The following is a 53,048-nucleotide window of genomic DNA, read 5'->3' as shown; positions in this document are numbered from 1 at the left end:
TGGAACAACAAAGTTTCTCACTTGGTCAGCCTCAAGTACCAGCCAGAGCTACAATATGAAGGTCAGACCTAGTCAACTCGATTACCACAGACTTCTGAACAGAAAGTGGCAGCAGAAAAGTTGTGATATTAAACTGTCAAAGAAAATTTAAAGCAACTTGACGTTATAGGATTAGTTCAGGAGGTGTTTGTCCCCACACTTTCCGGTCTTCCCAGGCCAAGAAATCATTAAGGTGAAACAAACATTTTAGTCCCCTCTTTTGTTACTGAATATGTAGAATGTGTATAGATTTGCAGTATTTCTGCGTTCATTATGCATCGGCCTGGTTTTATGGCCTATTTAAGTCTGCTTTCCAATCTGGACTGTTTTTACCCTTTTTTGGCACTGGTTTCAATTTTTCAAGTTCCTATAATAGGCCTGTTGAGTCAGACCAAAGTTTTATCCAGCCCACCATCCTTGTTTCATTCAGCAGCCAACTGGATGCCTCTGGAAAATCCATGAGCAAGAGTGTGAAGGCAATAACCTCCTGTTACTTCGCAGCATTTAGTAACATACAGCCTCTCAGTGTAGAGGTTCCATATAGCCATCCTGACTAGTAGCCTAGGAACCTTCCTACCTTGAATTCACCACCCTAGTTGACCCACCCTACCAGACCAAATGCATCAGTTTATTCAGTTAACATTGCCTTTGTGTTCTCACTTTACTTCCAAAGGCCATTGCGTTTGAGTATGATCTGTCAATCCTCAAAGATCTTCACTAAGCCAGGACTTCTCTGTTCTGATCTTAGGCTGCCAAATGCTTGTTGTTGGCGTGTGCTTCTGTCTCTCCTCAAAGTAATAGGGTAATACTAGCCACCTTTACAAGAGGGTAAGAGTGTACACTTGGGACGCGGGTGGCGCTGTGGGTAAAACAGCGCCTAGGACTTGCCGATTGTATGGTCGGCGGTTCGAATCCCCGCGGCGTGGTGAGCTCCTGTCGTTCGGTCCCAGCTCCTGCCCACCTAGCAGTTCAAAAGCACCTCTAAGTGCAAGTAGATAAATAGGTACCGCTTTATAGCGGGGAAGGTAACGGCGTTTCCGTGCACTGTGCTGGTGCTGGCTCGCCAGAGCAGCTTCGTCACGCTGGCCACGTGACACGGAAGTGTCTCCGGACAGCGCTGGCTCCCGGCCTCTTAAGCGAGATGAGCACGCAACCCAAGAGTCGGTCACGACTGGCCCATATGGGCAGGGGTACCTTTACCTTTAAGAGTGTACAACAATTCCCCTAGATGTTCAGGGAAAGTGGTGTGAATGCTTTATTATATTTAATAAGTCCCACTTAAGTTACTCTAAGGGTAGGAGGTCTTGACTATCACTGACCCTCATCTGAAAATGGGAAAGAAACATGTTTACATTGTCTTTTGGCAAATGAGGCAGGGTAATCTCTTCCCTGAAAATGATCTTTCTGCTTTCATGTGCCTCTGAAGTTCAGAGCAAATTCAATGAAAGTTCCTAGTCATGCTGATTCTGAAAACCGTGAAGCCTTGGAGAGCAGGTTCAGAGACCATCCCCTCCCTCTGCTTGTTCTGGCCTGGGGCAGGTTGTTTCAGAATGCCCCAAAGTTCAGTCCTGCATCAGAAAACCCATCCCTTGAATTCTAGGAGGGACAGTGGTTGCTACAAATGTTGATGACTTACCCATTGGTTCACATCTGTCTCAGGAGACAATGGAGGAGCGTCCCTTTGGGGATGAAGTCAAACTGTTGGAAGGTTACAGCGCCTGCTGTGGCTGTAGAAACAGATATGGGAAAGACATGTTTTGTTGCAGCTGGGGCAGATGAAGGCATCCTGTTGTGCCACTGCAGATGCACCATGGCGCTTCTTCTCTGCATCTCCTCCCAGTGGTCATTCCTTCTCTGGTCACTGCTACGGATGATCTACCAAGACATACCTTCTGGGCAATATGATACCAACAATAGAAAGGGTGTGGGGCAGACTCCTTCAGCAGTTGGAGAAAAGTGCTCTCTCATTTAAAAAGTCTGACCAAGGAGATATTTCTCAGCTTGTGAGCAGGACATGTATGTGTCCTTTGGGTAGTGATAAAGCGGGATATCAAATCCAAACTCTTCTCTTACAAATCATGCTGTCAGGGTTTCTGCCTCCTTTTAGTAGTGTGTATGATTTCCTGCATTGGACTGTGATTGTTGCAGAGTTCTCAGAATTTCCTCTTGGTGAAAAAAACAAGACTTTTCCTTTTGGATGCGAAGAAGGAGATGAAAATCTACATGTTCAACTTGTAGGTAGTCTAATGTCAAAAGGTTGTTGTTTAGTCGTAAAGTCGTGCCCGACTCTTCCTGACCCCATGGACCAGAGCACGCCAGGCACTCCTGTCTTCTACTGCCTCCCGCAGTTTGGTCAGGCTCATGTTTGTAGCTTCGAGAACACTGTCAAAAGGTTAGGAGATGTTCAATAAGCACAGCCCATAATAAGCACACTGGAGAGCAGGTGTGGTGTAGTGGTTAAGAGCGGTAGTCTTGTAATCTGGGGAACCAGGTTCACGTCTCCTCCACATGCAGCTGTTGGGTGACCTTGGGCTAGTCACACTTCTTGAAGTCTCTCAGCCCCACAGAGTGTTTGTTCTGTGGGAGGAAGGGAAAGGAGAATGTTAGCCGCTTTGAGACTCCTTCGGGTAGTGATAAAGCGGGATATCAAATCCAAACTCTTCTCTTCTTCTTTTCACCATGGCCTATATGCTACACCTATTCAAACACTTGAATTTTGCACCTTTTGTAATATGGTTCATGCTCCAAATGTTTACTGTGGGGCAGAGGTTGGGGAAGAGCAAGAAACACCTAAGCTAACTGGGATTTGTGGGCTTCAGAATATTATTTGTGAAGCTTTTATGTTTGAACCGTATACTTGGGTAAGAAATCTTATGTACCATAGTTAAATTTGAATTGCGCCTCATTCTGCTCTGTTTTTTGCCACATGTGCAACTGGCTCATTCCCACGCAAAAATCAAAATTCTTATTTTCTATAGACTTTTAACACTCATCAGGTGCAAGGAGATCTGTAGCATGCTTAACTGCCAAGGAAGAAGAAGAAGAATTTGGATTTGATATCCCGCTTTATCACTACCTGAAGGAGTCTCAAAGCGGCTAACATTCTCCTTTCCCTTCCTCCCCCACAACAAACACTCTGTGAGGTGAGTGAGGCTGAGAGACTTCAGAGAAGTGTGACTAGCCCAAGGTCACCCAGCAGCTGCATGTGGAGGAGCGAAGACATGAACCCGGTTCACCAGATTACGAGTCCACACCTCTTAACCAATACACCACACTGCTATATAGAGACTGAAAATAGTGAAGTCAGGAAAGGGATGAAGAGAACCAGCCATTGGATTAGAAATGCAAAACAATGAGCTGTTTCCAACTTAGGAGATGAAGCTGAGGAGGACAGCTTTTAAAGCTACTAATATTGCACCTGGGCTCCAAGGAATAAAACAAATCCCAGGAAAGGTACAGATTTCCCCATGCTGCATAGTTTAATAACAAAAGAGAGTACAGTGGTACCTCGGGTTAAGTACTTAATTCGTTCCGGAGGTCCGTTCTTAACCTGAAACTGTTCTCAACCTGAAGCACCACTTTAGCTAATGGGGCCCCTCTGCCGCCGCACCGCCAGACCACGATTTCTGTTCTCATCCTGAAGCAAAGTTCTTAATCCGAGGTACTATTTCTGGGTTATCGGAGTCTGTAACCTGAAGCGTATGTAACCCGAGGTACCACTGTAGTTTAAAGGTGGCAAAGAAAGCAGCAAATAGGGGCCAAGTTTGTTTGCTAAAAAGTAAGGCTATACTTACCGTAAATACTTTTTAAGAGGGCAACTGGTATGCTGAACAAAATGTTTATTTAAAATGTTTGGATTTTAATACATTTGATGTGATGATGAAGCTGTATAAGAAATATTTCCTTGCTGAATTGCTACTTCCTGTGAAGTTTACAGCCCAATACATTCACACAGAGTCTGACCGAACTGAAAAGTGTTTTCAGGAGTGAAATTAAAACTGTGAAGGTGGTTTGGCTTCTCAGTATGGATGCACAAAGGGTGGGGAAGGTCATAGCCATAATGCCCTGTTTCTGAGCTCCTAGAGTAATCTATCTGGCTCCTGCTGGCACCTTAATTTGTAGTAAGGCATAGCACTAATGGAGTTGGGGGGAAAGAGGAAAGGTGGTGTAGGCTTTCAATTTGACAAGCAGTGGAGTGACTTTGCACAGCGCTCGTCCACACTTCTGCTTGTCCCATGCCTAGAAAGCGGGTCTGAAAAGATCCCCGCTTGTTCTTTGCTTTCTAGACATGGGTCCATTTTCTTCCAGAAAGTCCACTCTTTAGTGCTGAATTGGTGCAAATGTCAATCCACTCTAAAACCCCATTGATGTTGGTTTCGATTCGGCTGTAAAAATCAGATTTCCTCATGGGAAAGCGGTGGGACAAGTGGACGTCTGATGATGAGCCCATAGTTCTGGGCAACCAAATTGTTCTATATTTTCAGTCATTAGCTAGTTGGAAGGACAGCTGGGAGTATTTTTGTTTGAAATTTGCAGGTGATATCAAGCTGGGAAACATGGTAAAAATGTAGAGCAAAGTTATTCAGGAGCAGAAGAGAAATTAACTTCTTGATTCGTAAGGGGCAAGTTAGGTTTGGTAAGTATTGGCATTCCTTGTTCAAAAGCACTGGTGCGGGCCTTGCTTTGCCTCCTGGCCTTCACAATAATTGATTAACAATGAAGCTGCTATCATAGCCACTTTCTCTGCAAGCTCTGAACTATTTGGCCTCATTTAGGCATTGCACAAGATGATGGAAGGTCCTTGGAAGACGATGAGCAATCAAGGATTTCTTACAGCATGGTTGGCTAACCTTTTTGGCCTGTGGCCTGTATTCACCCTGGCCCAACCTTCAGGGAAGGAGGATCACATATCAGCAGTAGGTGTGGCCATCCCATAAACTTGTATGTGTGTGCACACACACAAAGGCACTCGGAATCGCTACTGAAATGACTCATACTGATTGTTTCTCCAGCAATGAATCCAATGATTGGAAGGGAGATCTACAGCCTTGTTAGGGTTCTGGTCTTAATCTACCCAATTGCCATCTACTGTTGCCACCAAAATTGGTGGGGTTTGAGGGGGCAGAAACATTGCCTGGAGAGGCCAGATTCGGCTTTGGGGTTTAGTCAACCCTTGTCCTACATTCTCACTATTTCCAGATGATGAACCAAATCTCAGCAAAAGTTTCACAAGCATTACATCTTCAGTATAAAAAACCCCACTCCTGCTTGCCATGTGTGTATGTGTGAGGTTATGCAACTGGAATGGCAGGGTTGTGTCCTAAGTCATACCCAAGAATAACCCATTGAAATAAATAGTCTTGACTTAAGTCGATTGATTTCAGTGGGTATACTCTTGTTAACCTAGGAAGCTACTAAAGAACAGTAGGAGGGGGTGATGGTAAGGCACCATGGTCCGTTTTCAGTGATTTAACCCACAAAGCCTGCCATTGTAATGACATATTGTTCACTATTTTGTAATTACTGAGACACTTAACATTGTCTTACACTGCTGCTGCTTTTGCATTCCTACCTGTCATACGGGGTGGGGGGTGAGATGGCCAGAATTTTAAAGCAAAACTAGACTCCTCTTTAGCTTTTATTTATTTTTATTGCAAATATAGCATGCTGCTAATTAATTAAAACACACCAACTCTACACTTGAGCCAATAGATTCTATGATTTCTCTTATGTCTACCACCACTGGCAATTGTTGCATACTTACGGTAGTTGCAAGCAAAATAATTAAGAGCACTGGTTGAAATTTTCTCCAGCAAACTAGTGCTCTAAACTAGTGCTGTTAGTTTTTTGAAAAATTATTCAGATGGACAGGGAATTCTGGTACAGAATTGTGATTGCTGTGGATTCACATAAATTTTCCAGAGAGAGCAATGTCTAGTTCTTTGTATGTTGTCGAATGTATCTCTATGATGATGTTGACACAGTTCTAAGGCATCCTCTTTGGACTATAACTCCCATCATTCCAAGCTAGCATAGCCATTGGTTTTTGTTTTTGGAGGGGGGGGGGGAGGAAGAAAATACAGCAGGTTTCTGGGGGAAAGTTTGGCAACTGAGATTAATCAAGCGCAACTGAATACATTTAACTGATCATAATTTATGATGAGCTCAGAATTTGGAAGCTTTTGAGATGCAGGTGTGAACCATTTAGGTCATGAATTTCTTTAATGTGCTGTGCTTCAAGGGTAGCTGCTTAGCTGTCTAAACAATAAAGAATATCTTGAAGTGTGTGAGAACTTAATTTAGGGTGGTTATCCAGCAGTTCTCTAATGTCCCCTGTGTGAGTGCGATACACACTGCAATGTTTTCAAACAGCTTAGGAATTTCCGCTCTTGATCTCCTGGTTCTGCTGGGGTTAGCTGGCAATAACAATTCATAAATCTGCAAAATTGGAAGGGACCAGTTTATAACCTTATCTTATTGCTTTCTAAAAACAAACAAACCATATTTGTGTCTTGATTCAAATAACCTAAAAACTGAAAAATGTTCAGCAACAGTCTAGCAACATGTGAAACTTGCTTGTGTAGAGATGAATCGTTAGTCCATATCCCTCAGTGTCGCAGGGATATCTCCTAAAATTGCTACCTGGGCTTTCCCCCCCTGAAGATGCCTTTGTAGATTCTGAATGCCACTGAACTATGGACCCCTTACTATTTCTTATTCCAACAGGTTTTGGGGAACTAACAGCTTTTAATGAAAGAGCTGGCACCATGCTGTTTTTAGCAGTAATTATACGTTTGTTTTTAATCTCTCTCTCTCTCTCTCTCTCTCTCTCTCTCTCTCTCTCTCTCTCTCTCTCACACACACACACACACACACACACACACACACAGACACGTTTATCTCAATTCCCAGTATCCATGTAGGTTAACATATTTTATAATAATCTTAATAACCCAAGTATTAACTTTAAAATTAGTCTACACATTTGCAGAGAACCACTTAACTAGGACTCCTGGGATTGTCAGGTGTAGATCTCATATATATTTCATACACATCTCCTCAAGCATAGCTGAAAATATGTGCTCAGCATGCTGTGTAAACGTGGTGTCCTGTCTTTAAGCAACATAAGAAGCCACCCTAATGTTACCCCCTGGGCTGTAAAGGAAGGTGAAAAAAATATTTAAAGGGAAGAGGGCAGAAGTTGGCGTTGAGAGTGGGGGGGGGGGGCACAGGATAGAAATTAAGAGGTTGAAGAGTAGGCTAAAACGCAAGTGCAAGAGACATGGTTGGAAAGAGACTGTGTTATGGATGCTTATAAGCTAATGGTAGAAGCCGCCTAGCAAAGATTAGTGAGCTGGAATGCTTGGTCTTGCAAAGAATATTTAAATGCATTAATACAGTAACAGGAGACCTGCTAGGGAGGTAGTTGGGCCTTCGGATGACAAGGGAGTCAAAAGTACGTTAAAGGAAAATAAGAAGAATGCAGGGATGCAGAATGAATTTTTTGCTTCTGTCCTCGCAGAATAACTTTTAGGGCAGATCCCTGTCTCTGAACTAACTTCCACAGGAAGCCTTGTCAATAAAATAAAAACAAATTGCTGGATCTGAACGCCATCCCCTTGGGAGTTCTTAAAGAACACAAATGTGAAATAAGTGACTTGTCCCTCTGATCAGACTCAATACCATTTATAAAATAAGGGTTCTAGAGGGGATTCTGGAAATCACAGACTGGTTAGCTTAGCTTGGTCCCATGTCACTAGCCTATTCAGCGGAGTTGTTGTTTTTTTGGAGTGTCAACAAGCACATAGATAGAGGTGTTCCAGTTGACACTGTGTACTCAGACTTTCAAAAATCTTTTCCCAAAGTACCTCACCAAGGACTCAAAAGTGAGCTTAGCAGGCATGGAATAAGAGGAGAGGTCCTCATATGGATCATGAACTGGTTTAGAAACAGGAAGCAGAGAGCAGGAATGAATGGGCAGTTCTCACAATGGAGGTACAGTGGTACCTCAGGTTACATACGCCTCCGGTTACAGACTCCGCTAACCCAGAAATAGTGCTTCAGGTTAAGAACTTGAACAGAAATTGTGCTTTGGCGGCGCAGCAGCAGCAGGAGGCCCCATTAGCTAAAGTGGTGCTTCAGGTTAAGAACAGTTTCAGGTTTAGTACGGACCTCCGGAACGAATTAAGTACTTAACCTGAGGTACCACTGTATATAGAAAGTGGAGGGCCACCCCCCAATCAGTATTGGGACCCGTGTGTTTCAACCTGTTCCTAAACAATCGAGAGTTTGGATTGAACAATGAGGTAGCAAAGTGTGCTGACGATACAAAATAGTTCTGTGTGGTTAAAATGGGGTTTATGAAGAGCTCCAAGGGGCATTCAGCCAATGCTGTGGATGCACTTCCCTGACCTGCCTTTTGAAACTTGAAATGTCTATTTTAGGACCCATCTTATTTCTGTAATTTTAACTTTTAAACTGTTTTTAATATTGGGTAGTAGTGTGTTTTAATTTTAGCGTTGTGTTTTAATTGTTGTAACGCACCCTCGGAACTTGGGGTGAAGGGCAAGTGGTAACAACCACCACCACCACCACCACCACCACCTCTTTGTTTGCTCCCTCAATATCCAGAATCCCCATTAAAAGATTGTTCAACAATGCTGTGGTATGTTTCAGTGGCTGGGCCTTGGAAGGTGAGACCGAACAGAAATTGATCAGTGACACAGACATGGTCGCAGTGAAAAGAGAGGCAGAACTTATGCATTTGTGTGCATTACTTCCACACGGACGGCGAACAGCAGAGGAGGAGGAAAGTTGCCTGGGCAGTGGGCAAGGGCTCCTTTAGTAAGGCACATCAGAAGTCGTGTGTAGTTTATTGTACAGCCCTGGGGGGTGGGGGTGGAGGAAGGAATGTGGGCCGGGCAAAGTCTAGAATTACACCATTGCAGAATAGGTTTTTTTCTTGCATGCTTTAAATAGCCAGCACCTTTTTCTTATTGCTTTCACGGTTCCCCAGTCAGCCAGACCCCTGACAGCTCATTCCTTCAAGGTAACAACTTAGTTTTGTACCTTCTTCTCTGCTGCGTCAGGCTGCGTTTGCAGTCATCAGGCAGACTGTGTGCGTTTGTGTGTGGTGTGCATGTGTGCGGACTGCCTAACAATTTTTAGTGGCAAAGATATCTTTATGCACCCACCTCTTTCTCCTTCTCTCCTCCCCCTGCCCCTCTGATTTAACATGATTTCTTGTTCCTTCTGGCTATGCATTCATGTGTAGCTTTCAAAGCACTTTGGGCTGTAGTATTCCTCCCTGTGTATTGGAATCTCTTGTTTTCTTCACAAAAGGAACTGGCTGAGAGAATGAATGAATCAAAGAATTTGGTTTTGACGGGCAGGCAGGGTGGTGGAGGAAAACGGTAACCTACAAATGGCTGATGCTCTTCACATGAATGATGCCATCACTATTTTCCTGGAGTGGTTCTCCATAGGGAGAGGATTCCAAAGATTCTTTGAGGTGCATCTGGAAGTGGCATGAAGGAAGTTAGCATGTGACTGGGCCACTGTGAGTTTGTGTGTGTATATGTATGTGTGTGAGAGAACTGGACCACTGTGAACTATTAAAGATTCTGAATTGGGAAGGTGGGGGAGAGGCAAAGTATACGCTGTACATGATGATTATGGGAACATTCTCTCACTGGGCAAAGCACTGAATGAGACATTTTCAAAAGAAAACACCTTGGTTGTCTTGTGCTTGAGGCGGGTGTGGAGAACATTTGGGGCTCCAGATTTTGTTGAACTACAAATGCAATCACCCCAGCAGACCAGGGATGGTGGGAGTTTTAGTTTAGTAACATCCAGAGGGCCAAAGGGACCCTGGAGTATGATCTCAAACCCCCCCCACACCATTAAGAGATGGTGTGCAATAGTTGGTACATCGCTAAGGTGAACCAATGGGAAAGTGATCAAGACTCTCTACTTTTACAAGTTACAAAGAACTAGGTATCCCAGCAGGTGGAATATCCTTTCCTACAGACCCATTAAAGCTGTGTTCTTCTGGCTTGGCTCCCTGGATGTTGTTAGACTACAACTCCCATCATCCCTGATGATTGGCTAAAGTAGTTGAGAATGGTGGGCGCTGTATTCCAGCAACATTGGGGGACCTCAGATTGAAGAACGCACTGCATTATTAAAACTACAGCAGATGTGTCCTTTGTAGTTGTTCATCCTATTCTTAACTGGCTCATTACTCCATGTATGCAGTTTCTATTGAAATAATGCCCAAAGTGGCCTTAAGAAGGTGGATTTGCACCAGATCCCTCATGTGCCAGATCTTCCTTGCATTTGGCTTCCCAGCAGGTATCCATTGTGTGTTTTAATAAAAGGGCAACACATGTCCAGATCTGTGAGAAGAATGCAGCATCCTGAGAGTCTCATAGTCAATATTTTTTCCAGGGAAAGAGGCATTTCTGGTTCAGAGGAGGCAGGGGGCAGAACCCAATCACAACAGAGAGTCTGCTTAATTTTCAGAAACTAATGTGTCTGGAGAGATTTATCGGGCTCGGCTACTTTTGCTAGCCTCTAAAGATCTCCCACATCCAGTCTCCATCCCCTGTGCTGCTTCAGCCTTCCACAAAATAAAGGCTTTACGCTTAATAGTGACGTACAAATGTGCACGGTTTGCATAATAAAGTCTGATTATGGAACTAGCTTTCCCTATTTCAGAATCCTCCTTATTTAGAAAGTCCCCAGAGCCAGACACCGAAAGCTTTCATTTTCCTTGCAGTCCCCATTCCACTTTTACCACCACATCCAATCACCTATAGCAGCCCTCTCTCAGCCTGAAGCCCCCTCCCCTGCCGTGTTACCACCTTGATAGTTACTTGGTCTTGGACTCTAATGGCCCCAAAATGCCATTGGTTTAAGAAGAATGGCAGACACACTTGGCTGCCAGATCTTTGCCTTGATCAATAAACAATGTTAAAGATTCTGAGTTATGATGCTACAGAGCATATGCGATGCTCCCTGTCACTGCCTAATTTCTTAGGACTCACCACATTCCTTTCAGTGATGCACTCGGGATCAGTCAATGCATCGAAGGCAGAGTAGCCAAGAAAGTGTCCTTCAGATGTTGTGTACTCTAAATCCCACTGTCCCCAACCAGCACAGCCAATGGTCAGGGGGGATGGAAGCTGTAGCTCAAAATGTCTGGAGAACGCCATTCTGACCACCCCTGGTCTAAAGCAATGGAGAGGTTTACAAGCTTTCTTCCTTCTGGCCCTGTCTTACAAGCAGGGCCGGGTTTAGGTTTGATGAGGCCCTAAGCTACTGAAGGTAATGGGGCCCTTTATATGTCCAGCTGTCTTTTGTCAACAACAAATTGTTGCTGTTTTTTGTGTTGAATATATACTATGGACCTAATAGGTATCTAAAGCCATTTGCACATAACAAAATATGTATTTTATCAAATAATTGTTATATTTTGGAAATGTACATCAAGGTTTTTTCCTTTAATTTTTTTTGGGGGGCCCAAGAGAGTGGGGCCCTAAGCTATAGCTTGTTTAGCTTATAAGTAAATCCAGCACTGCTTTCAAGGGAGCACTGCCTACCTGCTACAGAACCACAATCTGTTGCAAGGGGTTTCTGGTACATATTCAGGGTTGTCCACTTCATTTGTATGGGGCAGCGGTCAGGCCTGTTGGGTCTCACTGTTGCCCAGCTTAACTGAAAATGTCCTGCAGGACAAGGGTTGGAAACTTGTGCTCATTCCCCCCCCCCCCGCCCCCAGATGTTGCTAGAGTACAGTTCTCATAACCCTTGGCTGTTGGCCATGCCAGCTGAGCCCAATGGGAATTGGAGTCCAGCAACCTCTGCAGGGCCACATGCTTCCCCACCCCTGATCTAGAGCAGGGTTTCCCAAACTTGGACCTCCAGCTATTGTTGGACTACAACTCCCATCATCTCTAGCCAGCAGGACCAGTGGTCAGGGACGATGGGAACTGTAGTCCAGAAACAGCTGGAGACCCAAGTTTGGGACATCCTGATCTAGAGCAATGTTCTTCAACCTCAGGTCCCCAGATGTTGCTGGACTACAGCTCCCATCTCTGACCATTAGCCTAAGCTGGCTGGGAATGATGGGAGTTGTACTCCAAGTGCTATTAAGTATAGAAAGAGAATTTGGGAATGTCACCTTCAACTGTATTGCTTAAATACTGTAATTTAGCTGGGCCAGACTTTAGGGAGGCAACTGAGGTTAGTATTCATCTAAAGTCATAGTTACAGATAGGTAGCCGTGTTGGTCTGCCATAGTCAAAACAACATGACTTTAGATCAAAACAAAAAAAATTCCTTCCAGTAGCACTTTAAAGACCAACTAAGTTAGTTCTTGGTATGAGCTTTCGTGTGCATGCACACTGTATCTGAAGAAGTGTGCATGCACACGAAAGCTCATACCAAGAACTAACTTAGTTGGTCTTTAAGGTGCTACTGGAAGGAATTTTTTTTGTTTTGATCTAAAGTCATGTTCATGTTTCTGATGGTAAGAGCTGTTTGACAGTGGAATGGACTCCCTTGGAAGGTGGTGGACTCTCCTTCATTGGAGGTTTTTAAGCAGAGTTTGGATTGCCACCTATCAGGGATGCTGTACTTGAGCTTCCTGCATTGCAGGGGGTTGGACTAGATGACTCTCAGGGACCCTGCTGACTCTACAATTCCATGATTCCATGCTTTGGCTTATTTTGATGAGTGCAGAAAGCCAATATGGAAAAAACCCGGAAAGTGCAATTTTAAAAGTAAACAAGCAAACACTACCACCTCCACTTGTCAGGCTCTACCTGGAATACTCTGTTTAAAAGAACTTAGAAGTTAAATAGTGTCACCACCATTTTTTGCAGTTGGTTTTTTTTAAATATAAAATAAGGAGAAAGAATATGTGCCCATGAGAACAAAGCATAGAAGTCTGGGATTTAAAGGTGGCTAAATCTCAGAAGACTCCCCACCCCACTTCAAAAGCATCAGTAAGGTTCACCTCTGGTCTGAAGACTGGTGCTGTCCCCTTAGTTACAGAATGGGTCTGAGCTCTGGAAAAATTGGAGTCTACTGATGTACAGAAATCATGAGGAACCTTGGCCCTCCTAATGAATGATGCTCTTCAACCCCCATCAGCCCCAGCCAGCATTGGCAATGGTCAGCGATTATGGGAGTTGTAGTCCCATCTGGAGTACATCTGGAATAATACTAATAATACTACTACTAATAATATTATTTATACCCCACCTATTGGCTGGGTTTCCCGAACCACTCTGGCCGGCTCCCAACAGAATATTAAACACACGATAAAACATCAAACATTAAAAATTTCCCTAAACAGGGCTGCCATCAGATGTCTTCTAAAAGTCAGGTAGTTGTTTATTTCCTTGACATCTGATAGGAGGGTGTTCCACAGGATGTGCCACTACCGAGAAGGCCTTCTGCCTGGTTTCCTGTAACTTCACTTCTCTCAGTGAGGGAACCACCAGAAGGCCCTCGGTGCTGGACCTCAGTGTCTAGGCTGAACGATGGGGGTGGAGACACTCCTTCAGGTATACTGGATCGAGGCTGTTTAAGCCTTTAAAGGTCAGCACCAACACTTTGAATTCTGCTTGGAAATGTACTGGGAGTCCATGTAGGTCTTTCAGGGCCAGTGTTATGTGGGCTCAGCGGCCACTCCCAGTCATCAGTCTAGCTGCAGGTTCTCCATCCCTGACACAGATCACAGGAGAACCCAGCTGGTGGTCAGCTATTGTTCAGGTATCCCGGCCCCAGGTTGTGAAGGATATTGCACTGATGCTCCATGGCAAATGTGAATACATTTTCTTGAAGGGGGACCATAGGGCTATTTCTATGGGTCTGGGAGGATGTGATGGGCCAGTGACAGGAGCAAACATGGCCCAAAACATGTCTGAGCCCAGTGCTTCTAGGCACACTTTCGTAAAAGTAAACAGGATTGCAATATCTCCACTGAATTGTTTTCACAAGTGAAATGAATTAAAATGAAAGGGGGATGTAAATAAACAAAATACCTGGTGGTGTACAAAACATTGGCGAATGCTTACTGAAAGGATACTCTGTGAGGAACCAGAACATTTTGAGATGAATCATTTAAAAATTAAGCTGACACTGTTCTTCTAATCCAAAGTAAATACCTCCTGCCTCAGTAAAGTCTATGGGTACATCTTGTGCACTTGGAATGTCAACATATCCAGCTGTTGTAAGCAAGGAAGCTGTGGTGTGAACTTTTGAGCGTGTCCCTGAGTTTGTCTCTCACTTTTCCTCCAGCTTGAGAATTTGATTGTTGTAAGCAGAACAGTGGAGGGGCGAAAGGCGACACTGACCTTTTGAAGGTGGGATGGATTACAGAGTCCCCGGGGCAGTGATCAATGGAGAAATACCTGCACAAGCCTCTGGGGAGGAGAAGAAGAAGACGAAGAAGCAAGAAGCAGGAGACCAAACACTAGAACGCGACCACTGGAACAACAAAATGGAATATGTGCTCTCTGTAGCAGGAGAAATCATCGGCTTGGGGAACGTCTGGCGGTTCCCTTATCTCTGCTACAAGAACGGTGGTGGTAAGTGCAGCTCTTGCCTAGCAAATTTACATCGCATCTGCTAGACGTCTCAACTGTGTCACTTTCCCATTGATCACAAGAGAACCTGCACACCTGCAGTTGCATACCATGGGGGATGGCTGGGAGGGAATCAATAATGCCAGCCGAAGCAAGCCAAGTGCCAGCCTTTTTCAGCGTACGAAATGTTTTGCAAAGTTTATGCCATTTATCTTCACAGCACCCTTATGTGTTGGGTTAGGGTGAGAGAGAAAGAGGAACTTGCACAAAACCACCTAAGAGTTTCCTCTTCAAACCCCAGTACAAGGTGGGGAGGGGGGGGGACTTAGGAGGCAGCCAGCGACTTCCACAATTTTCTCCCAAAAACTGTGTCTTGCGAGCTAAGTATAAAACCACACACAACATGAGATCTCCCGACATTACTAAAAAGAATAAATAAATAAATATTCATGCAACTATAAAGGCCTTTTATTTTTTTTGGATTGAAGCAATGGTGCTGAGGTTCTTGGTGAACTTTCCTTACTGTGTCATTTTCCACTCCCACCCCATCAAAAAAAGAGAAAGGAGGTACACACAGACCATGCTTAAAGCATGGAAAGCAGAAATAAGCAAACTAACCCCAACCCCATCCCCGCTAATTCCCCTGGCACACCACCCATTATTCCATCACACAGCACAGAACCTCCAGATAAAAACCTGGCAAACCAAAGGCCTATATCACCTAACAGACTTCTATAAAAATAAACCCTTGTCAACACAAGAAATACAAGACAAACTAGGAGACATCCAAATGCCTTGGTTAACACATCACCAATTACATGCCCTTTTAAACAATCCAGTAGTAAAATCAGCAACAACTAGGCCCCTGACAACCTTCGAAAACCTCCTCCTAACAACAAAGGGACATGGCAAAGGAATGGTATCCACCATATACAAAATGCTACTCCAAAATCCCATGAACCCTCTAGACGTAATCAGAAAACAATGGGAGGACAACATAGGCTATGAGATTAACCCCACTCAGGGGACCAGAATGTGGTCTAAATCCCCCTTTAAATCCATATCAATGAAAAGAAAATAACTTACTCTGAAGCTTACCTACAGGTGGTACCTAACACCAAGGAAATTAGCGCTAATTCACCCAGGAACTTCACCAAAATGCTGGAGAGGGTGCACCTCCACAGGCACATACCTCTATATGTGGTGGGAATGCCCCAAAATCCAAAATTCTGGACAACAGCCATACGAGAAATATGTAAAATAACTAAGCAAGTACAGTGGTACCTTGGGTTACAGACATTTCAGGTTACAGACGCTTCAGGTTACAGACTCCGCTAACCCAGAAATAGTACCTCGGGTTAAGAACTTTACTTCAGGATGAGAACAGAAATCGTGCGGCGGCAGCGGGAGGCCCCATTAACCAAAGTGGTACCTCAGGTTAAGAACAGTTTCAGGTTAAGAACGGCCCTCCAGAACAAATTAAGTTCTTAACCCGAGGTACCACTGTAATAGAAATCACCCCTGAATTGGCCCTACTGAACATCTTCCAAGACAATAATGCCCACTCACATCACAAAGAACTCATAACCCACCTACTCTCAGCAGACAGAAACATTATAACCGGACACTGGAGAGATCTGTCAGAGGTAAGCATGGACCAATGGTACCAAACAGTATGGGAAGCCTGGTTTTGATTGTCCAAACATGGCTACTGGCTTCCTGTCCCTCTATGGATGCTTAATTTACAAAGCGAGTCTAGGATGACTGCTTTGTAGTGCTGAAATGGTTGCCGTACTTATTTTCCATGCTTGAATTGATCTGTTTCAGAAGGCACATTCTGCATTCCATGGCCATTTTCTCCTATTGCTTTTTGCTCTACGCTGTGTCCGTGTGTCTGTCTCTCTCACTCACAAATGTCCATAGAGAACAATCCCTCATGCAGCTGAAGTGAATGTGTGTCCACGAAAGCTCATGCCATAACAAATTAGCTAGTCTTTAAGCTGCTACAGGACTTTTACTGTAAAAACAACAACCATCTCACTAATCTTGACAAGAGCTTGGAAAGCCAGGCAGAGTTATTGCTATATTGAGGGAAGAGGAACTAAAAACCTGGCTATAACATTATGGCTCTGTAATAAGGTTACCAGACGTCCCTGTTTCCCGGGGACAGTCCCTGGATTTACAAATCAGTCCCCATACAAAATCCATTGAAGTTGAAAAGTGTTTCCGGATTCATCAAAAGAAATCTGGTAGCCTTACAGTCTGTAATGGGTTAGCATCCCAAAAATGACCCCCAAAAGTAAGCAAGACAGGAGTGGCTTTGAAGCACTGGTTCCTCTCTCCTCCTCCCTTCCTCTGCTGGGAGCCCCAACTAGTCAAATTAGTAGAAATGGTTCATTGCATGAAGGAAGAAATTATTCTGTGTTCCCACTAAAGGCAGGGCTTTCCCCCTTCCCTTACCCATCTTTTGGAATGAGAGGACAGCATGACTCTTTCCATAACATTACAATTTTGCCTCACGTGGTGCATAGTCCTAAGATGTAATGAAGAGAGTTGCCAAGGAGATGTCTTCTTTTACTCTGTCCTTAGAGAGCTCTCTCTCTCTCTCTCAGACACACACTTGTTTACTTGTGGGTAAGGATGAGGGAGAAATTTGATTCAGGACACATTTAAAGGAGAACCTACCTAACCCACACTTTCTGAAAGAACGTGCAAACCAAAACACAGTAAGATCCATGCTTCCCCAAATTTTGCCAGGCACACACTAGGATAAAACGTGCATAAAATGTATATATTTGTGAAAACAACATATAAGCATGTGCAGGATTAGGGGAAAATTTATTTGTAAAAATGTGTATTTTAGGGAAAGTTGCATACAAATGTCTATACTGGAAGAAATTCACACTACAATGCTGACAAATTTTTCATGAGATCTTTTTTTTAAAAAATCACAAAGGTGGAGAAATGAATTTAAGATGGGAAAATGAGGTACTGTGAGAAACTGAAATTGACAGATTCTCCCATCTGTCCTTGTGGGGCATTCAAAATGATGTAGGCAAGGAGTGAAGAGACTTGTTATGAGTCTCACAGTGATGTCACAACAAGACACGCATGAAACTATCATCCACAAAACAAAATATGTTGGGACGAGAGAATTAGTTTTCCAGCAACTTGTGTTAAGATGCTTGTGCTAGTAAATTAAATTTCCCCTCACAATGGAAGCATGTACCAAAGGACACTATATAGGTGGGTTAGTGAGGCCCACCATTCGCTGCCATACCTTCTAAAAAAGGGGTCCATGGTTTTCTTTTATGTTAAAAAAAAATAAAGTCAAGAAAATGTTTTCGTCTCCCTTTATATTAGTACCACTGGTGTGATAAGTTGCAGTTTGGAGATAATAGGTGTTCATCTCAACCAGCTCCACTGAAGTAAAAAGTGCAGTAACTGTCTTAGTAAGATTTTAAAGCCAAAGAGTTGTATAATATGAATACAGAAGTTCTTCTCTTCAGCTAAGATAATTTATAGGCTTTTGCAGTATAAGAACCTATTATAATAACGTTTCCTTTAAAAGACTCAACAGGAGTCATCTGCCACAGAGACGCTCTGTGCTGCCGTGTGGGTTATGTATGTGTTCTGGAAAAAATTACCTAGAGACCTATTTAGGAATTGTTCTCCTTGTTTTGTTTGATAACTATTTACTTAATCTGACTTTCTGGAAGCTTGTAGAAAAACAGGTTAGAAGGACTTGGTACTTGTAAGAGTGATCGGTGAGTAGATTTATGAACTCTGGTCTGAAATCTTTTGGATTTGCCTTAGAGGCCTACCTAAACCGCTTTCCCACCCTGACAGCATGAAGGGGATTAGCTACTTCCATGCCGGCTTTCCTTTTTGTTTCTCTTTCTGCTTGAGAATTTTGTTTTTGAGGAGGGATTAAAGGGGAGGCTTGTTTTTATTTTTGTGAGGCTGGAATGTTCCTAAACTTGGGTTCGCCAACCCTATGCATGTTTACTAAGAAGCCCCATTGTTACTTCGGGAACAGGCAACATGGTGCACTTCAGATGTTGCTTGACTATCAACTGCGCTAACTCCTATCAACCCCACTACAATGGCCAATGGTCCGGGATGATTTCAATATTTATTTTAAACCATTTTTATACTTCTTAATATATAAAATTTCTCTTGGTGATGCATACCCTCTAACACCTTGATGGCAAAATCCAAGACACAATATTCCCAGACGCCATCTTCCTGTTTTTTCTCAAGAGAATGTTGGCCGTTTTGGATATCTTGATCTCGTGTGGTTTTGCACCACAATCCCGCCCCCCCAAAAAGAGCTTTTTTTCAGGCATGGTGCTCTAAAATGTATATTTTGGGGTCACAGCACAAGATCACAGCCTCAGGAAATAATTGTGGTGTGCAATTGCGTGAGATCATGGCATCCAAAATGGCCAACATTCTCTCGTGACAAAAGAAAAACCACGGGATGTCATGATTTTTCCAGGACACTTTTGGGGTATGGTGATGTACAACAAATTAAACCAAACCAAAACAATTATTACAAAAATATACAATGCAACCATCAATACAAATTGGAAATCAATACAATAGTAATAAATATATACTGGTAGCAATACTGTAATTGAATACTGATGATGGATATTCCTATCCACTCAACCACTCTGAGGAGTTTTCTTTCTTTTTTTTTTACAGTCAAGTGGTATATAAATTTTATTAAATAAATAAATAAGTAGCAAACCTCCCCTTCATATAATGCTGCTTTAAATGTATGGTGTTGAATGTGGCCCTAGTCTCCCTGCCTTCTACCTCCCAGCCCCACTGACACCAGCCACCACTGACACTCAGTTCAAACTTGACCTACATGTGGATCTCGCTATTGGTTCCATTCCTTGTTCCTTTGAAATATGACCTGGCATCATGTTTTAATTGGACCCTGGATTTCTCTTTCAGCAAGAAAAAGGAATCATCATTCAGCTGGTACTCTTGACTAAACTGAAAGGTACATGCCCTTTTAACACACACAAAAAGCAATGAAAAGCATGGAGGATACCAGCCCAGTTTCTGCTGTCAGGCTTAGTAAAGCATCCTCCTTTACTATTGGCTAGGAACAGAGGAAAGCAGAGGAGTGATCTCACCTCCCTCTACCCCCAGGGTCTAAAAGCTCATTGCTTCCATAGCAGGCACAGCCTCCTGCCATACCAGCTTGGTGTGGACTTCAGTCAAAGGGCAGGGAGCCCAGTCTAGCCTGCTAAGAGCTGGAACCGTTAAGGGGATTTCGGAGCAAATTAAAGTTAATTGTGATTTTCCAGTCAGTTAAATATTGGCTTGATCCTGGAATGGATGGAGGTGTTGAAAGTGGCTAGCAATTAACGCCAAGGAGCAGAGTCTGCATCTGTCCAAACCTGGACACAAAAGGCATAAGAATTGCTTTAATTCCTTCCCTTTTCAGTCAAAATGTTAGTCATGGGTTGTATCTACAGTAGCGTTGAGTAGTGCATCCCATCAGTGCAAAAAATTTCTGCTTGCTCAATGGGACTTGGCCCGCCTCCCCGTTCATGCCTCCAACCCTCCAGACTAGATTTGGGGAGGACATGGGGTGGGGGAGTCCTGTTGCAGAAATCCTTGTGTTGATGGGACGTGTTAGTTGGATACTGCCCCATATGTCACAAGGGGCCACCAGTTTGAATGTTGCTGAATAGATTGGTGCTACTGTGATAAGCATCTTTTGACTGCTTTAATGCTGGGCCAGCATCAAATATTAACACCATTTGATATTACATGGCAACTACTGAATGCTGTCTAATATTAACTATGGTTGCATGTCAGCTGTAAAAAATAACTTGCAAGATATCCTTGCATGGCAGCAGTGAGCACTGTTGAGTACGGAATACCATGTTGTATCAAGTATCAAACATTATTCTGGTATCAAATAGTGAAGCGAATATTGTATGTAAAATATAGATATCCAATCCTGAGTAAGTATCTGGCAAACGATAGGAGTATTCCAAGAATATCTTCAATATGTTCAAAGTTTGCAGAGCAAAATATTGTGGAGCATATTCATTTGGGCTCTTAAGAATAATGAATTGATAGGCTTGCTTTGTGCAGAGGGTTAAGTTAGACAGTGTTTTTGTTCCACAGCTGACTCTGTGATGGTAGTGAACTCATTTTTTAAAATGCAATTTGTCTGTGATCAAATACAATCAAAGTTGCATTTGTCTCATCCTGATCAAAGGTTTGAACCTTCTTGTTCTGCTAGGCAGTATTCAAAACCATATTTGTTGTCGTCTGAGCTTTCTTTCTAAAAACCATGCTAAACCTGCTCACTGGGCCATTGGGTCAATGTGTCCACAAGCTCAACATTTTGCTGGCAGAATCCCGGAGAAGTGTATTGCTATTGGTTGGCCCAAACCCAAGGGATGATCTTCAAACACCTCTGAGGGTCAAACTACTTCTGTTGTGTGGTTAGCAAACATATCTTTTCTAATAATAATAATAATAATAATAATAATAATAATAATAATAATAATTCAGTTTGGTTTTCTTAATATAACAAATGAACAACAAAAACATGAACATTTGCACAAACAAACAGACAGACAGACAGACAGACAGACAAATAAATAAATGAATGGCCCTCCCCACTTGGCTCTTTGTCATCACCATAGCTTCCTGTTTTGAAAGCCTGAGCATCTAACACCTCCATGTGTTTCTGAACCTGTAGGTGCCTTCTTCATCCCCTACCTCATCTTCCTTTTCACCTGTGGGATCCCAGTATTCTTCCTGGAGACGGCACTTGGGCAGTACACCAGCCAGGGAGGTGTCACTTCCTGGCGGAGGCTGTGTCCTCTCTTTGAAGGTGAGTTGGGTATGATGGGGCCAGCTTGTTTGCTAGAAAGTCTGTACCACCTTTTGCACTAAAGGAGCTATCTTACACAGGGCATCAACAGGATTTTCTGGGCCCGGTACACTTACATGTGGATTGGACCCTCTGCCTGGCTTCCAAAAGGGGGCACATATTTGCATAACATTTCCATACACTTTGTATCACGTGAAGATCTTTATGCTCTGTGGCAGGTGGGGTGGAGGGCCCTAGCATAAATCAGAAGCCACACTCAAGTAAATAAGATGTCTGAAGGACAGACAGAATGTGAATCCTTTGCCTCCCTGCGCACCCACAAGATTCAGCTGGGGGTGTCAGCATTCACATGCTGATGTCAACGTTTGCCCAATTTTGGCTGTTTGCTGTAGCATTAGCATCAGATCATTGTGCATCAGCACTATTTCGGGTTTTAAACGACTGTGTCTCTTGCAACAGCGGCACCACTGCTTCTTGAAGCTTGAGAGTGATACCTGTCGGTGGAAAATGCAAACGGCCCTCAGTTGTGACAAAGATCACTGTTGTGGAGGCAACAGAGTGTGGCTGAAGTGACCACAGGAATCTCAATTTTTATAGAAGAGGAAAATTAACATGATGAAAAGGGAAAACAGACGCTCAGGTTGCACATTAGCTGAAAGAAAATGTTAAATGCGGATGTTTACTGATTACAAGAAAGGATCTACCAGGTTGGGGGAAATTGTATGAATGCAGTGCCAATCAGCATGGGGTGGGTGCTAATCAAAGATCTTCCTTCTTTTTTTTTTGTTTTGCTGTGTAAAATGCATGCTTATGTCTACTTTTTATGTTTGTTTTAAATCAAAGATTCCCTCAATCTCTTCCGGCTGGGGTAAGGTCTGTTGGGAATCTGAGATGAGATCCCCACACAGTGGAAGTTGACTCCAGGTCCAGTCACCACACAGAGGCAGCTTAGAGCCCCAAATAGTCTACTGCTGCAGAAGATAAAGCTTCAGTAATACAGTTCTGGATGCTGAGAAATATACCATATATACAGGATGTAGCGTATACAGCTACAGACACATACAAGTAGAAAGCATATCTGTTGCTCCAGCAATTCAAGACGTAACGCCGATTCCCTTTACAAGACTGACCTGGACACACAACACACCCTGGCACAGATGAGCTGGCATGCATCAATCCCTTGCATAGACAACCCTGGGCCATTGCCATAGCAACTGGCTTGGCTGGCCTTGCACCTTTCTTGCACCTTGGCCTTTCTAATATATAGGGTGATTTGTGCTCATGTAGGAAATTAACACCTTCCTCATGCCCAGTTCCTCCAACAAGGGCTGCCGTGCCAAAACTAAGACATAAGGCACACTTTGGAACTAGTGTAAAGTAACAGAGAAAAGGGGGAGCCTCTACTTGTTTTCCTGTAGAATTGTAAGATTCTGGAATATATGACACCTAGGAAATGTACAGTGCATAAACAGGTGCAGGGAAAATTTAAAAAGTAAGTGGAAATTAAACCAAGGGGAAGACATGGTGAATGAAAGGAACACCCAGAATGGTGAATGGAGCACCTGAGAAAATGGGAAAGGAAAGTTGATGTATCCTGCAATGCGAATGCATGCCCTATGGGGATTTTATGAAAATTATGGATTAGGGCAGGCATCTCCAATCAGCCTCAGCCAGCATGGCAAATAGCCTGTTCTGAATCCTTCAGATTCAGTGGATGACACCCCCTCCCCCAAGTTCTAGTATAATGGAACACTTCACTTTCTGATCAGATGTTTGCATGATTTTAAGGTACTCAAAATCTGGATCAAATGGAAAGTTGAGGCTAAAAGGTTCCTGGGTCATTAGGGACTCTTGATTTATTTCTGCTTCATTCCAGGACAAATTACTGTGTTAATCACAGCCTGGCAGTTAGCTCAGGTAGGTAGAAGTGGATGGAGTTCATTGTTCGCTGTAACATCGTAAGCAAAGGGCTGCTGGAATTTCTTGCCCATGTTAACAAAGGCAGTTGTTTCATTGCAATCAACAACTGATAGCCAGCTGACTTTAGCAAAGGGAACTTCAAGTTCTGGGGGCCAAGTGCAGTCCTCCAAAGGATTTAATTTGTCCCTCAGGCCTCTCCTCAGGCCTCACACCACCCCAAGGGGCCAGACACTCCTTTGCCTGGCTGGAATGGACCCTTGAACCCTTTGTTTGCATGGAAGGAGAATGGAGACACGTGTTATATGGTGCGTAAGTGTGTGTGCTTGTGTTTGTGTATAGAAACCACTGACTTTTGCAACTGGCTTGCCCACCACTGGGGTGCAACCCAGGGCAGATCTACTATGAAATTTAAGAATCTTAAGTTTCATAGCCTTTAACCCCAGAGGGGCCCCAAAAGCAACTTAATTCATCCATGTATATAACATTTCCCTATTTCTCACCCCCCCCCCAAGAACTTGAAAACTACAAGGCATGGGAAATATTTATTTACTGCAGTGACTTTGACATGTGAGATAATCCAGTATAGCAATTTTAATCAAGATCTGAGATGTTGTAGTCATTATTATTACTATTATTAAAATAATTGTGGGGATCTGTCGTGGAACAACCCCACTGAAGAGGATAACGGAGTGGTTACGAGAGCTCGTTGCTGGTTGCAAAGGGGGCCCCATAACAGTTCGAGCTTCAGGGTACCCCAAATGTAGGTGCAACCCTGAAAAAACGAAACCACCCTGGCTTTATTACTCCAATTAATTTTCTTCAAATCCCCTTCCCTGTTTCTTTTGTTCACTCTGCAGGAATTGGTTATGCTTCCCAGGTGATTGTTGTACTACTTAATTTCTATTACATTATTGTTCTGGCCTGGGCCTTGTTTTACCTCTTCAGCTCATTCACCATAGACCTTCCATGGGGCAGCTGTGATCATGAGTGGAACACAGGTAATTTGGAGTCCCTCCCTTGCTGTTCTGCAAGATGCTTAGTATTACTTTGTACTGATTCCAAACCTCCCCCCCCCCGCTAGCAATAACCATCTACAGTACTTCATTTTCCGTCGTGGCTTCAACCCTTTGGAACTCCCTGTCCAGGGAGATCCGCATGGCCACGTTCTTACTCTTCTGCCCCTCCTTCCCTGTGGGAGGCCAACCCAGCACATGCCCTCTGTGTGCACTAAACACAAACAAACTTCTGCCCACTTTTGACAAGGCAGTGCAGGCTGCCTTGTCTTGCCTTCACTCCATTACATGTGGACATGGATATTGTTGCAGATGATGGGCTGAAATTTAGCCCTAGCCCCACATAGGATTGGTATCGTGGTGGTGGTGGGGAGAGGGGAAACCACCTCTGAACTAGCTGTAGTCTTGAGCTGTTAAGTCCTGAACTTCATTGGCTCTGAAAGAAGAAGAAGAAGAAGAAGAAGAAGAGTTTGGATTTGATATCCCACTTGATCACTACCCTAAAGAGTCTCAAAGCGGCTAACATTCTCCTTTCCCTTCCTCTCCCACAACAAACACACTGTGAGGTGAGTGGGGATGAGAGACTTCAAAGAAGTGTGACTAGCCCAAGGTCATCCAGCAGCTGCATGTGGAGGAGCGGAGACGCGAACCCGGTTCACCAGATTACAAGTCCACCGCTCTTAACCACTACACCACACTGGTGTAGTGGCCAGTCAATCAAGAGTAGCCAATCTTGTCTAGGAAAGAACTTGCCTCATCCTTTTCATACACATATAGGCTTGGATGCCCAGGCACACTCATGAACAGCTATCTCAATCAGGTTTGGCGCCAAACCTTGAGGTCGGTGGGTTCGGCATGGTGCTGGTGTTGGGCACCTCACCACGTGCTTCAGTGGTAGATGGGCCCCACTTTTCTGGACACTGATCCCAGGCCTGCTCTCTGTAGGATCCTAGCCTCATGTGGCACAGACTCTTTCTTTCCTGAGCATCCTATTGAGCTCTGCAGTTTTATTCCTGGTCTTTTTTTTTTAAGGAAAGTATATTAGTTGCATTTTGTGGGGATGTCTTCCAATTGTATGTTTTCACAGTTTCTGTCACTTGGCCCTGTCTTACAGAGAACTGTGTGGAATTCCAGAAGACAAACACTTCGCTAAATGTGTCGGCCGAAAATGCCACCTCTCCTGTCATAGAGTTTTGGGAGTAAGTGAAGATTCCTCCGTTTTCAGGTTCGGTTTCCGCAGCTATGACCAACCACCAGCCGCAGGAGTGTTCTTCTGTTGGACGTGCAAAGTCTATAGATCTCAATAGCTCGCATTGCTAACTGAGAAAAGCATAAACTGTGGGAATGGACTCTTGGTCTCTGTGCACCTTAACTCTTAATTTGCGATTTAAATCAGTTAAGTTCTGCACAAAGCGGAGCGTAAATCTGGCCTTGGGTTTCTTGTCTATTCCTCATCTTTTGCATATTTTTAAAATGAACTATGCAAATTTCAATGCATACCTTACCTGTAGGATGCATATGCTCTTAACGTAAGGTCCACCCATCCGGTATCTTGTGGCAGCTGCTGTCTGCACCTTTGTACCAACCCATCAATGAACACCCTCCTCCTGATTCCAGGCACAAAAGCAATAATGGTTGTTTGCTGCCTTCTCATAGATCAATTGTACAAATACACAAATATAGATTTGTATATAAAACGGAAGAAGCAGTAAAGGAGGTGTCAGGAGAGGGCTGGCACTGGAAATGACTCAGGAGCACATAATGTATGCTCCAGCACAGTGAGCACATGGCACCTGTCTGGTTTCAGAAGCAGTGCAGGAGTGGCACTTTTTCGTAATCTAATCCTGTCTTTCCTCCACACATGCATTTACACCTCTGCACTCCTTTACCAGAGAGGACAATTAGGTCATTTCCATAGAAACCGCCCTTGCGTCTTCCTTTCTGAAATCAACTCTCTGCGTCAAATACTTGGAGGTTATTCAAACGCCCAACACAAAAACCCACAAAGGAGCACTGTAAGACTGTGGCTTCTTTGGCGAGAAAATTTGTTTCGACGCATCATGACATCAGATGTTTGTCAGGTTCATGGCCCTGCCTACCTGTCAAAATTGACCTGTGGGGTGGCAGGAGATAAAGTTCTGGACCACCGGGCCAGAACCGCCCCCCCACTCCTGCCCTTCATCAACAAACAAAGAGCTATCACGTATATATGCCCTTGTTTTGAAGCATATTACAATGAATTCCTTAATGGATGCACAAAGTAAATGGATGCTCCATTTACTTGCTTGCTGTCACCTACAGCAGTGCAAAGTCAGAATTGACCAGGGCTCCAAACCAGTCAGAAAGGACAGTGTGTGGGGGCAGAGCATGTACTGGGCATGCAGGTGTGCTCTAGGTTCACCTCCTCCTCAGAAACCCTGATGATCAAGTATGGGGACTTGCCAGAATAGGTTACGTTTCTGTAAGCTTGCAGGCTACCAAAACATAAGGTTGGGGTTCCATAATCCAGTGGGGAATCTTTTGACTTGGGCGACAAAATAACTTGACTGGCCTTGGGTAACACAACATTGCGAGGGGGCACCATGCGCAAAACAGTGTATTCTGGGGGAAGTGACTAGGCTGGGAGATGTTACAAAGTGTACCCAGAAGAAATCAAGCCAGGCTCTGTTTCTTCCGCAGGAGGAGAGTACTCAACATTTCTGACGGCATAGAGCACTTGGGAGGTGTGCGGTGGGAACTGGCTCTCTGTCTCCTGCTGGCCTGGATCATCTGCTACTTCTGCATCTGGAAAGGAGTCAAGTCCACAGGCAAGGTGGGCATATTTTATTTCTCTCTTTTGCTTCCCTCCATCACAATACAAACTACTTGTAGCCCTCTGCAGCTGATGGGCTTAACAACATGTTACAGTACATTAGTTGCAAGGAATTTAAATACACCACCCAGGAGAGGGTGGCATCAATTATACATGTGCAGGATGCCGAGTTATGGAAATATTACCACTTGTACAGTGGTACCTCAGGTTACAGACGCTTCAGGTTACAGATTCCGCTAACCCAGAAATAGTACCTCGGGTTAAGAACTTTGCTTCAGGATGAGAACAGAAATCGTGCAGCGGCAGCGGGAGGACCCATTAGTTAAAGTGGTGCTACAGATTAAGAACAGTTTCAGGTTAAGAATGGACCTCCAGAACGAATTAAGTTCTTAACCCGAGGTACCACTGTACCTATTTTTCCTGTGTGAGTGACAGGCAGAAATTCAACTTGGGCAGTTTTTCCTAGAATGCAAACATAAGAACAGAAGATGAACCTGCTGGGTCAAGCCAATGGCCTATATAGTCCAGCCTCATCTTCTTGCAGTGGCCAACTAGATCCTGCAAGCAGAACCTGAGCACAACAGTACTCTTCTTGGCTGTGACTCCCAGCAACTGGTATTCAGAGGCATACTGCTCCATGCAGTGGAGGTGGAACACAGCCATTGAACTGGTAGCCACTGGTAGCCTTGTCCTCCATGAATTTGTCCAGTCCTCTTTTGAAGATATAAAGATGGTGGGAGGCAGGAGGCAACGCCTGAACTGATTTGGCTGCTGAACAAAGTCAGCAATTAAAAGGCATGGAGCTTATCTCAGCAAAAAGTGGTGCTAACTGGGTCCTTGGAGGGGGGGGGTTCTTTAGGATGTTTCCCATCCCCTGTGGAAGTCTATCACGCAACATTCACATGCAAGGGAAGCTATGCCAGCTCTTTCATTAGACAGAGGTCATTGGGGTGGGAGCCCATGCACAACCCTGCTACTCATGCATTTAGTATCATACTTATTTTGCCCCAAGAAAGTGCTTTATGCTCTGCAGGGGAAAACATGCAGGGACCTCACAATGACCTCAGTGTTTTGCAGCCTTAGGAAAAGCCTAGTCTCTGCTGGTTTCCTGTGTCTCCATGTATGCAGTAATGGTTGTGTGTAGTACTGGACTATGGCAGGCCACCACAGGTGCTCAAAATAGGAGGATGTTGCCAAAAACCAACATGGAAAAGGCTGACCCCTCCCTGGTGTGTACTATGCATTAAGGTGATTACGAGTTGGCCTCTCAACCGTTCCGTCTCGTCTGCCTCCATCTTGGTTTTCACAATATGTCGCTGTCATTTGGCTGTGCTCATTAGGGTGTTTTCAATACACTCCCCTGAGCTGTTCCCAGCCAGCTTTCTGTTTTCACTTCCATCTGTTCTTAAACTTCAAAATCATGAGGAGACTGTCTTTTCCCGATAAGGTGCAAACCACAGCGTGGTTATTAGGCCAGATGGAATCAACACATGCGTGGCAAAGGTTTCCGTATTATTTTCCTCCGCTGCAAGATGAAATGAGAGTCTGCATTGAGCCTTGACACTGTGATGAGAGCCTTATCAGCAGGTTTCTGCCACAACACCCCCAATAATGAAATGGAGATTTGTTTGTTTGTTGATTTGTTTGTTAAATGTATATCCTGCCCTTCCTCCCAGGGTGACAAGCAACAGCTGACGAAACACTAAAGACATCTTAAAAACAATTCCAGTGCAGACACAGACTGTGAACGTTCTCTGCTTGAAAGTCTTGTTGGCAGATGAGAGTCTTCATGAGGCTCCTTCAGGAGAGGGTATTCCTAAGGGTAGGGGGGTCAAAACACTAAAGGCCTGATTCTCATATTGTGTGGAAACAGTGGTTTTTCCCCCCTGGCACTATTGAATGGTACGCAGTGCCGGCACCTCCCCCCCTTCAAATCTTGAAATAAGGTAAATAGAGGGTGGGGAGAGCAAGCAGGCAACCGTAACTAAAAGGGGGATTGCGAAAAGCAGGAGGCTGAGGCGGCGAGGAAAAGGAGGCCCTTGTTCAGAGCTGTAGTTGCTGCTCTCAGTTGACAGGTTGCACCATTTCCCCTCAGCTGCCCCACAATGGTGCTCTCTCCCCCTAGACGTGCCGCTATGCCGCTGCCTTGCTGCGCGGGAAGTGGACGGGCTAGTGTGAGCCCCTCTTCCCTTCTGTGTTTGATCGCTCTTTTCAGAAGGAGAAGGGGGAAAGTGGGATGCTGGGTGGGTGTGAAGAGCAGATGGGGCAAGGTGGCGGGGTAGGTTGAAGAACGGGGAGGGGGCATGCAAAATGAGGCTTTAATTAATTGAGAGGGAACAGGAGACAGTGTGTGTGTTAGAGAAAATGGGGCTGGGGAAGAGGACCATGGTGAGCACCTTTGTTTTCTAGAAAGAAAGCCCTGTGTGGAACAGATCTCAAATGGAGTGGGAAGAGAGTTCCAGAAGGGCGTTGGAGGGCTGCCATGTGTGTGCTGTGTGCTCTACCTTGTTGCTCTTTGGGCATGGTAGATGCTGCTGCTCCGTCTACAGACAGAGTCAGCTGCCAGGCTGGATGCCTTCCATACATGGAACCAGGGAGGAGATGCCATCTTGTGTTTTGCCTCAGGCAGAAAAATGTATTGGGCTGGCCCTGCTTAGAATGTAGAAAAATAAGACCAAACATGCTGATGGATAACTGATGTAGTGGGGAAAAAACCCATGTCTTGTGAAGCATATGCTATGTGAAAGCAAAGCTGGCATGCGACACAGAAACTCCGAAGAGAAGATCTAAGAATGGAAACTGTGAAAACGTGAAGTCTTCGGCACACATTCCCTGAATGGAGAGAGGCTATTCACATTTTGCCCAGAGAACTTTGCTATGGGGAGGCATGAAGATATTTAATAAGTAAAATAAGCAACTGTTAGTAACGAAAAAGTAACTCATAACTAACTAGAACAGATATGGCCCTCCTAGATGTTGTCGGATTATAACTCCCTTCAAGTCAGGCCAGATTAGCCCAATGGTCAGGGATGATGGAAGTTGTAGTCCCACAACTTTTAATGGGCCACCAGTCCCACAGCCTTCTATATGCAATGCCACAATATGCTCTAGACTGAGCTATGGCCCTTCCCTATTCAGGAAAACCGAAACAGCAATAATCAATTTACCATTCAATGATTAAATTGTCTACAATTCCATTTTGTTCCACATTCCTTCCCACTGCTAACGTTTGTTGTCTAATTTCTCCTTAACATTTTAGCTGTCTTGTTTCATTCTTGGGAGGTATCTCTGCGTTCATATTTTATGTCAATATAATAGAGTGCAAATGGATCTCCTTGTCTGGAATAATCTGGAAATAATCTAGGAATATCTCTTAAACTTCGGCTCATTAAGATAAACACAAAATTTGCATTGAGCTCCAAATGACCAAAAACAACCCTGGCTTGGCTTCTTTCCCAACACATGCTGGGCTCCTGTTGTGTGAGGAACTGAACATGATGAAAGTGTTCTCTTACAGCTTTGGAAGGCCCAAGAGGTCAAGGAAGGATTAAGGTAGGACAGGAAAAACACCCTTTCTAAAGGCATGTACACAGGTGCTTATTCTGTGATCCCTGTAGCCCACTTTCTTTGGGAAACATTGGTCTGTGTTATGACTACCCCTCTGTAGCTGATTCACAACCAGTGGCTATGGTTTTGAGGCCAGTGCTACACAAAAGTGGTGATCCATGAACCAGCGCTGGTTCACAAGCCATCTGCTGCCCGCCTGCACTGGACTCCACCACAGCCAAGGTTGAGTGGGATGCTTGAGGGACCAAATACAGTACCGGTCCTTGGCATACTGGGGCAGGGTAAATTGCTGGTCCACTGCATTGTTTGAGAAACCCGGACGTAAGCACCTAGTTGTGATAGGAATATTCTGGGAGCGGAATTTGTGAGAGGAAGTCAGCAGCTACGGGGCAGTTGCGGTTAAGGAGATGTTGGTAGTGTTCTTTCCAGCACAGTGCAATAGCTTCTTTATCTTTTAGAAGTGTGGTACCATCTGCTGAGCGTAGGGGGCATATGCCATGATTATTGGCCCATAGATGGTCTTTGTGGCTTTAAAGAAACTCTGTGCATCATGAGTGTCGAAGACAGGTGAACTAATATCAGTGTACTGAATGAAGCAAAGATCACCAGTGTTGAAGCAGTGATTCATAGAATCATAGAATCATAGAGTTGGAATAGACCACAAGGGCCATCGAGTCCAACCCCCTGCCAAGCAGGAAACACCATCAGAGCACTCCTGACATATGGTTGTCAAGCCTCTGCTTAAAGACCTCCAAAGAAGGAGACTCCACCACACTCCTTGGCAGCAAATTCCACTGTCGAACAGCTCTTACTGTCAACATCAACTTCGTTGGACTGGTCATGTTGTGCGGATGCCTGATTATTGTCTTCCAAAGCAACTACTCTATTCTGAACTTAAAAATGGAAAGCGTAATGCTGGTGGTCAACAAAAGAGGTTTAAAGACTCTCTCAAGGCACATCTAAAAAAATGTAGTATAAACACCGACAACTGGGAAACACTGGCCTGCGAGCACTCCAATTGGAGAACAGCCTTGACCAAAGGTGTCATGGACTTTGAAGACACTCAAACTCAGAACACAGGGGAGAAACGTGCTAAGAGGAAGGCACACTTGGCAAATCCACACCATGATCAACTCTTGCCCGGGAACCAATGTCCCCACTGTGGAAGGACGTGTGTTTCCAGAATTGGCCTCCATAGTCACTTATGGACTCACTGTTAAAACCGTGTTTATGGAAGACAGTCTCACTCGGCTACAAGTGATCACCAAAGAAACAAAGATTCTGGGAGCAAAAGTGCTGGCCTTTTCCATGAATACTTCCTGTGTTCTTAGTTTGGATTTATATGAGCCAAACTAGATGTGATGCAGCAGCTGCATGATTCATGGAGGATAGGTCTGTCAATGTCTGTTAGTCATGACAAGTGGGACTGGACCTGCAACATTAATGTTGCACTGCAGAGTGCTCCTGCTGTTCAGGGTTCAAGCCAATAAGTTATGCCATCTTCTAGGGGATGCCTTTATTCCCCACAGCTGATGGCTGTCTGGTTCTCTCCCCTACAACTAGCATTCCATGCATACACGTGCTCAGTCCTCATTAGGTGGACTCTGCAGCTTCCTCAGACCTCCTGACACCTCCCTCTTGCCCATGGAGGGTGCCATTTTGGCTACATAAGGACCAGCACTCAGAGGACTGAGTTCAGTATTAGTGTACATGACAGCTATAGGCAGCCTGCAGGATTCAGAGGCACCTCTGAAATTACCAGTTGCTGAGGAAAGACAGGAGCAAGCTATTGCCCTTAAGCTTTGCAAGCCCAGTCTGTTTGCATCCCCCTTGTTGCTTTTGAGTCTTTTAAAAGAGTTGGGAGTTCTGATAATGGAGCTCCCTCATAAGGATAAGTGTATCTGTCAGTTTTGGTTTCTCTCATTTCAAATTTTCCAGTCTTGAGTTCAGTTCTCCATATTTCCACATCACTTTGCATTTTTGTTTAAAAGTTATTGTGAGAATTCCACACGGTATTCGTCCTAATATAGACATGGTTCTTATGCAATTTTGCCTAATAACACACATTTCTGCAAAACATTTTCCCTTGCTATAATGAGGTTATTTCATGGATATGCACAACTTACCCTAATATTTGCATTTTTGTACATGTAACTTGGCTGATGAACTGCAAATAGAGGCCGAAGGCCCAGCAAGCCAGGAATTTACCTTTGCCCTTAACACGGGGCCAAGTGCCGCTATTGGTCAGCTGGTCCCACGCCCAGGGTAACACACTCTAATTCCTGTCACCATTGGCCAATTTGGTGGCAGGAGGATGATCTGGCCTGCAACAGGCCGCTTCACAGAGGAGGCCTGGGGTCCGCCCACAAAACTGCCTGCTTGAGAAGGGGCGAATGGACTTCTGTCACATCCCATGCCACTAAAAAAAAAAAAAAGCTCTAAGTGGCTGTCTTAGGCCAGAGACAGATATTAGTGTTTTGGAGAGGTGCCATCATTGTCTGCGATGTGATTGCTGGCTTTTTCCATTCCACCGGAGCAGGAGCTTCATGCGCTGAGCAGATGCATAAACTTCTCAGTGCTACAGGAAACAATAATTTGGTACTGATGATGCATGGACCAGATCCAAACAAAATCCTATCTGTTATAAAACAACGTGAGTCAAAGCACAATGTCTTTGATCGCAGTTGGCTTTTTCATAGTCAAGTCAGTGTGAACAGTGCTCTAAAAATGCCAGGGCGGGTGGGGGGGAGGGAGGTCACAACTAAGCCGAACATCTGCTATCGTTTCATTGAACCAACAATGGTTGGATTTGGGCCAGTCATTTACACCGGAGCAAATATTTTGCTGTTTTCAGGCACACAGTCCCATCACAAATTCTTGTAGGAGTTGGGAAAAGGCTTTGTCATTGCAAGTGTGTGCCTGCCTGCTGCTCAGATAGGATTTGAAAGGCGCAGAGTCTGGGAATTGATGGAAACCTCCACTCCCTGCATGAGTTCGCATACACAGACCCTCCAAGTGTCCCTATTTTCCAGGGATGCTCCTGACTTAGAGAAGCCATCCAGGTTTCTGATTTGATCCCAGAATGTCCCACTTTTCCTTAGGATGTCCCTATTTTCATTGGAGAAATGTTGGAGGGTATGGAGTTATCTGACCCTTGAGCCATCTGAAGGCAATCCTGTATAGGGAAGTTTTTAAAAAATGTTTTATTATGTTTCTATATATGTTAGAAGCTGCCCATAGTGGCTGGGGCAACCCAGTAAGATGTGTGGGATATAAATAGTAAAATTATTATTATGGAATGGGACGTCCCTATTTCCATCAGAGAAATGTTAGAGGGTATGCGTAACATGGAGGAAGAAGGTGTTTGTCCATGGTTTGGGGGGAACCAGTTCCATAGGAGCAGTGAGCAAGTCCCTTTCGCCATGAGGAAAATTCATAATGAATAATTGGACTGGGAATGAATGGTTCTGAGCATATGTATACAACATCTATAATAGTTTTGTTCCTGCCTTCGATCCCCCTGGCTCCTCCTCAAAGAATCTAGTGAACTGCAGTTTGATGAGAGCTCTGACTCTCTCTGCTAGGTAGCCCAAGAGTGCAAGCACACACACACCAGAATTTGGGGAAGAAAAAATGACTAGGACACTGGTGTGGGTATACCTTCCATGTAGGCACTAGGCTTCAAAGGATGGGTGTGTTTCGGCTCACATATTGTTTTGGAAAGTGACTTTAAAATGCCAAACTGAAACAAATTTCTTTCCCCAAACCTAAATCTCAGTGAATTTGACTTCCACATGCCTTCATTATTATTTTTTAATAAGGAGACCAGGAGGAGAATACTTGTGTGAAAGCAATTTTTGTTGTTGTTTCTGTCTGTATTCTACTGGGTGAGAGCATTAATGTGTCCTGCCTTGGTCTTTGAGGAGAAAGGTTCAGCTTAGAGGGATTTATGCTGTTTCTAGGTTACAAACTGCAAATCCAAATAAATATAAAAGCTGGTTGTTTTGCTGTTGACGTCGTATGTGCGTTTTTCTAAAGGAGAAATGCAGATGCAGAGGAAGACCACGGCTAGGATTCTTCCTTACTTATTTATTACATTTCCTCCAAGGAGCTTACAGAAGTGTAAATAAAAAGTTCCTCCCTCCCATTTTTTTATCTTCACAACCACCCTGTGAGGTAGGTTCAGCTGAGAGGGTGTGACTGGGCCAAAGTTCCCTCATGGCTAAGAAGGAACTTGAACCTGGATCTCCCCAGTCCAGCTCTCTGATCACTGCATCACACTAGTTCTCTCTCTCTCTCCAAACCCAGTTTTTATGTTCTAAGAAATACATTAATTTGTGTTCTGTGATCAGTCGCCACTGGAAGTTGTTAGATTCTTATGTCTACTATTTGAGTGACAAACCTACAAGTAGGCTAAATGACTGTGTGCTTTTTAAATTGTGCATCTGTTTGCCAGCCTGGGTTCCTTGGAGGAAGGGCGAGTTATTTAAATCAATCAATCAATCAATCAATCAATCAATCAATCAATCCTTGATCACTACAGCCTGTCGCTTCTTCAGCATCCAACCATTCCTCCTGCCATCCTCCCTCTGAGTACTCCTCAGTGTCCCACCACCAATCCCTGAGCTCTGAGTCTTCCTCCTCTGGGGTTTCCCCATCTGGTACCACTCCTGTTATCTAGGGACTCAGCTAGACTGGTAAATAAAAAGCGATTGATACGCATTGTATATGCAATATAACATTGTGCCACCAGATGGCACTGTGGAGTCCAGTTTTTCTCTACCTGTTTCCCCTGTTTAAATTTACAACGCGTTTAACTGAAATGCTTCTTTGTTGTGTCTAGATCCAGCCATGGATTCAGCTATACAGCTGCAAATAAAACATTTTAAGTGTGTTTCAAGTGCAATATACAATGTGATGCTAGATGGCGATGATGAGACCTATGTAAAATTCAATGTATGGTATTTTTTTAAAAAGCTTTTTTTGGGGGGTGGGGGTGGGGAAAGCATTTCCAGAACGGTTTTTATATGTGTGCAGATTCCACCTTAGCCAGTCCCTGACGTGCTGTAAGATCTGGACTCCCTCTGTCTAAATTCAAGTGCAAATATGTGAATAAACCATATTTCTTAAAGGTACTGCATCTTCAAATCTCCAATGCAGCACAGACCCTGGTTGAGGGCCAAAACCCCTGGAATTCCATGTGTGGCTTGGCAGGGATTGGGGTGGCCTGTAACAATATTCAATAACTGCCTCCCTCTCCCTTGATTCAATGTGATGGCAGGTCTATCTAGGGAAGCCTGCTGTGGCAGTCACTTCAACTCAGGTGACCCACAAACTCTGTTCCAGCCCTGTTGTTTCAATTCAGAAATAAGTAAGAGGAAAATTTCCACTTGGATTGTCTCCAGAACCAAATTAAGCAAGGTGGGGGGGGACAGACTATGCTTTTCTTTTAGAGTCCTCATTGATATATTCAGTTTTCACCTGAACTGCTGTTTTGTTTTAGCTTGGATCTTAGCAATCTTGAGATGGAAAAAATATTGAACAAAAAGATTCGCCCAGAAACCGCCGATTCCTTCATTCAGCAATTAAGTTGGTCTTCTCAATTAAGTTAGTGGCAGTTAAAATTGTCAGGGCTGAGTATTGGAGATTGGATTCCGTGCCCTTTGTTTTTATAAGCAGTTAAAACACTTGCTATAGTAGGAATGGAGAAACAGGCTAAAAATCCAACTGCATTTATTTATTAATTGCTTGGATACATATTGCAGTCAAGCGCTGCTGCAGTCATATGTTCTATTTAATAATGTGTTCTGTATCCGTGTATATTCTCATGATCTTCATAGGGAATATGAATGTACCAGGAAATGGCATGTGAGCTGCTACATGGAGATGTGGGGCAGCTGGAATAAGGAAAAATCCTCTAATATCTGGGTCATCCAGGATGTATTTGAGCCCTCCCAAGTCACCTTACCTTTCTGCATTCTCGATTTATATTCTTAGCTGTCACTTCTATGTATTCTATTACACTTGAACAGCAGCAAAATTTGTAGAGTGACCTATTTGTTGTTATTTATTGCCTTTACATCCTCCGTTTTCCTTCAAGGCGCTCAAGGAGAGCTTTGCCCCTCTCCAGATTATCCTCACAGCAACCCTGTGATTAAGGTTGGAGACTGTGAGAGACAATGAGTGGCCCTGGGTCACCCAGTGAGCTTTGTGTCTGAGGAGGGATTTGAACCCTGCTCTCCCAGATTCTGTGGGACGCGGGTGGTTCTGTGGGTTAAACCACAGAGCCTAGGACTTGCTGATCAGAAGCTCGCAGTTCGAATCCCCGCTACATGGTGAGCTCTTGTTGCTTGATCCCTGCTCCTGCCAACCTAGCAGTTCGAAAGCACGTCAAAGTGCAAGTAGATAAATAGGTACCACTCCGTTGGGAAGGTAAACGGCATTTCTGTGCGCTGCTCTGGTTCACCAGAAGCGGCTTAGTCATGCTGGCCACATGACCCGGAAGCTGTACGCCGGCTCCCTCGGCCAGTAAAGCGAGATGAGCGCCGCAACCCCAGAGTCGGTCACGACTGGACCTAATGGTCAGGGGTCCCTTTACCTTTACCTCCCAGGTTCTAGTTTAGCATTCTAACCACTGTACCACATCTGCAGCTTTGACTTGAGGCCTGGATAAGCAGAAGTGTCCAGCTGCGATGGCAAAGTCTCCATTGCAGTGAGCTTTCAGAGGGAACACGTTCCTTCCTTGCTTCCACCATCCCATCCCTTATACAGCGGTACCTCGGGTTAAGAACTTAATTCATTCTGGAGGTCCGTTCTTAACCTGAAACGGTTCTTTTTTAACCTGAGGTACCACTTTAGCTAATGGGGCCTCCCGCTGCCGCTGCACCGCCGGAGCACGATTTCTGTTCTTAAAGTTCTTAACCCGAGGTACTATTTCTGGGTTAGCGGAGTCTGTAACCTGAAGCATCTGTAACCCGAGGTACCACTGTAATGTTTGAAGGCTAAGCAGGCTTTGCTGTTGGTCTATTCGAAGCTCCGGTCACCTGCCTGCCTAACCCAGCTGTTCTTCGCAGCAAGTTGCTGATGCTGTACCTGTGTTTTGTCCTCCTGCCAGGTGGTGTACTTCACTGCCACGTTCCCATACCTCATGCTGGTAGTTCTGCTGATCAGGGGTGTCTCCCTTCCCGGGGCATCTAAAGGGATCCTCTTCTACCTTTACCCAGACCTCACTCGGCTCAGTGATCCCCAGGTAAGCTGAGAGAAGCAAAGAGAGGCTTCCTTATCCTCGTGTGTCCCTTTTGCAAACCTCTCTTATCCCCCACCCACCCACAACCTGCTTCCTTTGTGTTTCTTTTTTCTCTGTCTCCTTTTAAGGATGCTTCCAGACAGGTGTGAGTTGTGGGATTGGTGCTCCTCATGTATGCAAGTTGTTTGCAACACCTGCTGCATCACGGCCATCAAAATGGCAGCCTTTAACCCCCTCCCCCCCCGTTTAACCTGGATTTATCCTTTCTGCAGAAAATCTCATCAGGTTTATTTTTTTTTTAATAAGCTTGCTGCCCATGACCCTTTTAGGAACATACTGATCTGCCTTATACGGAACCAGACAAAAAGCCGAGGAGGGGGTGACCCCGATAGAGGTAACAAAAAAGGCAAAGTTGCGGGAACGCAATTAAGAATGATGTTGCTATAAATACGTGGAACAATACGAGCTAAGGCCACTAAGTGCTAAGGCCGCTGTGTGAACGAAAATACTGCAATTTCCCAAACAATACAGAATATGTGGACAATGAAACAATTCTGCAAAGAAAACAGGAGGAGATCTCCAGGGCTGAACCTCCATATTATTTTTTATTTCTTCAACAAATGGAGGATATGCATGGATGACAGTAATTAACCCATTTTTGCCTCAGTTTTTCTTTCTGGATTTTTCTCCTGCCCAAGGGAATCTCCTTGCTGCAAACCCTGTTGCAATTTTGTTATATGCTCCTGGGCAACAAAGGTGGATGCGACTCCAAACACTGTGACTCTTCATTCATCTAGCAGGGCTGAAAATCCATCTTTCATGTATACAAGCCCCCACCTCTACCATGGGACTCTCCCCACACTGCACTCCTCTTCCCAGGCCATGCCACAGCCCTCAGTATGGTGCCCATAGATGCCTTTGGTGGCAGTCACTTTTGTTTCTTAAAGGCAACATTATGCTACCTTTATGCTTTTTATGGGCCTTAGTGAGTGATAGCTTTTTTCGATGCTCAGGTGCTTAGAGTTTGCTGAGGGGCAACAACAAACGGTAAACGGATCTGGTGCATCTGTTCAGAAGCAGCTGCTGTAGCCTCTTTGGCCCTGCAAATGTTTCCCCCTCCTCGCCTCTCCTTTTCCCCTCAGTCACCAAAGCTCGTTCCACTTTGCCTGGCTGAAAAGTTCCACTTTGCCCAACTGCCCTCTTTTAATCTCTTCAAGACAAGTTCCTCCATGTCAAATCCCGGTTCCAGCTGAGCTGCTGTACCAGCCTTTTTGTGTGGAGGAGGTGTCTACAAAGGAGATTAAGGGGGTGCCTGTCTGGGGGGGGGGGAAAGGTCAGCAAAACCCTTTGTAACCCCTTTAAACCCCTCCCAGGCCAGCCTAGAAGCTTTATTTTGACAGCATCAGTAGAGAAGTGCTATTCCTGGAGGATAAGGCAATCAACGGCTACCAGCAATGATGGCTGTATTCTGCTTTCACGGCTGAAGGCACACTCCTCAAAATTATTCTCTGAATTTCAAAGGGGAGATGGTTACTCAGACATTCTTTTCATGTTTCAATATTTTCCCAAAAATTCTTTGTAAACTTGTCCGCTGTATTGGATTCCAACAGTTGAAAATATTTGATAGTTCATGCACAGGGATAGTGAGTATTTGGCAGTACTGATAGGATGGTGTAACACAGTTGTTTTTAAGTCTGTTACCTTCAGTGAGCACAGCGGTGGAGCATTTTGTCACCCCCCTCTGGGATGACACCTGGGGCGGACCGCCCCCACTGACCCCCTTCCTACGCCCCTGAGTGAACACTTTCCAAGTCAACATGTGCCAAATGCATGTCTGCTGCAACATTCTTGCACACCGCAGAGGATTTTAGGATATGTTCCAGGCTGCGTATTGCCTGCATTTTGCATGTTGATATTTCAGCTTAATTGGCTGAGATGTGGATGGGCATCATGCTCCCACATGCATCCCTTTGCTGTCACTGTGATCTTTCCTTTGCACCAACCAGGAAAGGTTCCTTCAGCCACAGTTTCCTGTAACATGCAGATGGAGAAACTAGGGCAAATGGCTTCTAAGCAAAGCAGAATATGAAGCCATGTTTAAAGTGGGCTTGCAGATATTGGTTTATTTGGCAGCCATTCGCTATAATTCTGGGTTGAAATGTAATGAAAAGCTGTAGTTAATTATGGCTTCCTGGCTTATATAATACTTCCAACTTTTTCCAATGCAAAACCGGAACGCATGTGTTAGAGGTATAGGTTGGTTGCTCAAGAACAATCAGGCAATATGCTGCAATAGTCTGTGTTAAAGCTTTCTTATCAGTGGTAAAAACCTTTGGAAAGCAGAGCGCCTCTATTCCGTGTCTTGCTCATTCACTGGCAGAATCTGAGAGTGGGCGGTCCTTAAACCCTCCCCAGCAGAGTAGTTTCTTGATGGCCAATCTGCGCCTCCCCTCTCTGCGTGGAAGCCTACTGTGCAAGGAAGGCGTGGGTAACAGGGGACCTCTCTCCTCCCCACTTTGCTCAGGCAAGGTGTCCTGGCACCGCCTCTCCTCCTCCGAGCCTTGCATCTCCTCTCCACTGGAGGCGTGGCTACCTTCCTCCGCTGAGGAAGTGCTGCTTCCCACAATCTTTGGGGGCTCTTTGTAATCCATTCGGCTTTTCCCCTCTCACCCCTGAGCCAATGGCAGTTCCCTGACACCATGCTTCCAGGTGAGTCACGTGAACAGCACCTTGCTCCTGCCCTGAAAAATGTGCTATTTTGGAAGGGGTGGGGTGAGATTGTGGCCCTGGGAAAAGTGCCATGCTTTTTCATGAAACCACTGTAAACACCTGGGATTCACCACACAAACAGTTTTGTAATCAGAGCGAAAGTGGCTTTGTGGAAATTGCAGTATTTCAGAAGAAGCCAGAGGATTGAGAGTAATTGTGGATAACGTCATGTGTACATGGATTTGAAGGCTGGCGTGAAAATGGACTAAAGCCAGACGAAAGGCTAATGTGTACAAACCTTAAGTGACAGGGAGACCTCACTTGACACAACAGCAAGCAGATCAGCTTCCCTTTTTGTTACCTACTTAATTTTACTGTTAGGGAAGGGGGACAGAAAAGGATTTTCTTTTGGGGAGATAAATTGCCTCTTGAAACTGTAGGCTGAGGTATTTTCTCTAGTGGAGTTATTCACAAACAAGTCCCATCCACTGTCTTTCAAGTGGCAAAGCTTCCTTGAGGTGATGCTCATTCTACTTTGCTATGTTTTTTCTGTTGCTTACAGGTATGGATGGATGCAGGTACTCAGATCTTCTTCTCTTATGCCATTTGTCTGGGATGCCTGACAGCTCTGGGCAGCTACAACAAGTATCATAACAACTGCTTCAGGTAACTGAATGTGAGTCCACCATGCAAAGTCCTGCCCTTTTCACTTGTTGTTTTCTTTCTGGACCTTCAGTATACTTTCTGCATAGCAGCAGAACTTTACTGGATTAAAATAATCCCTGCTCTGATCCTGTGTGTTGTGTTTCTCAAATTGCCTGTCTTTTCCAAATGAGTTTTTAAATTTGTTCGTTTTCCGGAAACTAAAAGGTGAGCCATCTGTTACAAGAAACACAAGGCTTCTACCAAAAATGGATCTTCCATATCAAGTTGTCCCCTTCCAGCCCTCTGTAAAATGTAGCAAAATTTAACCCACTTTTTCACATTGGTTGGTTCCACACTACTAACATAATCTGGAATTGCCATCCTTCACTCACTCACTCACTCACTCACTCACTCACTCACTCACTCACTTTTTACAGAAAATCCAGACCATGTCATTGCCAGCATTTAATTCCCCCCTTCTCATCCTGTGTTTCCCCCCAGACCTAATTTGTGACAAATCTTTAATTTACATTTTAAATGTAAAAGAAAATTGTCACTGGCAAAAAGTGAATTGAGGTTCTTAGGAGTTACTGTGCCTTTAGTTACAAGCTTACTCCTTGCATCTTCTCCCTCCTCTGTTCCTTCCTGTTTCTTGTGGCAGCAACTACACAGTTAAGACATCTAATAATAATTGTGAAGGAATAAATGAGACAGAAACTGCAAAGAGTAAGCTACTAATTAAAAGCACAGTAACCCTGAAAAACTTCAACACACTTTGCCAGCTATAGCTGTCTTTTAAATTTAAAATGTAAATTACTATTTTTTAAACTGTATTGCACTCATCCTGTTCCCTGCATGGGGTAGAGATGGGGCCTTAATTACAAAAAAAGAAAAAAAGAAAAAAAAAAGATAGAAAACCAGTAATTAAATCTGCTTTCCCTTCCACCAGGTAGAACAGCAAATGAGAGACTAAGCTGCAATTAAGAGGCTATTCATCAGTAACTGATTGATTAATAATTCACGCAATTCATTTAGTGATTTCCCTAAGATGGACACATCTTCATTTGATTACTTCAGTCTTGTTGGCTATTGGTGGTGCTTATCATTTGATTGGCTGTCCGTCTTTATAAATGTTTCATTCTCACTAGATGTATGGTTGTTTTGTTGCTCTGATATTCGCCTGTTCTTCCTAGGGACTGCATTGCTCTGTGTTTTTTGAACAGTGGGACAAGTTTTGTGGCTGGTGTTGCAATCTTTTCCATCTTGGGCTTTATGGCACAGGAGCAGGGAGTGCCTATTTCTGAGGTAGCTGAGTCAGGTGAGTGGTTTATGCAGAAAAGTAGCATTATGATCATCAGCATCCTAGAATGCTGTATGTGACTGCACTTTTGGGGGGCGGGGGCAACGTGCCTTGCTTCTATAAAGGGAGAGCCAAATCAGACTGGGAGGCCTTTTCTCTTCCCCCTTCCCCCTTCTCTTGTAGCAGTGCCCACAGCCAGTGTGGTGTAGTGGTTAAGAGTAGTAGTCTCGTAATCTGGGGAACCGGGTTTGCGTCTCCGCTCCTCCACATGCAGCTGCTGGGTGACCTTGGGCCAGTCACACTTCTCTGAAGTCTCTCAGCCCCACTCACCTCACAGAGTGTCTGTTGTGGGGGAGGAAGGGAAAGGAGAATGTTAGCCGCTTTGAGACTCCTTAAAGGGAGTGAAAGGCGGGATATCAAATCCAAACTCTTCTTCTTCTTCTACTTGCTGCTGAAGATGGTACCCAACACTTTAGCAGCCTTGTTTCTTTATTAATACTGTGCATGGCAGTGCAACAAAGATCCAGGAAAGAGGCTGGACTTCCCTGCCCTATAAATATAATTTGGCGAATGTGGCTTACATTTTGCCATCGTTCTCACTGCCTGCCGGGTGTTCATAACACCTCTTCGCAAAACTCTCTGATTCCAGCACACCTCACTTAGCCACTTTCTCTCGACAGGGCCTGGCTTGGCATTCATTGCATACCCACGAGCTGTCGTCATGCTGCCTTTCTCACCATTATGGGCCTGCTTCTTCTTCATCATGGTGGTTCTGCTGGGACTGGACAGCCAGGTAACAATGCCTTGAGCGGGTAGGTTCAGCCAAGAACTTAACCTCTCGCCTGGGAGGCAGAAGACAGCTTGCTTCTTTTGCTGTGGGTGATAAACAACAACTTCACATTGAGGAAAAGGGCCTCGGACAGACCTAACAGGGCATGAAATACATTTTTTCCTACCTGATTAGACTTGTCTTGGTGTGCTTACCCAACTCATCATCTGCCGGGGAAGGTGCAGGAGGCTGGAATCTTGTTGTCTGAAGGAGAACTTTTAATGTTACCTTCAATTAATTCATTGCTTGTTGAAGGTGAAAATGCTGTTCATGTTGGTTAGGCTCAGGACTGGAATCAAGCTTTGGGAACCCGGTCTGCTCACGTCTTAAGGTGTGGCAAGCATTAGAAGCCCTCAAATTCTTCTCCAGCTCAGAACTGCTAGGGCCATGTTATGTTCGATACTTTGTGGATAACTTGTTGAGTTGAATGATAAGGGAGGGTCTAAATTGGGTGATTTTCGGTGATAGAAAATTGCTGATGGGTGCCTAAATTATCTCCCTAGTTTGTCTGTGTGGAGAGCCTGGTGACGGCCCTAGTTGACATGTATCCTGGAATCTTCCGGAAAAAGAACCGCAGAGAAATGCTAATCCTTATTGTGTCCATCCTCTCCTTCCTCGTGGGACTGGTCATGATCACAGAGGTATCAGAACTTACATTTCCTTTGCTTATATAACTTCTGCATAAAAAGGGAGGGAAAGAGGGTTTGCTGTTGTTGCAAATACAACAAACTCTTTTTAGCCCCATGGGTGCCAGTGGTACTAAAATGGACAAATTGCTCTACTTCCCCCTCAAGACAGCCCTCTCATAAGGAAATGGAAGTCACCTCAGAGGACCCTGTGGTCTCCCACTTCATAATGGGAGGAGTGCCCTGTTAAGGCAAGGAGCTGCCAGGGAGAAAAAAAAAAAAAGGAACTGCCAGGGAGACTCAAACAGGATTTGAGCAGGGGTGGGAAATCTTTGACGCTTGAGATGTTGCTGGACTACAGTTCCCATCATCCTTCACCACTGGCAATGCTTGCTGAGGCTGAGAGGAGTTTAAGCACCTGGAGAGCCAAAGGTTCACCACCCCTGGATGAAGAGGCAACAAATTGGGGCTCTGCCTTTAATTGATCACCAGCACTTTATCAGTTGGTTTGAGTAATCAATCAACATTGCAGCCTGGGTTTTCATAAACAGCCAACTATCTAATCATGAAATGTAGCATAGGAGCCAATTCCTAGGGGCCAAAGGGTGTTTGCCTCCACCAATTAAATATTTGAAGGGGCTGACCCCCAGCTGATGGGCATTGCCATTCAAATGGTTGCATGCACCATGTCATGCGATCAATTATGCTTGGTGGGTCTTACCTGCCCCCCCATATTTTATTTAAGTTGGCACCCCTGAAAGGTAGCCACATTAAGAAAGTCTCCTACTATCTGCTAGAAAATGTATCATCACAGTTGAGTTCCTTGTTATGACAGATATTCCCCTCCTAATGCTGCTTAATTTTGAAGATTTAAGAAAAACATACAATAATCAGCACCTTTCATGAAATATATAAAAAACTGCGATTTTGCTGCCTTGGTTATGCATAAATTGTTCTCTGTTGATTTATGCACATTGCCTGGAAACATCAACAATTAATAACCACAAATTTAATAGCAAACAATCCAGAACAGAAAGCATAATGGAAGGACTAAAAAATTATTTGCTGAGATACAGGTCTAATAATACAGGTCTTCTGGAAAACAGGACTTGCATCTTCCTGCTCAAGCCTACTTTTTCTTACACTTCTGATATTAATGTCTAGAAAGTATGTGAAAGTGTATGAACCGCAGGTCCACTGTTGTGTTGTGAATTATCAGGAATTGCCTTCCTGGTCATGCCCTATGGCAGGAGTGGGAAACCTCAGGCCTGGGGGCTGAATATAACCCTCCAAGCCTCTCTAGCTGACCTTCAGGACCAGGCCATGCAAACCTCCCCGGCTTCACCTCTCACTGTTCCTGCCTTGCGCTCCCCTTGAATGGTTTTGCCTGGCTGGGCATTGTCCTTGAGCTCAGACAATGCCTCTGGCTTGCCTGAATGGAGGAGAGAGAGGGGTGTCTGAGAAACTAGCTCACTGCACAAGACTAACGTTTACATTAATTGCTCTGCCCACTTTTGCCCTGCTCGCCACTGGCATGTGGCCCTTGGAAATTGGCCCCAAAGAGAATGTGGCCCTTAGACCGAAATAAGTTACCCCACACCCACCTACCCTATGGGCTTCTGAAGGCTGATAAGGTGCCTTTTGGGTGGAGATGAACAGCTGCCACCCAGTGCATGGACATATGTGCAGTGGAGCTCCCTCTTTTCCAGCTTTCTACAGAGGCATGAAATGACACAAGAGTTTTTGTAGCTCGTCCTCCTGGATACCTTAGATTCCTAGTTTCTCGCCATGTGGAGGCTTAAATATAGGCCTGCTGCATACTTCTGCATTCCCAGACTATAACTTATCGTCTCTTTTCTGTCTCGTGGTAACAAGAGGCTGAAAGGAGAACATTGCTAAGATTGCATTCCAGAGACATTGGCTTTCCATCATGATGTGGCGTATTTAAGGAATAGTCCCTGGGGCTGGACTTTTACGATAAATTACTTATTATCCATCTTGGACCCCGCTCCCCACAACATGCACATCAGTTCAGTTGCTGCGTAGAGTACTTAACATTAAATAGTGCAATATATATAAACAGCCACTAGGGCCTTTGTTATGCTACTACTACTTATTATTATTATATGACCTTTGCAGAGAGGGGAATTCAGAGTTGATATTGGAGCAACAACAGTGGTTTCCCCTAAATTCAGATATTTTTTGGCAGCAGCGAAGGAAAAAGCAACAACAGGAATCTGGAGGGAGCAGATGGAGCCCACTGCCAATATAAGATACATTGACAGCATCTCCAAATACCAAATAATGGCCCAGTGGATGATAAATATCTCTGCTTAATAAGCCAAGATGTGGACCATTGTAGAATCATAGAATTGTAGTGTTGGAAGGGACCCGGTGGGTTATCTGTTCCAACTCCCTGAAATGCAGGAATCCTGTCCATAGCTGTCCCTGGATGGGCTTGAACCACCAAACTTCTGGTTAACTGAAGGTTGCACTGACCCATTGCACCACAGGCTCTTTTTGCAGTCACTTTGATTTTCCCTTTGCATGAGTAAGCCAGGATGCAATTAACCATAGTTTCCCATTGTGTCTGAACTGGAAACTATGGTCAATGGCTTCCAAACAAGCCAGAATCTGGTAGCCAATTTTAAATCATGGCTTCATGTTCGGATTTTGTTTGGATGCCATTACCCATTGTTTCTTGGTTTTGATGTAATTTTTGTCTATCCACATGTGTAAAGGGAGACAGTATTGAAATGCCAAGTTGAGATAAGATAATTTCCCAAACTGATATTTGGAGAGGAGGTTTCTAGATAAAAGAAAGTTATACTACACAATGGTACCTTGGTTCTTGAACTTAATCCGTTCTGGGAGTCCGTTCGACCCCCGAAACTGTTCAAAAACTGAGGTGCAGCTTCCGATTGGCTGCAGGAGCTCCCTGCACTCAGGCGGAAGCTGCGTCGGACGTTTGGATTCCGAAAAACGTTCGCAAACCAGAACACTTACTTCTGGGTTTGCGATGTTCGGGAGCTGATTTGTTCGGGAGCCAAGCTCTTCGAGTACCAAGGTACCACTGTATTGAAGATCAGATCAGTAGAAAGCTATACTAGATCAATATTAGAATATTAGATCAATATTAGAAGAATTCATGCTGTCACTGGTTGCTTGGGAAGAGAAGCTCTGTGCACTAACTACAACCCTTGGCTTTCTCTCCTCTCTCTCCTTCTTTCTGCATCCTTAACTCCCCTTCTTAGGGTGGGATGTATGTCTTCCAACTGTTTGACTACTATGCTGCTAGTGGGATGTGCCTGCTCTTTGTCGCCATTTTTGAAACCCTGTGCATTGGATGGGTATATGGTAAGTGCAAATGCGATGGAAAAACATGCCACTGTTTTAAGAGCACATCTCTATTGTTTCTGAAGCAGGCATTAAAACCACCAGACGAGGGGCTTCCCAAGATGTCATTTTTAACACACATTAATGATTTGTGCTCACAATACTAATGGGGTGGTTGGAAGTGATGCCTCTTTCAATATCGTTTCTACCCGCAAAGGTTTTGAGGTGGTCGTATTGCTTCATTTGCAATCAGTACACATCTCATAACTTCCTGCTGAAATCTCATAACTTTTTGTATCACAAGTGCCCTGGTTTACAGTGGTACCTCGGGTTAAGTACTTAATTCATTCTGGAGGTCCGTTCTTAACCTGAAACTGTTCTTAACCTGAAGCACCACTTTAGCTAATGGGGCCTCCTGCTGCCGCTGCACCGCCGGAGCACGATTTCTGTTCTCATCCTGAAGCAAAGTTCTTAACCCGAGGCACTATTTCTGGGTTAGCGGAGTCTGTAACCTGAAGCATATGTAACCTGAAGCATATGTAACCCGAGGTACCACTGTATTTTCGTCCTGCTTTTGTTGCACTGTAGCCCCTCCAGATAGCAACAATGTGGGAGGATCGGTCAAACATTGCAGAACAATGCTAAAAGACTAGTGCACTATTATTTTTAATGTTTGACGTCTTACTATGTTTTTATATTTTGCTGGAAGCTGCCCAGAGTGGCTGGAGAAACCTAGACAGATGGGCGTGGTATAATAATAATAATAATAATAATAATAATAATAATAATAATAATAATGTCAAGAGCATGTTGCAGAATATACCTGCAATAATACTGAAGAGGCCTTAGAAAAACTCCTAGTGAATGAGGCACCTTGATGTCACTTCTCTGGCCAACCCCATAGTGCCTTACTGGCCAGAGAAGTTGCCAATCATTGCTTTGATACCTTAAACAGGTGCTGCTAGCCTTTCCTTCTCCCCACCATATGTTTCTAGCAGACTGCTTTCCCTCTCCTCTTTTTGCTTTTCACAGGTGCTGACCGTTTCTATGATAACATCGAAGACATGATTGGCTACCGGCCATGGGCTGTCATCAAATACTGTTGGCTATTCATCACTCCAGCTGTCTGCGTGGTGAGTTAGACATCCCAGTCATTTGATCAGGAGGCACAACAGGAAAGAGTGCACTTGGGCAAAGGGGCAGTGGGCAGTGATTTTCCAAAATGGGGGTACAGATAGTCTTTATTCTTGCTGTACTGTACTGCAGGTGGGACGCGGGTGGCGCTGTGGGTAAAACCACAGTGCCTAGGACTTGCCAATCATATGGTCGGCGGTTTGAATCCCCACGGCGGGGTGAGCTCCTGTCTTTCGGTCCCAGCTCCTGCCCACCTAGCAGTTCGAAAGCACCCTTAAGTGCAAGTAGATAAATAGGTACCGCTTTATAGCGGGAAGGTAAACGGCGTTCCGTGTGCTGCACTGGTGCAGGCTCGCCAGAGCAGCGATGTCACACTGGCCACGTGACCCGGAAGTGTCTGCGGACAGCGCCGGCTCCCGGCCTCTAGAGTGAGATGAGCGCACAACCCTAGAGTCTGACAAGACTGGCTCGTATGGGCAGGGGTACCTTTACCTTTACTGTACTGCAGTGTGTGGTTCCTCAAGGAACTGGGGGATAATGATAGGATTCTGCATAAGTGGAAACAGACAGAATCCAGAAGAAGTTCAGGATGCCTAAACCCAAAACTGGATGCTGGTTGGTTCATGTCCTGTAGTTCAACATCCTGACAGTTATGGGATTGGCCCTTTCCCACGTCTACTGTTACATGTTTGTGCTGGAGTTATAATAGTTTAATTCTGATGGAAGTGGGTAATAAATGGGGCAGAAGTTGATAGACAGGTTCTGTTACCCAAAATGCAATGTGTGGTCAAATATTGCATTGTGGGTAATTGGCCATGGCAGGTGACTGTAGCGGATCGGAATCAAAAGTGCTGCCACTCACCAGAAGAAAATGGGCCCTTCTGAGCTCCAGGGGCCTCATTCAGTGCCTGACTACACCAACCCCTGACAACGGGCCTGGGAAGATATTTGATTGTGGATCACCAAGGCCAGCCTATACTATTGGGCAGAGTTCCAGCTAATTTTTGGGTGCCAGGCAGCTAATTTTTGGGTGTCAAGAAACGGCAGCAAATGCTTCGTTATTTAATGGATGGTGATAATGATACATCTGCTGCTATGGGAGAGGTGTCTGTGAGATTATTATTATTTGCCTCAGATGCCAAAATAGCTTGGCCAGCCATGAATATTATGAGTGGGGAAGTGGGGAGTGGCATTTGCTGCTTTGCCTCAGGCAGCAAAACATATTGGGCTGCCCCTCCACATCTCACCTAATTCGGCCCTGATGGTATCTATATGCTGTGGATAGCCAACAATATATGGTTGGGCTCTGAGACTCTTCTTCCCCAGCCAGCGGTAGTTCAACAACATCTGGAAACGAACCACATTGCCTACCTCTCCTACTGTGTGTGTATGCAGTGTGTGTGTGTGTGTGTGTGTGTGTGTGTGTGTGTGTGTGTGTTGGGTCATCAGGAGAAGTACTTCCTTGGCCAGAACTCAGAAATCTTGGTCAGGGAGGTTCTCATTGTGTCAAGGCCATTTTGCTCTGGCCATAAAGTGAGCAGCATGAATTAGGTACCGATGGTGTGCTTAACCCTTCCTCCTCTCCTCTCCCCAGGCTACATTTCTCTTTTCTCTCATTAAATACACCCCACTGACATACAACAAGAAATACGTGTACCCATGGTGGGGAGACACGGTGGGCTGGCTGCTGGGACTCTCATCCATGATCTGCATCCCTCTCTGGATTGTCTATAAGCTTTCCACCATCAAGGGCTCCCTGAGAGAGGTGAGGTTGTTGTTGTTGTGTTTAAGAACTGGACTTTGAGAGGCTGCTTGGGTGAGGGAGGCTTGCTGGTTACTCAGCCTATTGACGCGATGCACTTTGGAGGCCGGCTTGTTGTGTTGCAAAAGTAATTAAGGGGGACATTGCACTAATTTTTGCCAAGGATCATTCAGTTACTGGCAAGAGGAGTTTGCGGCTTTATCGAGCTCAGCTTGGCTCGAGGGCTAGGCAGATGAAAACTGCCTTCCTGTGAGCTTGTTATTGACTGCATAGCATTTTTAAAATGTCACCATTTGAGAGCTTCGCTTTGCAGTGCTCTCTGGCTCCCTTCCTTCCCCTCCTCCTCTGCTTATCGACTTCCAGACAAAACACTTCATGTATTTCCTGTGTGATCTTTTAAATTTGTTTCCCACTATTCAGAGCTATTGAAGAAGTTGCAGTATCATGAATGCCGTGTGGGGTGATGCCACCCCCACCCCCCGTAGTTGGAGCTGTGCCTTCTTAAAGCCATTTCAAGTTTCTTTCACTACCCCCCAAATAATTCATAGCAAGTTTCAAAAGCCTTATTCAGTATTAAATTACACAATACAACAGTATTCTCAGCCCATGCTGCTTTGTTTTATTTCTTCTTTTCTAGATGTTATGATTCCTAGTAATGGTGATTGATTGATTAATAAATGTTGATTATATGTTGATATTTCTTGACTTTATTTCAGTACAATTCCTAATAATTTGGAATGGCATTCTTAATTATGGGACCTGATATAGACAAACTAACAGCGTATGTGCGGGAAAGGAGATTGGGCAAAAAATCCAAAGGGTTTCCCCCTACCATTTGGCATGACTTTATCACCTATGCAACACTGAATGAGCACGGGCACAGAACACTACCACCACACAGAGTTCTTTGGAACAATACTTTTATTTGATAAAAATGTCAAGTTTCACTTGTTTCATTTTTTAATTGCTTTACTTTTAATTTCTGCAGGGCAGGGGGAGGCTGGAGGAGGAGGAGGGCTTTTTTGTTTCTTCTGAATTAAAAAATAATAATAAAAAGTTGGAGAAGAAGTTGGAGTCGGTGACAACTTTATAAGCTCATCAGGGGGTTAATGAACTCAGGAAACCCTGATCTCGATTGACCAGAAGCCTGACTTAGGATAGAGCAGCTTCGTGTGTGTGTGTGTGTGTGTGTGTGTGTGTGTGTGTCTACAGAGTGACACTTTGATTGCTTAGAGCATGGGTAGGCAAACTAAGGCCTGGGGGCTGGATCCGGACCAATCACCTAAATCTGGCCGGTGGACAGTCTGGGAATCAGCGTGTTTTTACATGAGTATAGTGTGTCCTTTTGGGGGACGCGGGTGGCGCTGTGGGTTAAAGCCTCAGCGCCTAGGACTTGCTGATCGAAAGGTCGGCGGTTCGAATCCCCGCGGCGGGGTGCGCTCCCGTTGCTCAGTCCCAGCACCTGCCAACCTAGCAGTTCGAAAGCACCCCCGGGTGCAAGTAGATAAATAGGGACCGCTTACTAGCAGGAAGGTAAACGGCGTTCCGTGTGCTGCGCTGGCTCGCCAGATGCAGCTTGTCACGCTGGCCACGTGACCCGGAAGTGTCTGCGGACAGCGCTGGCCCCCGGCCTCTTAAGTGAGATGGGCGCACAACCCTAGAGTCTGTCAAGACTGGCCCGTATGGGCAGGGGTACCTTTACCTTTACCTTTTTTAATGTGTCCTTTTATTTTAAATGCATCTCTGGGTTATTTGTGGGACATAGGAATTTGTTCATTATTTTTTTTCAAAATATAGTCCGGCCCCCAATAAGGTCTGAGGGACAGTAGACCAGCCCCCTGATGAGAAAGTTTGCTGACCCCTGGCTTAGAGGAATAATCTTCCTTCCACTTTCTCTTCTTCCCACTTTGTTTTTCAGAGATTCCATCAACTCGTCTGTCCAGATGAAGACTTGCCCCAAGGCATGTGCCCAAGACAATCTTTTCCAGCCTCCAAAACTAGGCTCCTGATGCTGACTGAGTTGGATTCTCACTGTTAGAGGGAAGCAAGCCCCTTCTGCATTGGACAATCCTGGACTTTGCCTGTGGCCAAGGAGAGAGGAACCCAGGAGCTGATTTCCCTTTCCCCCCTTCCGAAGGATCTGTGGTGGCTGCTAGGGAAAGAGAGTTCTCCCAAGACGTTGTGGTGGAAGCTGATTCAGTTTCGTCTTTTCTCTGGGGGCGCAACCACAGGAGATGGTTCAAACCAAAATGTTCCTCCTGTGAGATCTTCAAGGAGTAGGACTGGAAGGACAGAAGCCTGGGATGGAAATACTTAACACCGTCACAGAAGCCTTTTATCTTGCATGGGTTTTAGGGAGCTTCCCATTCCATCTATAAAATCATTGTTCTTTCCACATATTTGTGATGTGCATTATTGTCTATTAAAGTGGGTGGTGATCTGCTGCTCCATTTCCAACTTGTAGGGACATATGGCTTGGGACAGAAGTACAGTGTTCCAGTATTGGCCTTTTACCTTGTTGCAGTAGGATTTTGTCCCCTTACCCCTTTTTCTTTAAGGCCCAAACTGTGCACAGCATCAACAGGAGCTCCTTTCCTCATGGGCTGAAAGTAGCTCTTTTGGGAGGTGGAAGCAGT

At 44.6% G+C, this 53,048-nt stretch overlaps 1 protein-coding gene across 1 annotated transcript; it reads left to right on the top strand.

The window, feature by feature from the left end:
- The first annotated feature begins 8,970 nt into the window (after positions 1 to 8,970).
- Positions 8,971 to 52,807, top strand: LOC114605486 (sodium- and chloride-dependent GABA transporter 2-like). Its single transcript, XM_028746831.2, has 15 exons — positions 8,971 to 9,088; positions 14,350 to 14,639; positions 21,379 to 21,513; positions 24,291 to 24,431; positions 25,561 to 25,645; positions 27,126 to 27,258; positions 37,940 to 38,074; positions 41,343 to 41,446; positions 42,619 to 42,743; positions 43,406 to 43,518; positions 44,058 to 44,195; positions 47,435 to 47,537; positions 48,549 to 48,649; positions 50,245 to 50,415; positions 52,331 to 52,807. Exons 2-15 carry the CDS (start codon positions 14,420 to 14,422, stop codon positions 52,448 to 52,450), a joined length of 1,824 nt encoding a protein of 607 aa, XP_028602664.2. The 5' UTR covers positions 8,971 to 9,088; positions 14,350 to 14,419; the 3' UTR covers positions 52,451 to 52,807.
- Positions 52,808 to 53,048: the final 241 nt, after the last annotated feature.

Source organism: Podarcis muralis, chromosome 10, assembly GCF_964188315.1.
Source record: "Podarcis muralis chromosome 10, rPodMur119.hap1.1, whole genome shotgun sequence".
Classification (NCBI taxonomy): Eukaryota; Metazoa; Chordata; class Lepidosauria; order Squamata; family Lacertidae; genus Podarcis; species Podarcis muralis.
This window is presented reverse-complemented; position numbering and strand designations above follow the sequence as displayed.

Coding starts and splice junctions, on each gene's coding strand:
- LOC114605486 (XM_028746831.2), top strand. CDS start 14,420: ATGGATTACAGAGTCCCCGGGGCAGTGATCAATGGAGAAATACCTGCA. Junction 21,514..24,290: donor GCTGTGTCCTCTCTTTGAAG/GTGAGTTGGGTA, acceptor TTCACTCTGCAG/GAATTGGTTATGCTTCCCAG. Junction 38,075..41,342: donor CTCGGCTCAGTGATCCCCAG/GTAAGCTGAGAG, acceptor TGTTGCTTACAG/GTATGGATGGATGCAGGTAC.